Here is a 68,004-nt window from a genome sequence, read left to right as displayed (position 1 = left end):
TGAACGGACCGATCGTCACCAAACTTGGTGAACAGGTTCTATACATTCCTGAGACGGTCCTTACAAAAATTGGGACCAGTCAAACACACGGTTAGGGAGTTATTGGTGGATTAAGATTCTACAAGGACTTATAGAGAAACATATTCATGGTCAAAGGGAAATAACCTTCTCAGTTGGTGGCAGTGAGAATGGGTGCAGTGAGAATGGTTATTTCCCTTTGACCAACGGGGGTGTTTTTCCTACCTCGAAGGAATTTCTTTATTGATAATACAACAGCAAACATCTCCAACACGGGTCCAGACAAATAACAGATCAGTACAAATAAACACACGAGTGTTTTATTTAAAAATTAATTTTTTTTTTTTAGAGATGGTCGTTTTTCTCCTCAGGAAATCCACAAAGTTGACGAATCTATGGGTGTTCTTTCCCCCTCATTTATCCGTAAAGTGATTGTGTTGTGTGTTCTATTTTGTTTCTCCGTCGGTGGTCTTCATGCGTGATCATCTGATTGTTGATTTGTTTACATACATCCACAGTAGAATCTTATTACTTCTTTCATAGGAGACTCACTCAATTCCTTTTCCTTTTTCTACAACACTGAAGGCAGGACCTCAATTCCAAAGAAAGTTGGAAGGGAAACAAGCCAACAAAGACTTCAATGCAAAATCCTGGTCTTGACAGAGTCATTTCCCCTCTCATATCGTCGATTTCCAAAAAGACTTCCCAAAAAGCCCTTCGAACTTTATTGCACGGCGCTTTAGTTTTTAATAATTTTTTTTTTAATCATTTTTTTTCTTTGTTCTTTTCTTTTATATATACACATGCACATAACATACATCATTTACAAGGTTTATCAACAGAAAATATGACTGACTATGCATTGACTTCACTTATACACACACACATTATTGGACAATATGATGGAGGGGGGGAGAAGGGCGGGGGGGGGGGGGGGGGAGAGAGGGGGGACGGGAGAAGGGGGTTGGGGGTGGGGGTGGTAAATGGGTGGGTGGTTGGGGACGACGGTCACACTTTAAAATACACTGGCACAGTGGCAGCATATGGTCTTAATGTATTCATAGGGTACAATTATAGGCGTAGACATACTGTATAATCTGTGTTATGGGTAAATGGAATTGGGAAAATCACTTAGAAAATCTTCATACCGTGTCAATAAAATCTTCCTACGGCATCAATGAAAAAAGTCCTTTATATAAACACCAATCTCTTGCAAACTTACCATAATTATTATTAACACTGACATTATACTTTGTAATCAAAAACCGTTGTTTAACAATTTTCAAAAAAACATTAAGTGTGGGGACAGTCTTATTCAATTTGGCTCCAAATATACTTTGTTTGGCAAGCTAAGAAGAATAAACATATCAAAAACAACATCAGTAGAGACATTGTCTAAATATCCTAAAATAACCATTTCTTTTTACCATTTAAAATTGCTGCAATGTGTGAAATGAAGGCACAACCATTCTGTGAAGTCAGACCAAAAAAGCTGAACTCTAGTGCACTCCCAAAACAAATGTTCTAAGATTTCCTCGTCCTGTGTACAATTAAAACACTGGGGTGTATCAGAATTTGTTTAATTAAGATAGCAGGCGTTGGATGGGCAAAATTCTATATTCTGTATTGGAACCATCCCAGGTATGTGTCCTGTGAAGTTGTCCTTATTGTCAAAAACACTTTTCTAACATTCACATCGACATTCAATAAATTAGACAATTTTTACATGCACTGTAAATTGCCATCATTTTTCACAAGGTGGGTATAAGTATGTTTTACTCAACCTTTAGACATGTGTTTACATACGACATCTTCATCAATATGAAAAACATTGTTTTAATCTGCATCCAACTTTAATCTTTTCTGATAATTCTGAACTGAGAGTGTAACGCCCTCAAAAAACACAAAATTCACATGTACATTTTGATGTTTTAATTTAAAATCGTTTTTTGACAAAAAACAAACATCGGCTCTCATCAAGTGACCGACTGTCGTAATGCCGTTTTTCATCCAATTCCTGTTAAAAATATTTTTTTTTATCTATGCAAATATGTACATTACAATACTGACGTTCTAAGGCAACATCACTCAAGGAAATGGGGACACATTTACATGCAAAATGCTTATAAATGTTTAAAAACGTACATCTCACCAGAAAGAATTCTGAACTCGTTGCATCAATATGTTTTCAAACTCACCTCCTCTCTTGTGAATATTATGTACAAGTGGACACAAAAGCATGTAAAAGTGTCGTTACTTTTCCTTCGCTACAAAGTACTCGCTGTAACCAGGAAATCTTTAGAGCTGACAAAACACATTTCAAATCCACCATGTTGAGCCCTCCAACTAACTACATACGAATGATACGCTGTTATTTTCTTTATTCTGTCCTTCTTGCTATTCCGCAGGAAGGAAAAACAAACTCATTTAAATAAAACAAAACCCTTCTCATCGGGGTCTGGTAAACTCATGAACAGATGAGTTAACTTAGACAGCACCAAACTCTAAAATAACCGTGTTAATACATTTTTCCAAAGGACCAGAAACTCTCAATTTCTACAAGTTTATGTTCATCATTTAAGAGTATCATTTAATCTAAATTGGTTGAAAACACAATGCCAAGAGCTTTACATGTTACATGGTTCCAACTGAGCACGGCGCTGTTAAAGGCTTAACGAAATTCGTGCCGCATTTCACAGCTATGCTTCGACTGGACATGTCGTTGGAAGCCTCACTCAATATACAGTGTGTGCTTGTGCAACCAAGTGCGCGCACGAAACACTAGAATTATCTTTGAGGCAAAGCAAGTCAGACAGGAGGGAGTTTGGGCTAAGTTATTAGCCTTATAACATCTGATTTGCTTAACACAAAGGTTTGTAAGAGCATGCCAGTTGACAGCAGCAGCCACACCCTATCACACGCCCTCTACAACAGGTGTTTGATCGGCAGCCATTGAGCTATAAATAGCACAGGACCGTCAGACAACTATGCAGAACAACTACAGTCGTGAAAGGGAGGCTACTGCGGCACCCTGTCATACATGTGTCTGTGTTTGTGTGTGTAATATTAACAGATATTGTGTTTTCAGCGTAGCAATAGGGTCCGATATTTAGACGAGACAAGTATAATGCCGACGAGTCGAAGATGCTTTTGGATATTGGCAAAAATGGCCGACTTCCGTAGCATTATGCTTTGATGATCGGAAGAGACCATCCAATCACAGCCCCCGAATTCCCCCACGTGTCCATCAGAATAGCTATATAAATCAATATTGTCAAACTGTTCGACACAAGTAAAAGAAGGGGCATCTTGAACAAACAACGACTATTCGACAACTAGACTGAGCAAACTTGGCACAAATACACCCACACATATCCATTATTTTGTGAAACTGTACACGACAAATGCACGGATATAACAAATATGGGAAAGATACCCTTCATACTACAAGCAGTCAATATCAAACTCTATTTATGGTCGAAAAACACAGACAGACAACAGCACAGACACAGCACAGGTAGACACAGAAGTTCGCCGTAAGTACTGAATTGCATTGTTACCAATTATAGACTTAGAATTCTACCGATGATGCCGACAAGGACACCATAGCAACAAACATCATGGACGTCCGTTAATCCTTGGACAAAGCTGCCGGCATAGACTGACTGTATCTTGCTTCCTTTATGCCAGTACTCTTCGCATGCGGATTAAAATGTTTTAATACGGTCTCTCTTTCTGTCATATATATAAACACATATCGATATACAACATAGTATGATGCTTTGACACTTTACAGTCCCACACCCTCATTGACACAATACGCTTTGTCCAATCTTTCAGCAGCATCAAAGACACCTCCAGACGACAGCTACGAGCAAAGACACCTCTAGACGACAGCTACGAGCGACGCTGTCAAGGCACTCACTGAACTGTAAACCTGAAGAAATGTCTGATACAATACAATAGCAATAATAAAAAACACTTTATTGTCCATTAAAATATGACATAAAAATTAATGGAAAATGTTCTGCGGCACACCCTGCCTGCCTGTAAACGATTATAACAGATACAATGTGGTAGATGATACTGTGTTACGCTACTGTCCGTTACACTCATTATGGCATTACTGTTGCCCGCAACAGCCAATGCCATTTAAAAGACCATGCATGTGTCCGCTCCAAGCAAGGCTATCAAGGCTCTTACTGACCGGTAAACACTGAAAGAATGTCTGATACATTCTACTATGTACATATGGAGAATAACTTTAGAGAGGGCAACTCCAGGCAGTACTGGCAGGACGTCCAGACCATCACCGGCTACAAGCCGAAGAAAGTCCCACTCAAGACGACGGATGAGGCGACGCTGGCAGGAGAGCTGAACACTTTCTACGCCCGGTTCGATCAGCGTGACTTCAGCAAGATTTTCTTTCCCATCCTCTTTCCCTCGTTTGCCGCGCTGCTCAGATTCTTGGACACAGGCATGCAGATGAGGTCGCCTCTTTCTAGCGATGCCGGTCCTAAGAAAGCAAGTTGTCCGATTGAGAACTTTGCTCTTGCTGTTTCTTGATTCTTCTTATACTTGCCATTCTTTTCAAACGTGCAGTCCTTTTTGGAATCATCATTTTCTTCCTTTGTTGAATCAATGTTTTCTTCATTTCTGGACGTGGCTTTCTCATCGCTTGTAGAAGCCTCATCGCTTGTAGAAGTCGTTTTTTCTCCCAAAATGTGAGCAGCTGTTCCATCATCAACAAAAGTAGTTGACTCTTTATCAACGGGGGTCGTTTTCTCTTCTTTCATGGAAGCAGCGTTGGCATTGTTGTCTGGATTCGTTTTCCACAGATGTTTGGTACTTTGCGAAGGTTGAAGAGGCTGGGATCGGGCTCCGGCCGCGGCATATCAAGGCTGTCCGCTGGATCTTTGGGCAGGTTTACCTCGAGACTGACCTGACTTCTCAGAATCGGTGGCTAAAGGCGCTTTGTTATCCGCGTGGATTTTAAGCTGCCGGGCGAGAGAGGACGCAGCTGGAGGAGCGGCGATGCAGACTTCAGTTTTTGAAACCGAGGTTACGTCTGAAGATGCAGATATACAGCTACAGAGGTTCTCTGGAACGGCTGCTCCCGAGCCTTCAGTTTCACGTAGTTCGGGATCAAGATCCAGGCTAGTGTAAGATTCAATCATACTCTCGGCTCTGATGGACAGCGATTTTTTGGGGAGGTTGTCATTCAACCCCTTTGCAGAGCTCCATTTTGGTGACGAAATGCACTTTCTTGGCGGCCGTGGAGAAGGCATCGGGTTGTCTTTAAGAAACTGCATTGACAAGCAGTTAAAGAGTTGTTTACGTTGTTACCTGGGTTCTGTGAATGAGTGGTAATTAAGCTGTCTACCTTTGCAATGACGTTCCTTGTTGAGCCAGCACTTTGTTGTCATCTGATGGCCCAACAAAGCTGGATCTGTGTGCTTTGTTTCCAGGGTTCAGTGATGAATCCGCGGTGATTGAAATTTCTATATTGTCAAGTGAGTTCTGCGTGGACACAGTGGGTGTCAAATTCCTGTTGTTGTCAAAAGGTTGCTCTCTTGGCGCATTCGCAGTTGACTGTCTTTCAGTTGTTTTTCTTGTTCTGGTTAGATGGATTGATTGTTTGATTGGTTGAATCGTGGGTTGATTGGTTGGTTAGTTTATTGGTTGATTGATTCATTGATTAAATGGTTGATTGATTAAATGATTGATTGATTGATGAAAGGGAAGACATATGTGTTCCGAGAAGTGCGGCGACCGGACTTGCAGATTGTGTACTACACATATCATAGTGTACGCCGGCCTCTAATCATTTGACCTGGGAAGAATAGGCTTCCAGACTAGATGCTTTGCAGATTTTATGAAACGATAAACTGTCGCCATGCCAAAACCAAATACACAACGCACAGACATGTAATGTCTTGGGGTTGTTATGCGGACAAAACCTTAACGGACACATGAAGGGTGAGGTGCAACGGTTTATTCGGTGACCACATGGCAGGCTCTCTGTCGGGAAGTATCAGTGCGCATGACTGATCCAAACATTGAACCCCGATAGTACATAGGTACCGCAGATACAATGAACTGGTCAAAGGGAGACAACAGCATGCTAGTCATTATAACAAACACTTGCACGTGCGCGCGCAAGCACACACGTACACACGCACTAACACACTGAACTGTAGTTTCATGAGAAGGAGTGTGCCTGTAAGGCTGCAAACACTTGTTTCTATAGATGCTTCTAATAACGTCTGAAACCGAGGATAATGATAACATCCGTTTTCAGTGGAGGCGAACGGTTGGACAGAGCAAACACACCCAAGGGACGTAAGAAACCCGGAGAGGTAGGGGTGGGGGGCAGTCACAGAGATATATCTCTGTGGGGGCAGTATATGGTCTGGAAGCATACTCGATCACTACATATGGTCAAATTTTCCTTGGTCATACAAACAAGAATACCAAATCAGTAAATGCAATCAGAATTTTTTTTTTTGAATACAGAAAAAGTTAGAAAGATTTGAACAGACGAGAAAAACAAACAAACAATTAAACAGACAGACACAGACAAAGAGACACAGACAGTTCTTTCTTTCTTTATTTGGAGTTTAACGTCGTTTTCAACCACGAAGGTTATATCGCGACGGGGAAAGGGGGGAGATGGGATAGAGCCACTTGTCAATTGTTTCTTGTTCACAAAAGCACTAATCAAAAATTTGCTCCAGGGGCTTGCAATGTAGTACAATGTATTACCTTACTGGGAGAATGCAAGTTTCCAGTACAAAGGACTTAACATTTCTTACATACTGCTTGACTAAAATCTTTACAAAAATTGACTATATTATATACAAGAAACACTTAACAAGGGTAAAAAGAGAAACAGAATCCATTAGTCGCCTCTAACGACATGCTGGGGAGCCATCGGGTAAATTCTTCCCCCTAACCCGCGGGTGGGGGGGGGGAGGGGGGGTACACAGACAGTGATAGAGACAGAGTACATATATATATATATGTGTGTTTGCTTGTGTGTTCTCAAACAGGAAATCACCAAAGATGAATGATGAATGCTGTTTCACAAAAAAAGATAAGAAAAATTAGGATGCCAGAAAATAAGTGCTGTTCAGTAAAAAAAAATGAGAGAGGAACGCTGTAAGATGGAGATAGGAATGAGTCAAGGTACTGTTAAAAGCTGTGCATCCACAATTACACAGTTAGCAAGACAAGACAGTTACTGACATCAGTGTGTACAATGTATTTTATTTCATAAAAGCTCTCCCCTTCTTTGTCTCATCCTCTCTCCCTTTTATCCTCGCACTCGTACATCAAACAAACAAACAAACAAACATACAAACAAATTAACACTCAGAGTGTGCCAAAATAATATTTGTTAAAATGCAATAGATCATATTTAAAATGCGCGCTTAAAAAAGATTACAAACTTATGCAACCGCTAGTTTTATAAGATAGCAGTGAACCGACTGACAGTCAATCGACTGCGACTGTGGTTGATCGCCGGGTCACCGAAAAGCGCGTTTCATGAGCGAATCACCGTCACCCGTGGACAACCGCAATCGACCGACTGTACGGTAATCCGAATGGCCAAGTCGAGGGCTAAATTTAGCAACATTACCACTTCCGTTTGCTCATTCGCACGTGGAAATGGCCGATTTCGAAGAAAAAACTAGTCTCGGCCCGCTCAAAATAACAATGACCGAGACTTTTAGCAATTCCTTCGCGTGCCGTCGAACCCTCTTACGCCATAATATGACGTCTTCAAGACATAACCCTGACTTGTCTCCTGGATTACTGCGTCATGATAGATACATTTCGAAGAACAATCACAAGGTTTGGCTCACAATACAAAAAAGTGTGAGCATTCTGCCATTGACTGTGCGAATAATTACATTTATTTTCCGTTTACCGCAGTAAGCCGAACACAGTGTTGGGGGGAGAGCATCACCGTGTTTGGCCAACTTCCGGTGAGACGACCCGCAGTCGGCCGACTGAAATTTTGTTCGTGAAACCCGATAACGTCGGATTACTGTGGTTCTCTCGGACAACTGCAGTTGGTCGACTGTGTTTCTGGCTTATGAAACTGGCCCCTGGGAACCCCTGTTTTGAGTGTTCTAACAAAAAATTGGTGTTTTTTCAGAAAAATTAGTGTACGTACTCCACACAGCATTCAAACATCCAAAATACTTGATCGGCTTCAAGATACGCTTGTGAAAAATAGTAGTCTAGGACATTTTTGTAATTGTATTTTTTTTCCACAGACCGTACAGATCGTATTTTAGACAATCGAGCATACAAAATACGGCGAAATCGAATGGGTTGATCTCGGATACATGTACAATATATAAGAATAACACTATTCGATCCTTTTCTCTGCAGATTTGAAAAGTCTGATCAGATGTGCAATATCTAAAAAATGTATTGCATGGTTGATTAAGTGTGGCTGTGTTCATGTTATAATGTAAATGCGCTTGTGTATGCCTGTCTGTCTGTAAATGTGTGTTTGTCTGTATGTATGCATGTACGTGTGTGTGTGTGTGTGTGTGTGTGTGTGTGAGTGGGTGCATGCATGCATGAGTGTGTTGTGTGTGTGTGTGTGTGTGTGTTCAGAAAGCCTTCTTCACTGCTTGCGCACACGCGGTACACAAAGGATCCAGCTCACCATCCCCACCTAAAACAGAAAATATTCATTCATATTCATTCAGTACAAATTCCAGAACGCATCAACATAATTTCTGAGATAAAGTACATGTATATCAAACATGCAGACTACATAAAATTGCACACACAGTAGTGTCTCCATTTCACTGTGTTCACCATTGACAGAAAGAAAGAGTAGCCTAGCAAATTTTATGATATGTTCAGAACAAAATGAAGTCACCATATGTGAGCATGCATGGGAAAACCCGGCTAAAGACGCAGCGAGCTATTTTTGGCTACAGTGGAAATAGGTCAGAAGGGATAAAATTATCAATCTTCAGATTTACTGCTAAATCACTTTATTGATCATCCACCTTCATCATCCCAAAAGGATGTCACCTGTGTATTTCAAAACAGCACTGTGAAAAACTATTACAGTTAGATCAATTCTGGTTTTTGTACAATATTTGTCAAAGTCTGAGGTTTCATATCATTTCAAAAAGTAAAAAGTCAAAATTTTCACATTTAGCCTGGTTTTCCCATGCAGGCTCACATATGGCAAGAGTAGTATTTTCACAACAAACGCCTCAACCTTTGCTACACAGTTACTTTAAGTTTGATATCAACAACCAGGTTTAATGGTTTAATACTTTAATCATGAATAACATACTCTCGCTCAGAATCTTCTTCTTCCGTTTAGCAACCACGGTCATAAATGACCATTATTGTTGCATGGTGGGGCGAAGAGAGGTCAGGTAAAAAAAAGAAAGAAAAACAAAAGTTAAAATAAAAATAAAAATAAAAATGAAAATAAAAGGGAAGGGAAGGGATGTTACGGTTGGCATGATGCCCCCCCCCCCCCCCTGCCAGTGGTAGGGGCATCAGCATACAGGGCCAGAATCTAGTAAATCAGTACAGTACGTACCATATTCAAGTTCTGTGATGTCACATTTGAAGACCAGCTCTCCATTGACCCAGATCTCAACCTGGTTCCTATCCTTGATACATTCCAGTTTTGTTGTGTGGCCTGCTTCGTGTAACACTTCTACAAACACAAAATTCATCAAAGTATAGGGTACCAAAAATGTTCATTTATCTTTTAACTTTATCTATTTCTTTCCTGCATTTAATATTCAGTACGCAGCCACAGACACACACATATACACATATATATACTCACACACACACACACACACACACACACACACACACACACACACACACACACACACAAACACACACATCATAAATAATAATAGATCAACAAGAATGGAAGCACTGAAATGTGTTTTTGAAAGGGGGCATGTTTCTTTTCACAGAAGATAGAAACCAGTTAGCAGTATCATCAGATATATACTCACTCTGCATTCCCTCCAGCCTAGCTATACGATGTTCTACGATACCACAGGCCTCATATGGACCATAATGAATCAGCACCCGAGCATTGGAAGGCATGTTTTTTTCCTGCAAAAGTGAAGACCAAACTAAACACAGCAAAACATAGTCAACAGAACATGCATGCAAAACGTACACAATTCTTTAGGAATGCCCCACACTTTCCAAAAATGTACTAAAATGTCTTTAACTTTCCCAACCTGGCAAATATAAGATGTGACACTTCAAAGCCGCGAATCGTGTGGTACCCCCCTACTGCAACTACTATACGTACTGAGAGAAAATGTCAACAAGAACATAGGCCTGGACTATACATATTATATGCTCAAAGAAGCCTATGACGACTAGCATGAAACTCCTACGGCAAGCTGTTATGTTTACATTCAAGCGGTAAACATAGTTCATAATTTAACTCATCCGTACTCACCTCGCGGTGGCAAAAGCAGAAGAAAAGCTGACTGAACACTTCGAGTTTCTAGGGAAGCATTAAAGGTCTGCAGTTAATTCCAGTTACTTCCGGTCGTTTGTGACGTTTCATTAAAAATTATATAATTCTTAAATGGTTCACAAACAAATATTTGCAACGAGCTCATTACAGAATGTACTAAGAGTACGTTTAAGTGGATTTTTTCACAGTATATTTGAGTCTATTTTTGCAGTCACTGCGAGATTGCAAAGATGGCAGCCTGCAGGGTGCTTGGTCGAGTTCGTCGCGTAAACAACTGCGCAGAGAGCATACTGCGGTAATATTTTACAGAGTAATTATTCCTTCATGCATGTTATAAGGAGTGCCGATGGGTTTCATTCAATATGTATAGTTAAGACCAACAGAAGCGCTAGTGCGTTCGATGTGTGGGACCTCTTGGAGTAATGAAAGTGAAGGTCGTTCGTTATGATTTTTTTTTTTATGGAAGAAGCGAAAGGAGTGGACCCAATACGTGTGTATGTACTATAATGCAGAAGCAATACCCTACATCATTTGCTTTGGTTACTGTAAGAAACACTGTCAAACTATCTAAACAGTAAAATATGTTGATGTACCAGCTGCCCTGCAAGTATAGATCTGCATATCTGCATCTGCATGGGTAACGCGGGTGTAAACACCAGAAAATTACTCCCACGAGAATTTTTACTCCGGAGTAAACATTTCGTACGAAAAAGTTACTCCCTTTACGAAAAAAGCACTCCCCCATTACACGAGAAAATTACTCCCCAAGACAGATCGATGAGTTTCGAGTAAACATTGCGTACAAAAATGTTACTCCAGTGGAAAGTGGCGTTCCTCAAGGGTCCGTGCTCGGGCCGACGCTATTTCTGCTGTACATAAACGATCTCCCGTCAGACCTGACCTCGACTGCGCGACTTTTCGCTGACGACACAGCGTGCCATACTGAGTCAAGACAGCAGCGGACCAAGAAAACCTCCAAACAGACCTCGACAGACTGGCGTCCTGGGAACAGAAGTGGAAGATGGCATTCCATCCTGCCAAATGCACCACCGTACACATGACCCGATGCCGTACCACTCTACCATACGAGTACCAGCTCCATGGCCAGAAACTCCAGGAGGAGACCCAGGCCAAGTACCTCGGCGTCACCCTGACCAAAGACCTGAAGTGGAACACCCACATCGCCAACATCACCACCAAGGCGAACAGAGCACTTGGCTTTGCTAGACGCAACATCAAGCTCAGCAACAAGAAGGTCAAGGCGGCTGCATACAAGGCACTAGTATGACCCATCCTAGAGTATGCCAGCCCAGTATGAGACCCACACACCGCTGAAGACAGTGCCTCTCTCGAAAAGGTCCAAAGAAGAGCAGCCAGATGGGTGTCGCATCGCTTCCGCCAGACCTCCAGCGTCAACAACATGCTCGAAGACCTTGAGTGGCCCACGCTTGAGAGCAGACGGAGGCGAGCGAGACTAACAACCTTCTACAAAGTCCACCACGACCTTGTCGCAGTGAAGAGCAACCACGCACCAAAGCCAAGCCCACCCAAGTGCACGACCAGGCAGACCCACACTCTATCCTACGAAATTCCCCACTCTAGGACAGCCTACAGGCAGAAAACATTCTTCCCGCGCACCATTCCAGAGTGGAACCGCCTGCCTGTAGAAACTGCCACAGCGCCATCCCTGGCATCCTTTCAGGCCAGGCTGGCAACTCGATCTCCACTGACCCATCATCCCCCCCCCCCCTACCCCCAACCTCCCCCCCCCCCCCCCCCCTGAACTTCACCCCTGACCAAGCATAAGACCGGAACCACCATCACCCAAGCGTAGCAGATTCATCACCATGCTGATGTTGGCTACCTATCACTAAGAAGAAGGAATAGGCCTAAATAACGAATAAATTACTTCACCCCAACACAAGCAATTTAACTTCCCATGCCAGGTGTACGAAATTTTTACTCCCTTGTCCCCTGTTAGTCTTGGGGGTGGAAGGAGGGTAGCGCGACATTCGTGTGCGCGAGATCACGTATTGGCATTATCCCTTCGCCCGCATCCCATTTTTGCGTACGAGATATTTTCTAGCTTGTTGCTGTTTCTGTGAACTTTGCACACATGTCATGATTGTAACCTTTGTTAAAATAAACTTATGTTTAAACCAATGGGGAGTAAAAATTTCGTGGAGGGAGTAATTTTTTCGTGCCTTGGGGACTGGAATTCTTTTTTCGTACGAAAAGTGTACTCGGAGTAAGAATTTCGTGGAGTAAAAATTTCGTGTTACACCAGCAGAATCCAAAACTTTTGCTTAGTTCCGGCGGTATCAATTATTAAATCAATAAATTGATGGACAACAGATTGGCATTGGGTTAGGTACAGTGTTATTTGTACACACTAACAATGTGAAAGTGATAATCCTCCTCTTCATTCAGCCCTTGGACTGAGTATCTCCCCCCTTTCCCCTATCCCATCTCCCCCCTTTCCCCGTCGCGATATAACTTTGAATGGTTGAAAACGACGTTAAACGACGTTAAACACCAAATAAAGAAAGAAAGAAAGAATTCAGCCCTTGGAGTGGTAAGGCACACACATCAGTGGTTTTGGCAAGAGAACATAACTTTTTCATGGTTGTACCGTTATACAACTTACAGTAAAACTGCATTGGGTTATAAAAGTATAGTGTTATTTGTACAATCTAACCAAGTGAAAGTGATATATTCTCCTCTTTCGATTATCCATTTGAACCAGCGCTTGGAGTGCAAAGGCGCACACATTGGCAAATCTGGCAAGAGGGGTACTACTTGACTCCGAAAACCCCCCCAAAACTCTTGTTACAAGTATTGATGACGTCATGTGATTAGTGCTTCCGCTCCTTCGTTAATCCTCTCACAAACACGAAAATAAAGCCGTGAATTTATGAGGTTTTCGTGTTTTTTCAGAGGTTTTTGGAGACAAGTAGTACCGGGCAAGAGAACATTATAAGATGTTTGGTGGCTTGTTGACAGACCAGCTTTTTTGTTGGTCCAAGGGGACCATATCGTCTTTTGTTTCATCTTTATCGACCAAGGCCGAAGGCCGCGGTTGATAAATATGAGACAAAAGGCGATATGCTCCCCGAGGACCAACAACAAAATGCTGGTCTGACGACAAGCCACCAAATATCGTTTTTGTCATCATTTTGGTTGTGCAACAAAATGCACAATAACCCACTCGAGATAACACGTCAACCTTGTATGTGACGTCAAACGTAGCTTGTTGACGCTTTGCTTCCAGTCTGAAAATGTACAGAGCTGCGATCATACGTGTGAGTTCAGTAAGTGTTGAGCATATTTCTTTTCTTTTTGAGTGTTTATGACTTTTTGTTGTGGATTTTGCGATTACAGAGATAAGTTGCAAATTGACCATGAGTCGTCGCGGTAAATATCAACATTGATTGGGTCTTTGAGAGTGAATGCTTACAATCGTTGTCCTCGGAAACACAAATCCAAAGCCGCGATGGTTCCACACATCAAACAATCAGCCTGATTGGCTTTTACTTTGACAATCCACGTTTCACCTGAAAGCTCAAACCCATTCACCACCTCGATTTATTGCATGGGGAACATGAGATTTATTTCCCAGGTGTTTGTGAATGAAAACTCGTGAAAATGATGACAAAACTTTTTGTTAATGGTTATAGTAACATTATTTTTGTTTGTTTTTATTTTAACCCCAGATGTTGGAGAAGAGTAGCTTTCCTTGTAATGTCTGCAAAATCAAGTTTTGTCATTGTTAACTTCTTTTTTTTGAGGGTCAAGAAAAGTTCAAGGGTTGGGAGAAACTTTAAAGGGTTGGTCGGGGAACTGGAAACATTGAAATTTGTTTTGTTTTGTTGGCCTAGTGTAACTGACTCTCACATGCCTATATTTTGCATGGCTTGTGACATCAATCAGGAGAGGTTGATACCAATTGCTAATCACTATGTAATTGGATAATACATTTAGGGTGATGTTATCTTTTTCAGGCGTGGGGCTCTTTGTACCACACCTGCTTTGCAGATTCCACCTTATTCCTGTCGACATATCACTACACAGAGGTAACGACTAATTCTTAATTATACAATTATATACTCGCATCTTTGATCAAATAACTGCAAATGAAGAAGGTAGTGAGCGTTTGTGCTTATAAAATGAGCACACATTTCATATCATAAGCAAGTGTTGGTGATTGTAATCATGTATCTTTCAAGAATGTTTCGTTGTTTTGCGACTTAGTATGATCATTTCAGTCTGTTTCATGTAAACATGTCATTGTCATGAGAAATTATTCATGTGTCGTTTGCAAACACTATTCCTTATTACTTGTTGGACTCTTTTTTCTAGAGGTCAGTTTAATTATACATTTATATTCTTTAAACTTGATTTACATGACAGCTATTTTAATGTTCATAGAGAGCCATTGTGGTTAGAGTGCTTGCCGGCGGTCGAGCGATCGGGTCGAATATAATATACAAATACCCGATTTTTCCGAGCACTCTTCAGTCCACCCAGTTGGAAGTGGGTACATGACCCTAGACAGGGCCAGGGAAGGTGAAGGCAGAGGAAATGGGCAATGCCCTTATAAATCTGGCCCTAGAAATTGAGACCTTGAACATCTCGCTCCCCTACGACCAAACATGGCTATGGGACTATACCTTTAACTTGACCTGTGTTGCTGAAATTCTTTAATCTACGTTTGCATAATTCTCCTATTTTTCTCAGACCATGGAAGAAGGAGAGGTTGTTGTCAGGGCAACCCAGCATGATACAGTCGCGCTGCACCATGTTCATACAAACGATGGATACCCCAAATCCTAACAGCCTCAAGTTCATCCCTGGTGATGGGGTCAAAGTGTTAGAAGGAGGGACCTTTGACTTTCCCAACCCACAGTCAGCCTACTGCTCACCCTTGGCAAAGTAAGGGCTGTACAGACATGTGAATGTGTTGAAGCGGTGGTTGCTGTGTGTGTCAATGGACTTGTCTTCATTTTTCTGTGTGAGTGAGTGTCCATATGCATGAATCCAAAAACAGATAAACTGCTAACGTTCGAAAATTCAGAATCAAAAACAAGAATTCTAGGTTATTGAATTTTTGTTGTTGTGGTCAATAATTAAACATTCCAACAAACGAAAATTCGTGTTTTTGTTGTTGTGCATATGCATGAACTCATTTGTGTGTGTGCAAGTGCAAGCTAATTGAAAAGGGTTAAAGTTGTTGTGCTTGACATATATATCTCATCTCTGATTAGCCTTGTTTTGTAGGTTTCTTGCATATCACCTTTTGACTGCTCATGCAGCCATATTATGAGATGAATTTGAATGAAATGGATTGTGATATTTGACTTTTCCTCTTTCTCTTTCAAGGATGCTCTTCAGAATAGATGGTGTGAAGGCAGTCTTCTTTGGACAAGACTTCATTACGGCAACAAAGGTATGCATTCATTCAATAACTGCAGAAAAGTGTTCTACAGTTGTGCCTGCGATGTGTGGCCCCTCCGATGAGAGGACATCTCCCTTAAAAGGACACCTTATGCACTCCCTTTGTCTATTATCTCTACTGATGTAGCAAAGTGCACTTCGCTACCCTAAACACTCTAATCATCGCATAGCGAAACAGCCTTGTGTACAGTACAAACGGGATAACCCATCCCATAGCAGACGCAAATTCTAATACAATACCTTTCTTTATATATCTACCTAACTTCTATCTTTCAAAGTCCCTTTTATCTTTGATACGGTCCTAATTATATTTAGGTTTGCATAGAAGTCACTGATTAGGCTGGATGGCTGCATATTATTGTGTTATTTACGATAATGCTTCGAACTGACCAAAGCGTCACTCTGACCTTGACCGGTTTTCATGTATCGTCGAGAGAAATTGATTCTCACAAACTCATCTTTGTCTTTTCAATCATTGTTTTGTCATTTTTGTATCACTATTACATATCCCGTACCTATGTTGCATATGATTTTAGTTTGTTTATAAGGATTTGGTTGTAATGAGTGATGCTTGGTTCCTCTGCAAAGATTGCTAATTTATGCAGACAGGTACTCGCGCAGGAATTTAGCCGATTCCATTTACTTTCGGACTTTACCGCTTCGTACTAAGTCAATGTATAATTTTCCCCCAAGTAACGCATATCATGATGTTTGTCTAGGGTTCTTCTTTTTATCTGTATGATTTATGAGTTTGTCCATTATTCCAGTTTAGAGAGTTTTGTAATTTTCCGCACTGAAGTTGGTTCAGTGCCTTCACTAGGACCATTGTTTTTGCATCCTACTAAATAAATATAAGTTTTTACGAAATGTGATCTATTGCAATGGAAAGCTAAAGGTCGTAGCTTTAATTTGATGTATTGTTTGTTATGATTGGTTATGTATTTGTTTAAATAACGTAGGGTAAAGCAAGTGTAAGAAACACAGATTCCGTGTTTCTGGCCGTATTCAGGCGATTTTTATTCTCGGCGGACGGTGCTTTCTGTGCAGTCCGCGCCGGGGCTATAAGTATAGGCCGGACACCGGCATGAGTATGCATTCGCTCCTAGCAGCTGAACACGACACTACACTTGCTTTGCTGTCTGCGGGTTTCGCCTTCGGCCTCTACGTTTCCTTGCATTGTTTTCTTGAATAAAAAGTTGAAACAAGACGCTTGGACTTGGGCTTCGTGTGTCTTCTACTACCCTTCCACTCCTCCACTACATTTCAAATGTAGTGGAGGAGTGGAAGGGTAGTAGATACACGAAGCCCAAGTCCAAGCGTCTTGTTTCAACTTTTTATTCAAGAAAACAATGCAAGGAAACGTAGAGGCCGAAGGCGAAACCCGTAGACAGCAAAGCAAGTGTAGTGTCGTGTTCAGCTGCTAGGAGCGAATGCATCCTTATGCCGGTGTCCGGCTTATACTTATAGCCCCGGCGCGGACTGCACAGAAAGCACCGCCCGCCGAGAATAAAAATCGCCTGAATACGGCCAGAAACACGAAATCTGTGTTTCTTACACTTGCTTTACCCCACGTTATTTAAACAAATACATAACCAATCATAACAAACAATACATCAAATTAAAGCTACGACCTTTAGCTTTCTGTTGCAATAGATCACATTTCGTAAAAACTTATATTTATTTAGTAGGATGCAAAAACAATGGTCCTAGTGAAGGCACTGAACCAACTTCAGTGAGGAAAATTACAAAACTCTCTAAACTGGAATAATGGACAAACTCATAAATCATACAGATAAAAAGAAGAACCCTAGACAAACATCATGATATGCGTTACTTGGGGGAAAATTATACATTGACTTAGTACGAAGCGGTAAAGTCCGAAAGTAAATGGAATCGGCTAAATTCCTGCGCGAGTACCTGTCTGCATAAATTAGCAATCTTTGCAGAGGAACCAAGCATCACTCATTACAACCAAATCCTTATAAACAAACTAAAATCATATGCAACATAGGTACGGGATATGTAATAGTGATACAAAAATGACAAAACAATGATTGAAAAGACAAAGATGAGTTTGTGAGAATCAATTTCTCTCAACGATACATGAAAACCGGTCAAGGTCAGAGTGACGCTTTGGTCAGTTCGAAGCATTATCGTAAATAACACAATAATATGCAGCCATCCAGCCTAATCAGTGACTTCTATGCAAACCTAAATATAATTAGGACCGTATCAAAGATAAAAGGGACTTTGAAAGATAGAAGTTAGGTAGATATATAAAGAAAGGTATTGTATTAGAATTTGCGCCGGCAAGGTGCGCGCGCATCATCGTATCGTCTGCTATGGGATGGGTTATCCCGTTTGTACTGTACACAAGGCTGTTTCGCTATGCGATGATTAGAGTGTTTAGGGTAGCGAAGTGCACTTGGCTACATCCCCCCCAACTCTTTTACATATCAGCGGCCGCGCTGATTTTAAGAAAAACAGGAAAGCCTAAGGGCTGAATTTATCAAACCATCTTAGATTATCCAAAAAGAGAACAAGAAGGGCAAAGCCCATATGACTCACATGCTTGACCTTGACCTTTGCATGACCTTGACCTTCAGAGTCAAGGTCAAATAACTAAACCTAGCAATGACATCATACACTAAGAACTGCTTTACACATTTTTCCTACCAAAATACATGTGACCTTGACCCAAGGTCAAGGTCATCCAAGGTCATGCAACACAAAGCTGTTAATTCAAGACATATGAAGTACAATGGTGCTTATTGGCTCTTTCTACCATGAGATATGGTCACTTTTAGTGGTTCACTACCTTCTTTTGGTCACATTTCATAAGGGTCAAAGTGACCTTGACCTTGATCATATGTGACCAAATGTGTCTCATGATGAAAGCATAACATGTGCCCCACATAATTTTTAAGTTTGAAACAGTTATCTTCCATAGTTCAGGGTCAAGGTCACTTCAAAATATGTATACAATCCAACTTTGAAGAGCTCCTGTGACCTTGACCTTGAAGCAAGGTAAACCAAACTGGAATCAAAAGATGGGGCTTACTTTGCCCTATATATCATATATAGGTGAGGTATTCAATCTCAAAAACTTCAGAGAAAATGGGAAAAATGTGAAAAATAGCTGTTTTTTAGACAACATTTATGGCCCCTGCGACCTTGACCTTGAAGCAAGGTCAAGATGCTATGTATGTTTTTTGGGGCCTAGTCATCATACACCATCTTGCCAAATTTGGTACTGATACCGGCCCCCGTAGCGCAGTGGTTAGCGCATCGGGCTGTGGGCCGGGAGGTCGTGGGTTCGAATCCCATCAGGGTCATGTGGGTTTTTCGGGCTACGGTCGGCTCCTACCCAGAGTGGAAGTGCTATGGTTCCTATGGGAAGGCTGGGATCACACAGCCGAGTGTCATTCACTTAACGAATGCGACTTTGAGGGTGCTCAGGTTCTGTTTACCTGACCAACACCGCAGGTGCGGCAGTTCTCGAGCCTGGTTGACACCAGGATATATTATGACAGTAAGCGTAGAGTGCTGCCCTGTCACGTAGTCTCAAACCAAATTGGAAATCCCATAGCATCATCATTATAATCATCCTCATCTCATTAATCATCCAAAATTATAAATTGTCCTTGCTCTTGTGGCCCTTCATGCCCGGAGCTCTCATGGTGACCTTGGTCTCAGTGTTCCTGTTCCATCCTTCCCTGAATAGTACTTCTGCTGTCAGTCTTCAACGTGTGACGTTCTGGGGGGTCGACGGAGGGACGTGGTGGCGGTCTGCTCTCTGGAGGGGACCCTCACTCAGTCTGGCTCCGCGACTTAGCAGTCAATGTCGTTAGTAGGGGGCATAGTAGGTAGTGGGCTGCGTCCGTTAGCTCGGGACAGACCCACTACTGAACACCGTCGAAGTGACTCAGCAGAAGTGCAGTGTCATCTTCCGAGGGTAGCCTACCGCAACGACCCGACATCCCTCCCTGGAGCGTCTGTAAAATCGACAAGTCTGGCAGCGGAACGAAATTCAGATGTGGATGGAGCAGCGAGTGCAGGGACGGGGCGGCGTGAGAGCACACCGGGACAAGGAACAGGTGTAAGGAAAAAAAAAAAAAAAAAAAAAAAAAAATTTGGTACTGATAGACTGAATAGTGTCCAAGAAATATTCAACGTTAAAGTTTTCCGGACGGCCGGCCGGCCGGACGGACGGACGGACGGACGGACGACTCAGGTGAGTACATAGACTCACTTTTGCTTCGCATGTGAGCCAAAAATTGCGAAAACTTTGCCTATGACTTTCACATATGTCACTGAGAAAATCGACAGTTACAAAAACATGTTCTCGTGATCAGTACCAGCTTTGCTAAATCAAAAGTGAGGCCTGCATTTTACAAAGTGTCTCACATATGATCAAAGTACTGCGTCAAAAACATAAAAGTGCAAACAATCAGGAATTTCATGGGAAAACATTGCTACAATTATCAAATTTTCTCCACTGAGAAAAAGTAACACAATGTCAACACTACCATACAAAAATGCAACCTTCATCCCCACCAACCCGTTTAGTTGATAATATAGGATTTCTCTTTCAATGTGCGCTCTTGTATGCACAAGCTCAACACTCACAAAAACTCTCGCTCACGGCTTTACAGTAAAGGCTGTGTTTAAGACGTATTTTAGGTGAAAAACGTAACAGTTACAAAATGGACAGATTCACTAATGAATGACGTAGTTACCTGACACTGTTAAAATGATACATCATGTACAATACACCTGACACAATGCAATGACATCCAACATTACAAATGATCTGTACCAAGCCTATTTAAAGGTAACAAGGTAAATCATAACTTAGTTTACGCTTAAGAGAGCAATTAAGAAAGTGATGATACAGGGCCTTATTTGAAGGTCAGCAAGTATTCACTAAATTACTTTCAACCCTAGGTGGCAATTACCATCAGATTTGTAGTATCTGCTTGTGCCAAAAAAAATCTTTCAATAAGCGCAAACATCCGCCAACACATTCCACTCAAAGCATCATGACAAATAATCGCAACAATCAATATCAATCATACCAATGCAAGAAACATGGCATAGCATACATGAAAATGAACATTATCAAACATCAACAAATTAAACGGCAACAAAACACCCGGCAGTAAACACACCTGCGAGTCTCTTCGTGGACGCAACACTTGCGTCACTTCACTGCCGCGAACACCGAGGAAAGTCTTATGTAATACCACATGGCTAACGTCACCAGCCCAAGTCTGTATCCGTCAAGTCCGATATGACGTGTCACACTAGCTAAGAATGGGATTGCACGCGCTACAGCCACTCGAGTACAGTATATACACTGGCTGAGTCCTGTAGGCTCTCTACACCGCCATACACAGTCCGTTGAATAAGGGCTATAGTCACACTCACCAAATGGGCACCACACAGTTCCATCAAGGTCACACAACCGCAAAATAACACTTCGTCGAAGGTGGCGGCCGGCTTTTCTCGCAGGGAGCGGCACATGTCACGCTTCAGGGATTGTGGGTGGAGTACTGTGGCGAAGGTCTTGCGCAGCGTATTGTCGTTCAGTGTGTTGGCCTCGGCAGCATTGGTCTTGGCCCACACAGCGCGTAGGTGGCTGGCGTACTCGCTAACGGACTCGCCGAGACCCTGTTGTCGTCTGTGGAAGGCGGCAGCCAGCGCGACACTATCTCGCTGGTCGCCCCACGTCTGCTCCAAGATGGCGTAAATTTTGGCCGGCGTGTTGACCTCAGCTGCTGGTCGCCTGATGACCTCCTGTCGAGCCCTTCCGTCCAGCGCTCCAAGGATCCATGCCGCTGCAGCAAGTGCAGGGACCGTCTGTAGCTGCAGGATCAGCTTGGCCTCCTGAATAAAAGTCTCGGCGCAGTCGCCCTCGCCGGTGAAACGCCTCAGCTTGCAGAGCCGCAGGTTGGGGGTGTTTGCCTCGTCCGCCATGTTTGCCTGTACTGTCTTCTTTCAGTTGATGCTTCTGTATCCTGCTCGCAGCGCCAAATGTAGTGGAGGAGTGGAAGGGTAGTAGTAGACACACGAAGCCCAAGTCCAAGCGTCTTGTTTCAACTTTTTATTCAAGAAAACAATGCAAGGAAACGTAGAGGCCGAAGGCGAAACCCGTAGACAGCAAAGCAAGTGTAGTGTCGTGTTCAGCTGCTAGGAGCGAATGCATACTCATGCCGGTGTCCGGCCTATACTTATAGCCCCGGCGCGGACTGCACAGAAAGCACCGTCCGCCGAGAATAAAAATCGCCTGAATACGGCCAGAAACACGGAATCTGTGTTTCTTACACTTGCTTTACCCTACGTTATTTAAACAAATACATAACCAATCATAACAAACAATACATCAAATTAAAGCTACGACCTTTAGCTTTCCATTGCAATAGATCACATTTCGTAAAAACTTATATTTATTTAGTAGGATGCAAAAACAATGGTCCTAGTGAAGGCACTGAACCAACTTCAGTGCGGAAAATTACAAAACTCTCTAAACTGGAATAATGGACAAACTCATAAATCATACAGATAAAAAGAAGAACCCTAGACAAACATCATGATATGCGTTACTTGGGGGAAAATTATACATTGACTTAGTACGAAGCGGTAAAGTCCGAAAGTAAATGGAATCGGCTAAATTCCTGCGCGAGTACCTGTCTGCATAAATTAGCAATCTTTGCAGAGGAACCAAGCATCACTCATTACAACCAAATCCTTATAAACAAACTAAAATCATATGCAACATAGGTACGGGATATGTAATAGTGATACAAAAATGACAAAACAATGATTGAAAAGACAAAGATGAGTTTGTGAGAATCAATTTCTCTCGACGATACATGAAAACCGGTCAAGGTCAGAGTGACGCTTTGGTCAGTTCGAAGCATTATCGTAAATAACACAATAATATGCAGCCATCCAGCCTAATCAGTGACTTCTATGCAAACCTAAATATAATTAGGACCGTATCAAAGATAAAAGGGACTTTGAAAGATAGAAGTTAGGTAGATATATAAAGAAAGGTATTGTATTAGAATTTGCGCCGGCAAGGTGCGCGCGCATCATCGTATCGTCTGCTATGGGATGGGTTATCCCGTTTGTACTGTACACAAGGCTGTTTCGCTATGCGATGATTAGAGTGTTTAGGGTAGCGAAGTGCACTTTGCTACATCCCCCCCAACTCTTTTACATATCAGCGGCCGCGCTGATTTTAAGAAAAACAGGAAAGCCTAAGGGCTGAATTTATCAAACCATCTTAGATTATCCAAAAAGAGAAAAATTGCGAAAACTTTGCCTATGACTTTCACATATGTCACTGAGAAAATCGACAGTTACAAAAACATGTTCTCGTGATCAGTACCAGCTTTGCTAAATCAAAAATGAGGCCTGCATTTTACAAAGTGTCTCACATATGATCAAAGTACTGCGTCAAAAACATAAAAGTGCAAACAATCAGGAATTTCATGGGAAAACATTGCTACATTTATCAAATTTTCTCCACTGAGAAAAAGTAACACAATGTCAACACTACCATACAAAAATGCAACCTTCATCCCCACCAACCCGTTTAGTTGATAATATAGGATTTCTCTTTCAATGTGCGCTCTTGTATGCACAAGCTCAACACTCACAAAAACTCTCGCTCACGGCTTTACAGTAAAGGCTGTGTTTAAGACGTATTTTAGGTGAAAAACGTAACAGTTACAAAATGGACAGATTCACTAATGAATGACGTAGTTACCTGACACTGTTAAAATGATACATCATGTACAATACACCTGACACAATGCAATGACATCCAACATTACAAATGATCTGTACCAAGCCTATTTAAAGGTAACAAGGTAAATCATAACTTAGTTTACGCTTAAGAGAGCAATTAAGAAAGTGATGATACAGGGCCTTATTTGAAGGTCAGCAAGTATTCACTAAATTACTTTCAACCCTAGGTGGCAATTACCATCAGATTTGTAGTATCTGCTTGTGCCAAAAAAAATCTTTCAATAAGCGCAAACATCCGCCAACACATTCCACTCAAAGCATCATGACAAATAATCGCAACAATCAATATCAATCATACCAATGCAAGAAACATGGCATAGCATACATGAAAATGAACATTATCAAACATCAACAAATTAAACGGCAACAAAACACCCGGCAGTAAACACACCTGCGAGTCTCTTCGTGGACGCAACACTTGCGTCACTTCACTGCCGCGAACACCGAGGAAAGTCTTATGTAATACCACATGGCTAACGTCACCAGCCCAAGTCTGTATCCGTCAAGTCCGATATGACGTGTCACACTAGCTAAGAATGGGATTGCACGCGCTACAGCCACTCGAGTACAGTATATACACTGGCTGAGTCCTGTAGGCTCTCTACACCGTCATACACAGTCCGTTGAATAAGGGCTATAGTCACACTCACCAAATGGGCACCACACAGTTCCATCAAGGTCACACAACCGCAAAATAACACTTCGTCGAAGGTGGCGGCCGGCTTTTCTCGCAGGAAGCGGCACATGTCACGCTTCAGGGATTGTGGGTGGAGTACTGTGGCGAAGGTCTTGCGCAGCGTATTGTCGTTCAGTGTGTTGGCCTCGGCAGCATTAGTCTTGGCCCACACAGCGCGTAGGTGGCTGGCGTACTCGCTAACGGACTCGCCGAGACCCTGTTGTCGTCTGTGGAAGGCGGCAGCCAGCGCGACACTATCTCGCTGGTCGCCCCACGTCTGCTCCAAGATGGCGTAAATTTTGGCCGGCGTGTTGACCTCCGCTGCTGGTCGCCTGATGACCTCCTGTCGAGCCCTTCCGTCCAGCGCTCCAAGGATCCATGCCGCTGCAGCAAGTGCAGGGACCGTCTGTAGCTGCAGGATCAGCTTGGCCTCCTGGATGAAAGTCTCGGCGCAGTCGCCCTCGCCGGTGAAACGCCTCAGCTTGCAGAGCCGCAGGTTGGGGGTGTTTGCCTCGTCCGCCATGCTTGCCTGTACTGTCTTCTTTTAGTTGATGCTTCTGTACCCTGCTGCGCAGCGCCAAATGTAGTGGTAGAGTGTAAGGTAGAATACACGAAGCCCAAGTACAAGCGTCTTGTTTCAACTTTTTATTCAAGAAAACAATGCAAGGAAACGTAGAGGCCGAAGGCGAAACCCGTAGACAGCAAAGCAAGTGTAGTGTCGTGTTCAGCTGCTAGGAGCGAATGCATCCTTATGCCGGTGTCCGGCTTATACTTATAGCCCCGGCGCGGACTGCACAGAAAGCACCGTCCGCCGAGAATAAAAATCGCCTGAATACGGCCAGAAACACGAAATCTGTGTTTCTTACACTTGCTTTACCCCACGTTATTTAAACAAATACATAACCAATCATAACAAACAATACATCAAATTAAAGCTACGACCTTTAGCTTTCTGTTGCAATAGATCACATTTCGTAAAAACTTATATTTATTTAGTAGGATGCAAAAACAATGGTCCTAGTGAAGGCACTGAACCAACTTCAGTGAGGAAAATTACAAAACTCTCTAAACTGGAATAATGGACAAACTCATAAATCATACAGATAAAAAGAAGAACCCTAGACAAACATCATGATATGCGTTACTTGGGGGAAAATTATACATTGACTTAGTACGAAGCGGTAAAGTCCGAAAGTAAATGGAATCGGCTAAATTCCTGCGCGAGTACCTGTCTGCATAAATTAGCAATCTTTGCAGAGGAACCAAGCATCACTCATTACAACCAAATCCTTATAAACAAACTAAAATCATATGCAACATAGGTACGGGATATGTAATAGTGATACAAAAATGACAAAACAATGATTGAAAAGACAAAGATGAGTTTGTGAGAATCAATTTCTCTCAACGATACATGAAAACCGGTCAAGGTCAGAGTGACGCTTTGGTCAGTTCGAAGCATTATCGTAAATAACACAATAATATGCAGCCATCCAGCCTAATCAGTGACTTCTATGCAAACCTAAATATAATTAGGACCGTATCAAAGATAAAAGGGACTTTGAAAGATAGAAGTTAGGTAGATATATAAAGAAAGGTATTGTATTAGAATTTGCGCCGGCAAGGTGCGCGCGCATCATCGTATCGTCTGCTATGGGATGGGTTATCCCGTTTGTACTGTACACAAGGCTGTTTCGCTATGCGATGATTAGAGTGTTTAGGGTAGCGAAGTGCACTTGGCTACACTAAATTGTACCTGTCAAGACAGGCCACCCACAATGTAGGGACACTTTTGGCTGTACTGCCAATGAAGTGAAAGGGCTGTCCATTTTTAGAAGGGAAAAATTAATCATGTCTTGGTTTGAAGCCAATCTTAGTTTAAACATTCTCCCTCGAAAGCGGTATATGGCTGCCCAAATGGCGGGGTAAAAACTGTCATACACGCAAAATCCCACTCATGCAAAAAACACGAATGTACGTGGGAGTTTCAGCCCATGAACGAAGAAGAAGATTACACAATCATTTGATTCAACTTTCATTTTGTATTGTATGGTGACTGTTTTTCTGTCCATGTGATAAAAACTGAACATGACAACTTTTGATTTTCACCTTGAACCAAGAATCCCACATCCTAAACTTAGTCATAACATGAACATGAGTGACATGCTTTTGCCGTTGACAGGACGATGACACGGAGTGGAAGGTGCTGAAGCCTGAGATCTATGCTGTCATCATGGATTTCTTTGCCAGTGGTCTGCCTGTGCTGACAGAAGAACAGCCTTCAGGGGACACAGGTGAAAAGTTAAAATAATTCAGTAGACAAGCCATTTCAGCATTATAAATTGACCAAGACAAAACATGAAGGCTGATAACTTTTGGTCGTGGGTGGGCAGTGCGTTAGTTAAATAAATTGAAAAGAAATAATAGTTTGAGTTAACGGCAAAGAATTCCAAGAAGCTTTACTTTGATGTGACAGTACAATCTTTGTTTAAGGACCCGATGTTGTTAGTTATTTTCAAGACAATTTCACATGAGAAAGTCTGTAAATTTACCTCCTGTTCAAGATGCCCTTCGAGATGTTAATAAGACCATGTTTTATTTTTATTTTTGGAGGTCTCAAAATAGAAGCTGCATACAATCTTACTTCTGAAAAAGCTTTTGTGTGCAACTTCAAAGGCACAGTGGTACCTGTGATGAAAGGACACCCTTGGGACCAGCCAAAAGTGTCCCTACCTTGCAGGTGGCCTTTCATGACAGGTACACTGGTAGAGATACTATATAAAGGGACAAGAAAAGGTGTCCTTTTAAGGGAGGTGTCCTCTCATGGGAGGGTCCACACATCGCAGGTACTGCTGTATGTTATTGTTGATTTGAAGGTTTGTAAACGTTTAGTGCTAAGAAATAAAGATTTTGTTTTGTTTTACCGGACAAGTGCCCAAGTAAGGTTACAAGTTCTCTCAGCCTACTGAAAATGGAGGCAAAAATGCAGTAGATAAAGGAAGGAAAATAAATTTAATGAAAGTTCTTTAAGTTCAGCAGAGCAGCTTAATTATGTCACTTAATTTTTTCTCCCTTCACTTTCAGTAAATCACCCTAAAAAATTATGTGTGCATCACTTTTTCTCCCTTCATTTTCAGTGATCCACCCTGAAGATGATGAAACAGTGGCACTGATCAAAGAACTGCTGGACACCAGAATTAGGCCTACCGTGCAGGAGGATGGAGGAGACATTGTCTACATGGTCAGTCTTGATGTCCAGGAATAGCTCTATTGATTTGTTTGTTTTGGCTTGTTTTGGTATGTTAGAATCAACTTCATGGAGTTGATAGCATGATGACAATGTTGGTGACTTTGAAGTCTGTTCTATGTTTTGGTTTGCTTTCTTTTTTTTTCTCCTTTGACTAATCTGAGTAATGAGAAAAGCAAAGTGTGTAATTGGTTAAGCAGACCTGGGAACCCATACGATTTCGCCATATTTTGTACGCATGATTGTCGAGAATACGCTCAGTACGGTCAGTGAGAAAAAAATACGACGAGAAAAAATTCCTAGACTACTTTTCTTCACAAGCCCATCCTGAAGCCGATCCAGTATTTTGGCACATGATTACGTCACTATATTAGCCGCCGTCAAAAAACGTATAATCGGATCGTGTCGATCAATCAAAACAACAAGGCAAACAAAAGTACGGTATTTGGCGAAATCGGCTCCGAGAATAAACAAGTGAAACAAAGAAGAAAAGTGAAAAAGTTTGAAGAAAAGTATCGCACACACACACAACACGCATCTTTTTATAAGCCTCAATGCGATTTTTTTTTAAAGTCGCGGCTTGTAGTCCGTCAAATACGGTACAGTTTTTGTCAGTAAAAATTGAAAAAAGCATTTGTTTTAAATGTATAGGTAAACTTAATTAACGGTGTGACGGACGCGCTTGGGCATGTTTTAATCATGGATGTGCTAACACTGTGTGGAGTACGCTCATTTTTTGGAAAATACATCAAGTTTGTTTGAGAATACTCAAAGTGCAAAACAGGGGTTCCCAGGTCTGGTTAAGGCACTAGCAAGTTATAGACTCAGAAGTTTATCATAGGTTTTCAATATACATGTAGCTAGAGACAAAAACAAAACTCTTACAGTTTACAGGTCTTGCATGGTTGTCTTTCCATTTGGAGTTTGTGTGCCATCAGTATTACCTTCATTGGTCATCAGCTAAAGGGGAATAACCTCTTCAGAATTTGTGTACCATGACATGTCACAGTGTGATGTGTTTATGTACCTTTCACCTCTTCCACAGTTAATTTACAACAGACATTATACATTATTTACATTTTTTACCAACATATCTTATTATTTCCTGAATCCAAAAATATATAGATATGCCATTTTTACTCTGAAAATGTTCTCACAATTAAAGAAAATGCGTTAATCAGGGACTAGGTGCGCATGGTTTGCGGAGACGAGCTGGACCCATCTCAGTCTTCAGGTTTAGGCTAGCGAAGTCTAAGTACAAGTAGTCTCAGTGTTAGCTTTTTTTCCAGCGTTGATCTTTTAGTTTCAGGCCGACAATTTGACAATGTTAACAGATCGTTTCACAATGGAAGGCAGACACACATGTAGTCTTGGCCAACCGCCTTAGTATGAGTCTTAGTCAGGCTCTGACGTCACATGGCTCAAAGAAGGGAAATCCAATGTTCAATCGATGCATTATGTTGTCTTTACAGGGTTTTGAGGAGGGCATCGTGAAGCTGAAGATGCAGGGGTCGTGTTCCAGCTGCCCCAGCTCCATAGTGACGCTGAAGAACGGCGTACAGAACATGCTGCAGTTCTACATACCCGAAGTGGAAGGGGTGGAACAGGTAAAATCCAAGTCTGATTTATATGCAACGCTTTCCTGCAGTGTGTCTTCTATTTTTTTTATATTATTATTCACACTATCAGTTAGTAACGTTTTTGCATGAGTTTCTAAGTCACTGAATCACATAAATCACTAATGTCATGCTGGTGTTTTATTACTTATTTTATTGTTTGTCACTCATGAAATTCAATATTCTGATAGTGATATTTTAACAGCCCGGCATTATACAGATCCAGTCAGCATAACATTAAAGACAGTAAATCACACAACTGTGTGTGCATGTGTGAGAGAGAGAGAGAGAGAGAGAGAGAGAGAGAGAGAGAGAGAGAGAGAGAGAGAGAGAGAGAGAGAGAGAGAGAGAGAGAGAGAGAGAGAATTGACCTTCTCCTGAAGCTCAGCTATACCTCTTTCAAAAAAAATGTACACCTCTTAGTCCATCATTCTTGGAATAGCAACAACATATCACGGATGCTTGTTTATGTGCAGGTGACAGACGAGGTTGACGACATGACCAATGAAGAGTTTCGCAAGCTGGAGGATAAACTGAAGGACTGAAATTAAGGAGAGTCACATCTGCATAGAGCAGTGACTTGTCAGTTTTTTCAACAACTTTCTGACAACAGCCAGGGTTTCCTTTTGTTATTTTGATTTATGATGTTAGAAAATCACAACTTTTGTCTTTTACTGATGTGATTATAGTGGTTAGTGATTATTCTGCTGTTGATCATTATAAATGGTCCACACAGTTCATGTTACAGCATTCATTTAGTCTTTGTTTTGCATTCAACAGTTTATTTAAACAAACATTGAAGCTTTATAAATGCAATGCTTGTTTTGGAAATGTGTCATAACTGCTTGGCCAAAACAGTATGCTATAGCAAGTCTTTGTTTAAAACTACCTCACTCGGGTTGAAACAACTAGGACAACTGAAGTGTTGATACATGAAAAGTGCAGATGCCCCCCCCCCCCCCCCCCCTCTTTTTCCCTCTCCCCTCCCCACCTACCCCCTCCACCTCTAGCAAAAACAAACAGAAACTAAAAGGCATTTATGAGACAAGTAGTAGCAAGTGTAAGTAGGTCTTGAGTTTAATTTGAGTTGGATGTGATGATCGAATTCTTCGTATAGATTATTTTTATTTGATAAGTTTTAAGTTTCTACTTGTAATGAAAGACCTGATGGATTATTTTTAAATGGTGTTTGCCGAAGAATCTCTGGAGGTCTCAGCAACACATTAATGTCTGTTTGTTTGTTGGATTAGTTACTGAAAAAGCATACTGTAGAAGAAGAGTTGGTACTGCATTCTAATTTTCAGACAAATGATTGATGTATTGAAACAACAATAAAATAAATTTGGTTAGCGCATCGAGCTGCGGGCCGGGAGATCGTGGTTCGAATCCCATAAGGGGTGCGTGGGTTTTTTCGAGCTTCGATCGGCTCCTACCCAGAGTGGAAGTGCTAAAGTTCCAATGGGGAGGCTGGGATCACACAGCCGAGTGTCATTCACTTCACGAATGAGATTGACTCTGAAAGCGCGAAAATAAAATAAAAACTTGTCTCGATTCTTGTGACCCTTCCTGCTCAGGGCTCTCATGGTGACCTTGGTCCCAGTGTTCCTGTTCCAGCCATCCCTGAATATTCTGCTGCCAGCCTGGGATGCTCCAGGGGGGTCGATGGAGGGACGCAGTGGCGGTCTGCTCTCTGAGGAGACGCTCACTCAGTCTGGCTCCGCGACTTAACAGTCAGTGTCGTAAGTAGAGGGCTTAGTAGGTAGCGGTGCCTGTGTCCCTGGGCAGGAACAGGACCAATACTGAACACCGTCGAAGTGACTCAGCAGCAGTGCATGCAGTGTCATCTTCCGAGGGTAGCCTACCGCAGCGGCCTGACATCCTTCCCTGGAGTGTCTGTAAAATTAGTGAGGGTGCCCAGGTGTCTGACCAACACTGGGGGCTCATTGATTCGACAAAGTCTGGCGGCGGAACGAAGTTCAAGGGTGGATGTTGCAGTGAGTGCTGGGACGGGGCGGCGTGGGAGCATACTGAGAGAAGGAACATGCGTCGGGACAAGCAAAAAGAGGATGAAACAAAATAAAATAAAAATAAATACATAAAGAAGAAGAGAGAAAAAAAAGAAGAAGAGAAGAGATGAGAGTGAAGAAGAGAAAGAGGAGAAGAGGAGAGAGAGAGAAGAAAGGGAGAAAAAAAAGAAGAAAAAAAGAAAGAGAGGGAGATGAGAGTGAAGAAGAAAAGAAGAGGAGGTAGAAGAAAAGAGAAAGAAAAAACAAAACAAAAAAAAACAACCCAATAAAATAAATTTTAAAAAAATGTATACAAGCAGAAACGTTATTGTCCTGATATAGTATCAAGGAACCTTTCTTTTTTTTTTTAAATAAACGAAAATAGCAAAAATGCGGAATGAAAAAGCAGTTTGTTGGCAAGGTTTGTGATGGTCTAAATACATTGTTATTTTGTATGTTTTGTACATAGGAAAAGTGTTGCAGTTCATGGCGACAGTGAGCAATAAGGTTTTTGTTTGCACATCAACTTCAGATATTTTGTAAATAAAATTTGATTTGATGTTCAAAATGTGGTTGTCTTTGTTGCCCAGTTCTGCGATTGTCTCCCTTCTCTGTTTCGCTCTGTCTGTTTTGGCTTGTCTGTCTATATGTATGCCTCTTTCTCTCTGTCTTACTGTCCCCCCTCCCCACTCATATATACTCTGTATATGTTTAAAAATAAAGACAGATTGGAAGATCAAACCAAGCTTAAAACCTTTCTCCTTTTGAAATTATTTCTGATCTCTCTCTCTCTCTCTCTCTCTCTCTCTCTCTCTCTCTCTCTCTCTCTCTCTCTCTCTCTCTCTCTCTCTCTCTCTCTCTCTCTCTCTCTCTCTCTCTCTCTCTCTCTCTCTCTCTCAACACTTGCTAAATGTATTTTGAGTTCTGTGGTTGATGTAAAGTTAGTGTGTAAGAAAATGCATAGCCTTTATTTCCACTAAACCTTTGTTGGCTAAAATAAATTCTCATTATCATCCTCTTTTGTATACGACCGGCACGGTTGGCCTAGTGGTAAGGCGTCCGCCCCGTGATCGGGAGGTCGTGGGTTCGAACCCCGGCCGGGTCATACCTAAGACTTTAAAATTGGCAATCTAGTGGCTGCTCCGCCTGGCGTCTGGCATTATGGGGTGAGTGCTAGGACTGGTTGGTCCGGTGTCAGAATAATGTGACTGGGTGAGACATGAAGCCTGTGCTGCGACTTCTGTCTTGTGTGTGGCGTACGTTATAAGCAACACCGCCCTGATATGGCCCTTCGTGGTCGGCTGGGCGATAAGCAAACAAACAAACAAACAAAAAACTCTTGTAATACCTGCTTAAACATATATAGGAATGTAGACCTCTACTGTTCTACTTTTGTCTTCAAATCACACAGACAAAGAATTTTAACCGCTCCCATGGCTTTATGCCCACACGATACGTTCATACAGTCAGATTTATTTCACCAATGGCAGATGAGCTTGCGTAAATGATGCTTTCAAGAGACTGAGAATAAGATAAGACACGCTGACCAGATGGTAGCCACTGACCAAAGTTATAAGTAATCTGAGGTGCTGTCCAGGTCGGATACTTACTTTCCTGACTGAGTAAGAGTACTGAACAAGATGCAAGCCTTAATTTTTGTTGGATTTGTTCTCACTGGTAAGTGTTTGATTTCTTCATGTTTTCAGTTTTAGCTGCTTCCTCCTTTAAATCAAAATCATAGTTATGACAGTGAAAAGTATACAGGATAACTGTGTGTCTGTGTCAGAAAATTAAACATTCCTCTCTGATAATGTGCTGGTCTCCACAAAGCATGTGAACATATGTAGAACCTAATTTGCATAAATCAATTTTGAGAGTGAACAAAACGTTAACATATCTATCTACTAGAGGAATACCCGGCTTCGCCGGTTTTTATCCACCAGTTTGTGCCCGGGGTCCACCTGAATATGCCCACCAAATTTGATGCAGAATATTTACGATATCACAAACAGAACTCTACAATCCACAGGTGTTGCTTTGCGAGCTATAAAGAGCTATAAATATCTCACAACTTCTAAGGCGCACAACTCTGCAGTCTGCTGTGAAGGGCGGCGGTAGTCTCCCTGTCACACCCGCCCCCCGTTTGAATGAACCGAACCATGGATCCTCCAAGCTTAGGTCCCTCCCAGATTCGTGGAATGGGAACAGCACGAAAATGATTCAGTGACCATGATGCCATTCATGATCATATCATGTCGAGTCCCATTCATGTTGACGACGCCAAATGTAATCGAGTGCCGAATCACCATAAACACCTTTGGAGGCGAAGTCCACTCACACAGGAATGAGACATTTAGAGCTTATCTCTAAGCCCTTTTTAGTCTGTTATGGCTTCTCAGAGGAAGGTCAGAACATACAGACTCAGAAAAGCAGCCATAACATATCACAAACAGAACTCTACAGACACACACAAACACACACACACACACACACACACAAAAGCCGTATATATATATATATCTATATGTATAAATATATAGAGATAGATGACAGTGTATTTTTCGCGTGGCTATAAATTGATTCGACCTTTGCACTTTTACAGTGAGGACAACTTACGGGTCCAAGGAAAGCGTTCTGGACACTGCGGTGACCTTCTAAAAATAGTAACAGAACGCCGGGAATATCCAAAGATGCCCCTAATACCGTACTGCACCATACGAAGGAAGGGAGGTAAACGCTGAAAACACGGAGAAGTTATAAGGAAGAGTTATGGTACTTGATCCCGAAAAAAAAACCAAAATCGGTTTGCGCTGCGCGCTGAGAGCACGTATTGAAATATCTCATCGACCAGATTTTGTGCAGGGTGTATCTGAATATGGACACCAAATTTGAAGCAGATCCATCGAGAACTTTGGCCGTGCATCGCGAAGACACAGACAGACACACAGACACAAGTCGTATATATATATAGATGTATTTTTGGATTCAGGAAATAAAGAAAAAAACAATGCAATTATTATTGTATTTGTTATTCATATTTCGATTTTAATCAAAATTTGAATGAACAAATGAATTATTTGTTAAGCTTCAAAGCTGAAATGCAATCCAATAGTCTATAATCCATTGTTTAACCAAAAAAGTAAATTACAGGGCGGATATAATGTCATCAAAGACATTGGTCATAAACATAGATAGAAAAGCGTGTGGGGATATTATCTGGAAGAAGTTATATGTAAACTTTAATAAACATCTGTCTAGTAGTTTTTTCGGGAATTGCTGTTTATACGTAAACACACACATACACCCACCACCCTGACCCCATCTCTACCTCTTGTCGTGCAACGTCTGTGTACAGTCTGTCATGTGCTACAATGTCATGTGACGCTATGCTGTGTAAGGTGATGTGTTTTAGCCTGACTGCCAGCAAAACGACATCACTTTGATTCTTGGCTGTCCGTCTGACCTGTGCCTCTCATGTTATGTCATGTGAAACCGGCACTATGATGTTGTATGATACTTTGGTCGGACTGCCAGCAGTACCAATGGCAACAAGTAGATGTGCCTTCATATAATGTAACTTATTATGTTACACGATGTGCGCGTATAGCCTGACTGCGGGCAATATGAGATCGACACGTCAGATTTTGCAGTAGAGAAAAAGCCCAACTTGATGTCCTGCTATCCGTCTACCCATAAGTACCTGTGCACCACTGTCCCCTGTGAAGCCATATGTGATGTCGTGTATTTAGCCTGACTGCACGCAATACCACATCGACACGTCAGACCTTGCAATAGAGGGAGGGACCAGCCTGAGGCCCACCTGCCCCTCTACCCACGCCTATCTTCTGTGTGCTTGTTCGGACGGTCACAGATATACCAACGAGTGCCAGCTCTGTCACCACATGGAACGCACCAATGGTGAGAAAGTGATGTGTTAAAAGCACACTGTCTTCTTCCCGTAAAAACAGTTGGGCTCATCATCTCAGATCTGGCCAGAATTTAACATGGGATAAGATTTGTTCAGTTCGTTCATGGGCTGAAACTCCCACGGCTTTTACGTGTATGACCGTTTTTACCCCGCCATTTAGGCAGCCATACGCCGCTTTCGGAAGAAGCATGCTGGGTATTTTCGTGTTTCTATAACCCACCGAACTCTGACAAGGATTACAGGATCTTTTTCGTGCGCACTTGATCTTGTGCTTGCGTATCTTGCGTGTACACACGGGGGTGTTCGGACACCGAGGAGAGTCTGCACACAAAGTTGACTCTAAGAAATAAATCTCTCGCCGAACGTGGGGACGAACTCACGCTGACAGCGGCCAACTGGATACAAATCCAGCGCGCTACCGACTGAGCTACATCCCCGCCCATGGGATAAGATAAACCCTCCACTTTGTCAGCTTGGGTGCTCTCTCTGCACAGTGGAGGTTTTTTATGACTTAAAATTCCGTAGAGGCCACTTATGGCCTCTTCTGTCGTTGAAATGAATTTATCATAACATTTCAACTCCCCACAGCAAGCAGTCAGGGTGTTGATTATTGGTATGTGACCAATTAGAGGATTTGAGTCTTATCCCATGTGAAAGCCTGACCAGATCTGAGATGGTGAGCCGAGCTCTTTTCATATGAAGGGGTGTGCTTTAACAGATTACATGGAGTTCTACAATTTCCATTTCTGCTGAAATTGCTAATTTGTCGATAGTTTATACCTATCTTTTTGTGTTGATTGTGAATAACGATTTGCTAACTCATCGTATTTTCCATTTAAGGATTCCTTTTGGTCAACTTACATGACAAGGAATACCTGGGACCCTCATTTTGAAATGCTTCCATTTATGGCAATGGTGCAACGTATGGAACACTGAAACGGTAGAATCTACCGGTTTCCTGGGACCGGCACGGTGGCCTAGTGGTAAGGCGTCCGCCCTGTGATCGGGAGGTCGTGGGTTCGAACCCCGGCCGGGTCATACCTAAGACTTTGAAATTGGCAATCTAGTGGCTGCTCCTAAAAAAACTAAACTAAAGGGGGAGTTAACGTCCTCTCAGAAAATGTTTCTATTTGGGACAAGAATTGGTGATACGCTATGATGGCTGCTCCGCCTGGCGTCTGCCATTATGGGGTTAGTGCTAGGACTGGTTGGTCCGGTGTCAGAATAATGTGACTGGGTGAGACATGAAGCCTGTGCTGCGACCTTCGTGGTCGGCTAGGCGTTAAGCAAACAAACAAACAAACAAAAAACCGGTTTCCTGCCGTAAGCTTCCGGGTATCCCATCTTGAACACGCGGCCAGTACAACTGGCCTTGACACGGAACGATTCAAGGGGGGCAATCTCAGTCATCTGAAAGAGGGAAATCCAAACGCAATCCGCCTTGTTCGATTTTATGGGCTTGGACGATAGAGAAAAATAAGAAAAGCAAAAGCTGGAGTCCAGTCTGGACGAAACTGCTATCAAGAACGCAGAATTGATTTTTTCTGAGTTTTTTTTAGCCGTAAGCGCCATGTTTATCGGAGCAGGAAACTCTTCCAGAGTGAGGCCCCTTTGTTGGTTTCACTGCGGTGAACAGCAGTTATGAGAAATTCGAAATGAGAAATGGCGCTTACGGCTAAAAAAAAAAACTCAGAAAAAATCAATTCTGCGTTCTTGATAGCAGTTTCGTCCAGACTGGACTCCAGCTTTTGCTTTTCTTATTTTTCTCTATCGTCCAAGCCCATAAGATCGAACAAGGCGGATTGCGTTTGGATTTCCCTCTTTCAGATGACTGAGATTGCCCCCCTTGAATCGTTCCGTGTCAAGGCCAGTTGTACTGGCCGCGTGTTCAAGATGCCGGGTATCCTTGCACCTGATTGGCTCTCTTAAGGGCGTCTTCGCGAAGTCATTTTTTTAAATCAAAATTTCTGTTGCAAAGCTTCGTGAAGTAGACTTCGATAACTTGGTCGTCTTCGCCCAATTGATTTCAGGCTTTAACAATACAGGTGGTCTTTGCAAGTGGCCTGGTACAGTCAAAGACACCATGATAGTCGCGATCGGTTGTCAGTTTTGGTACACATGGGGACATGTTCTACCGGGTTTCTTGATTAGCCAATGCCTGAACCTTCTACTTGATTAACGAAAATAAAAAAGATCTACCGGGTATCTCAGGCTTCTATTGGCCAAATTTATACCGGTACGGTTAAGGAGCCAATCAAATGCAGAGATACCCGGTAGATTACGGCAGGGTACCGGCAAATTCTACCGTGTAAAAAGTCAGCTTAAGCGCTCCCTATATTACACCATGGCCATGAGTGGAAGCAATTTAAAATGAGGGTCCCAGGTATTCCTTGTTATGTATCAACCGGGTAAAAGTGAGCTTTTGTAACGGCCGCCAACCCGCTATTGTTGCAGAGGCTCTAACGATCACCTACAAGGGGGTATGCCACAACGGTCTTCTGGGAGGTCTTGGTGATCTCTTTGGTGGTCTTGGTGAGGATCCTTTAATTGCCGGTTAATTTCGTTTATTCTTTCAGTGTCCAGTTGTACTCGCTGATTGACCGGGTGGGCTGTTTGTGTGATTCTGAATAAAATTATGTCACTGTTTGTTAGCTTATGTACTTGATTTGTGAGTTTCTGTTTCGTCTCTCCCTCTGTGTGACTGTGTGACAGAGACACTGACCAGTAGTAGAGGTGCACACACACACGCACGCACGCACACAAACTCAAACACACACACACACATAAATAAACATACACGCACGCACACGCACTGACACACACACAGACGCACGCAAGCACGCGCACACACACGCTTGCACACTCGCACGCACGCACGCACACACACTGACACGGCACACACAACACACGGCCCACACACTCACAGCACACACCACACACACACACACTGACACACAAACACACACACACACTCGACACGGCGCGGTTTACCGCCGCATACTCAAAAACAGAATCACACAGACAAAAGGCACACTGTCACGCAGCCACATGTTCACAAATGCAAAGGTACTTTCGTGTCTGAGCTAGTATACGAGCAAGCCTAAGAGTACTGGGACAATTGTTACATCATATGATTGATATGTAATGTCAAATGAATGTTGCAAAACACAGTTCTTCAAGGACATCCCAAACAAGTCACAACACTTATTCACACACATACACACACACACACGCGCGCGCACTGGCTGGCACAGGACTTCTGAGAGAGAGAGAGAGAGAGAGAGAGAGAGGGGGGATGTTTATGCCACACACACAAAAGAAACTGCAGTTTTGTGCATTATGGATTACTGTGAATTAGGCGCATAAATAAAACATAACATACATAACATAACAGTGAGAAAAAAAAATCAAAAAAAAATCAGCCTTTGTGGCTGTCTGTGGGTTTCTGTCAACGGGTGTCAGCTGCAGATCGCACAGTGTTTGCAGCAGCAAGCGGGCAAGGCGTTGCACGTCGTACACTACGGCCAATGTGGCGGTGATCACGTGGTCACCACCGTCACGCAGCACAACTGTGACCAGATCTGTGACGAGGAGCTCGACTTCGTCTGCGCAGCAGACAGAATGACCTACAGTAAGTGTATCTATAGTACAGCACAGTGGAACCCACCTCATAAGACTTCCCAAATTCTGATAAAAGTCAGGTTTTAGAATGGAGGGAGATTTAAAATGTGGTTAAATTTACCGTGCCATGTGCCTGTGAGACAGGACACTCTTTGGTTTGAAATGGTATTTTGTCAGTTATTTTATACCAGGAAATATTGGTTCCGTAATTATTATTATTTTTTGTTATCTCACACTGTGGTGTCAGTCATTTTTACATCCGAAAACAGGCTAAAATTGCGAGTTATCTTCAACGACACTTTAAATCTTTAGTCTGTGACCTAAATAGATGGGGACAAAACCTCAAATTAAAAAGCTGGCCACTAGCTGGTGTTTGGTGTCTTCTATGTGCCACTTGGATACCCTTTCTGTGTGTCAAGTTATATGGTTCCGCCTCCAGACCCTTCCCTCCCTCCCACCTGCAGTGGAGTGAGTGCCAGCCCGAAACCTCCATTATCACCTCATGATAAAGAAAAAGAAACTGTTTTCCAATGATTTTTTTCTCTGCTTTATTGTGGTAATAGTATCCAAAATTAGAGAGTTTGTATCAACTCTGGGCATTGTTCTTGTTGTTGTTGTTGTTGTTGCTGGTGTTGTTGTTTTTGTTGTTGTTGTGGTTGCTGCTGTTGTTGTGCTGTTGTTGTTTTTGTTGTTGTTGTTGTTGTTGTTGTTGCTGTCAAGCGTACCCGCTACGTGCTGAAGCACCCCAGCTATCTCTATTTAAAACGTTGTTTGTTCTTTTGTTTATTGTTGTTTATTTCTTTTTCTTTCTCCAGCCTGAATGCAACAAATATCGCACAGACACGTCAGACCTTGCGATGGAAGCAGGCACACACATAGCTAGTGTAATCTGCTCTGTACGTGTGTGCATCTGATGGAAATACCTCCAACGAGTGTCTGCTCTGCCACTATATGGATTTGGATCCAACCAAATGTAAGTCAAATAGGCAAAATATAAGTAAGCAACACAATATAAGTAAGCAACAAAATAAACTTACTTTATAAAACAAAACAAAAAAACAACCAGATACTAACATAAATGTTATATTAGTAAGTCAAATATGTTTCACAAACTCAGGGAAGTTGAACACTTTTAGAAACACAACATCTGAAAACACGTTTCCACCGCCGTTGAAAGCGTGTCCTATTTCACGCCGTGGATCGTGTAACTCTGCATTTGCGCCACCGCAACTTTTTATCGCTTCACGCCGACGAAGAGGCAAGCTGCAAGGTAGGTCTCTCACAGAAAATGAAAATTTGTAGGACTTTCAGGCATCATCTAGATTCTTCATTAGTAGATTTTAAAGAAGTATATACTCAAGGTCTAAGGTACGTGCTTTTTTAGTCGAAATGTCAGGTTTCGGCAGTTCTGAAGTCCGATTTCTGCTGGAATTGTAGCTGAAATTGCACGATTTGTCCCTTCCTTCGTAACTTCAACGAAACAGCACTAGTTGATGCATTCCCGTGATGATATCCTGTGAGCTAAACATGTCCTTTGTATTCTTGATGAATGCTGTTGCACAATTTTGTCTTTGGGTGACGCACGCGGCAAAAGAAAACACAAACAATTAGACTTCATGTTATACGCCACCGATGCTTGGTGTAATTCGCCACCGCAATTTCACGTCTTGGATGTTATTCGCCACCGCAACTGTCTAATGAATTGCATAATATGTTGAAGAGTTCAGTGATTCTGTCACTTCCAATTGAAAATATTGATTTGGAGTTGTTCAGTTCAGTGTATAGTTCAGCTTTTGTAGAACACGTTTCTGAGACGCACCTGGCGGCGTTTCACTCCCACATTCTTCGTCATTCTTCTTTCCCGAAAAACGTCACGTCTGTCAGAGGCGTTCTTTTCTCTTCCAGCGTCAAACTAATGAGTTTTTGTGTTGTCGCTGGTAATAGGAATGACTGAATTTTAGAATTATTTCACACACATAAACACCAACGAAGCTTAAGAATTTTAGAATTATGTGGTATTTGGCCCCACAATGTTTTTAACAGGAGAGTTCCAGGCCCAGTTTCAGACTCAAGTGACCGCAAATCAAACAGGAAGAGGTAGGTTCCATATTGTCAAACTTAGTGATTTCAGCCACTGAGTGTTTATTGCTAGAATGGCAAAAATCGCTGCGCTCTTCAATCACATATGCTTATACAATAACTTTTCTGACGGGATACGAGTGGTTTTGTTGCAGATGGATTTGGAACAGTCCGGGCAAACCATTGACAGCTTCCTTGATGTCAGTGATGTGGTAGAAGTTACTACTCGACCACCAGTGACTTCGACACCGCAGAAAAAGAAGTCAGAGCAAAAGCAGTGTTTATGCCCAGAATGTGGGAAAACATATAAACACCAACGAACATTAAGAAACCACAGGCTCTGCCATCACACAGAGGGTGGGGGTCCAAGGGTTACCTGTGGGATGTGCAAAAAAACATTCACGAGGTCTGCAGACCTCCAGTCACATGTGAACAAACAGCACATCGGGCAAAAACCATTCGACTGCTCCAAGTGCCACAAAAAATTTGCGTGCAAACGGAATGCAAACCCAAACCGCCACACGTGTGCAAATCACTAAGTACGCGTGTGATGTCTGTGGCAAAGAGTATAAACACAAATCAACACTCAAGGCTCACACCAACACACACACACACACACACACTTGCTCACTCCTGCCCAAGATGCTTTTATCCTTTCATGTACAGGACGCAGCTTTTACGCCATTCCAAGAAATGTGTTGCCTGAAATGTTGTTTTCAAAGAATTTTGTTTTCAGTTCTGCAATGAACACTTTTGAATAGATCCAGCATATTTTGATTATTATTATTTTTGGGTTTTTTTAGTTTGAAAAAGAAGCACTTATCTGAAGTTTTGTTAAGCACACTATTGAATTGATTCAACCGATTTTGATTAGCCTTTTTTTTCTTTTCTTTTTAAATTTTGAAGACGCAGTTTCTTCCCACATTGATTTTTGCGTAGTGCGATGGCGAATAACAAAAAATGCGGTGGCGAGTTACATCTAACATTGAATTGATGCGGTGGCGAATTACAGAGAGTTGTTGACACTCTGTTTTTATCTGCTTCTTGCAAAGTATATATGGAACTATATACAGAGAAACTACACGTGGAGATTCATAAAACATTAAAGTTATCAGTGAACATGTCCAAGAATAACCAGTAATCTCCGTTTTGTTGCATTTGACGCAGAAACTGAAAATATGCCCAGAACATGGGGAAACGAGAAGAAAAACAGATCGTCACGATCACCAGGGCCATCAAAGCATCAAAAAATATATACAGAAATATAGCTAAGGATATAAGTATGTGAAATGCAACACTTGAGAACATGCTGAGTGCCTAGCATTCTAACAATTTAATTTATCATTCGAGAGACCTACCTCGCAGCTTGCCTCTTCGTCGGCGTGAAGCGATAAAAAGTTGCGGTGGCGCAAATGCAGAGTTACACGATCCACGGCGTGTATTTATCAAAGACTACATTCCGGTGTCACGAACTGAAAACTCTGCCTGAACAATCCTTCTCATTGCGGTCACTGCGCATGCGCTAACACGGGCAGATTAATCAGGTTGTGAACAACCTAACCCTAACCCTAGCAATAACCCTTACCCTAACCCTTACCCTAACCCATGGTTCGTTCGGTCAAAGGGTCGCATTTTTTAAGTCCAAGATTGGCGCATGCGCATTGACCGCAATGAGAAGGATTGTTCAGCAGAGGTTTCAGTTCGTGACAACGGCACATTTATTTTACCCGCTCTTCGATCACAAAGCAACGTCAGGGGAAGACACATATCTTGTTAATTTTGGGAACAACATTTCGATTACTGTGTACGGTGAGGTCACCAATTTAGGACCTCTGCTTTTTAGAAGTGATTTCCGTGTTGTGATAAAATGGTGTTTTTTTCACTGACAAGTTCGGTAATAATTCCATTATTTTTCAAGCACCCTCTCTTTTAAGACGCAATTTTGTCAGGTTTCTAGAGTTAAGTACCATTTCCATTACCTTTACCATTACCATTTCTACAATTTTAACGCGGAAGGGTTACTGTATTTTCTTTTGCTGAAGAAGATATAACTGTTTGTTTTCCTTTGTTTCAGCGGACTTGATGATCCTACGTAATGGAACATGTCACGCCCACATTAGTCATGCTAATAACTGGCTGGTAAATATCGGCTCAAAGGTGACGTCACCAACCTTCTGAAGATATATAGGTCAACTTTTTACCCAAGACTAGCAAATTATCAGTGACACGTACTTTGAGAAACAGTGCGTTTCTGAGTTGTTCGTAATCTCGGTTTTGCAAATTAAAGTCTCCGCTAAATAAATATGATGTTGTTGTCGTTTTCTAATTGATTAATTGATTAACCGATTGATTGAGTGAGTGATTGTTTGGTCGACTTATTGATTGATTGATTGAAAAATCGATTAATAAATTACTGATTGTCTGCTTGATGGAGTATTGTTCAGAGATAATTGCCAATTTTGTGTCCTTCATGTTTCAGTTTTGAGTGTGATATTAATGTTCTAGGTTTGAATACGGAGCAATCGTGTCAGTGTAGGCTTAATCGTAATTATAAAAGTAAAAATGCATCCTCAAAAAGAATTTATTTTTGCTTTTTATTTATTCATGTACAAAAGCTACAACAACAAAATATACAAAAACTTTGAAATACTATTGGACAGTAACAGGAAATGAATACTTTTACCCATGTTCTTGCACTTTGGCAAACGTATAAAAGAATTGACGCTATATCGATGTTGGTTGGGCTTCAATTCTGTTCATCAGAGACAATGTTCACTTCTTTGAAAGTCAAAACACAGGATTGCACTGGCTCTCTCTCACACACACACACACACACACACACACACACACACACACACACACACACACACACACACACACACACACACACACACACAAACGCGCGGGTTCATCAGAATAGGACACAAGCTTGGCGATTGTCACGCACATCGTTACAAATTTCTCACCATCACGTCACACTGCACAAACTTGACTAGTCTTGCCTGAAACCACGGGTCACCCTCGCTCAACAATGCTGAAGTTTTCACCACCTGCTGAACCTCTTCAACAAAGTTAGTGACGTCGACACCCTCACGCGTCACCAACACCATCTGCTGTTCCTTGCCTTGCAAATGGCGGTTGAAAGTCACGTGGAAGGCGAACGTGAACCATTCGTTACGCGGCGTCTGATTGGACAGGACAAAAACGCTGCGTTCGCACGTTTCTGCTGCCTGGACGATGTTTTCCTGTATTGCAGCGCCTATGCAGAAGTCTCTGTCTTGAAGAATGCACGTGTGGCCTAGTTTCTCCAGAGGTTCTACGATCTGGCGTAAAGTAAACTGGAGGTCGTCTTCTGCGTACCAAACAAACACTGACTTCACGTCTCTCTCTTCAGCGTGAGCGTGATGCTGCTTCTCGTCAACGTCTATCACCACGGCAGCTTTGTCTATGCCGCTCCGCAGGTTACGAAGATTCAGAGCATTGACTGTGAGGTTCTCGTCATCCGCAGCCACTACGATGTCGTTCAGGGTGACAGGCTTCCCTTGGATTTCTGTCACCTGCAGATAGTCCATCTTCTCTTTTTCATCGTCGTGGTGAACTTTGCTCATCAGTTCAGGCATCTCGTAGAGCAGCTTCTTGAGAAAGTGCTTGTCTATTGTGTCGATGTAACGCTGTCTTTTGATGTACTGCTGCATGTCCTTGTTCTCGATATTCTTTGGGGACAGCTGGTGCACGACGACGGTGAGGAAATGCACCATGTCCTTGTGACACTTGGCCAGAGCTTCGCGGGTGGCGGTCACCAGCAGGTCATCCTGGTCCCAGCTTTCTCCCAGCACCACCACCAGTCTCCGGCCGTTCTCGATGCAGTAGTGAACGTTCTCCAGCGTCGTGACCCCAACGAACGCGTCCCTGCTGTAGAAGAACACCCTGAAGCCCCGCTCTTCCAAAGGCTTAATGACGTTCTGCAACATCCAGTCGCGCGAGCCTACCCCGCAACACACCGTGACGTCATAGAGACTGACGTCATCAGGGGGATCCCGATCGAAGGGGTGGAGACCGGTGTGGACGTACAGAAGCACCTTCAGGCGTCTTTTCTGCAAGAAAGCGACGATGCAGAGGGTCAGGATAGCGGCAAAGAAGATGACGGGTACCGCTATGGGAACAGCCAGCTGCCCCAGGGTAGCGGAGGCCTTGCAGATGAACTGGTCGTTAGGAACGGAGGTGAAGAACTGCCATCCGTCCTTGCCCTCCACGCTGCACTGCACGTCCAGCCAGTCCTCCACAACATTCTGAAACGAGTACATGTGATGGTGTTACAACACGCTTGCTTTGACTGTGTTTGGTTTTCTCTAGAACCTGATCTTTTAACAGTAGTAGCAGTCTTTTCTGCATGAATAATGTCTATACTTTTGCTTTTCAACGGTCTCTACGTATTTTACCTCATTCCCATTTTTTTTATTCTGAATTTTTCTCGTAAATTCGATAATTGAAAAAGTCCATAATTAGAAACGTACCTTTACCGTCTAATACTCCTGACACAATGTACAGTATACCATTTGCCATATTTCATTCACCCAGAGACCGGTATCTCACTCAGTAAACTGATCACTTTGCTTCCGGACTAGGCTTGGCGAAGAAAAAAAGGGGTAAATCTTACAATATCACTCGGTGTGCCAACAACAACAAAAACAACAACCACCACCACCACCACCACCACCGCCAACAAAAAGATAACTTGCACCCACCTGATGGCCTAACAACCAGTCTTTCATCCACAAAGTGTGACAGTCACAGCGGAAACGGTTGCCTGCTACGCGAAGCTGCTTCACTTGCTCCAGAGGGGAGGACAGTCCCGTCAGCCAGTTGTCGTCAACGTACAGCAAGCGGAGGTCCTTAAACAAAAATAACATCATTATTTTCTTTGTCGTCGTCATCATGATCATCGTCGTCGTCGTCGTCATCGTCGTCGTAAGCAGCAGCAATTGCAACCATAGCAGTAGTAGCAAAGCACTACATAATGTTCACTTCAAATAGCACAATATTCCCACATGTTTTAGATTTTTTACAACAACGAAACAGCTTCAACGACAGATCTAGCTATTGTTCCTGCGCTGCTAATCTGGCTGCCTTTTCTTTAGTCTGGGACAATATTGCAGAAGGAAGCATTATCAGACTGAACAATCAAGTGGGTTTTTTTCTCTCATAAGGAGCGCTGAAAAACCATTGAATGATAAAGTGACTTTTATCTCCAAGAATCGCTGAACGAACAAACATCTTTCATCATGCATGAGACAAACGGGATGAAAAACAAACAATACAATGTCCAACCTCTTCAGGTCTGGACCTACTGTATGGGTGGGAGGGATTTCCAAAATGAGGCAGTCCTGAGTTCCGGGGCTGGGCAGGCGGCGGTGGGGTTGAGGGCTAGTCACCCCAGATGCTGTTGACATTTAGCATGATGAAGGTTTATGTTTGGTCTCACCTTGAGAAAAAAAGGTACATTTGAGGGGTAAGGGGCGAAGGGGGAAGGGGGAGCTTCCGGAACCCATCCAACCCTCCCCCCCCCCCCTAAAATCCAACCCTGCTCTTGTTTACCTTCATAAAGCTGATGACGTCCTGGGGCAGGCCCTGCAGGTTGTTGGAGGTGAGCTTGAGGTGGTGGAGGTCCCCGAGGTAGGGTAGCTTCTCCAGCGTCTTGATGGTGTTGTTCTGCAGCCACAGTTCGCGTGTGTTGGGCGGCACTCGTGGTGGGAAGGACGTCAGACCTGTTGATGGGGACAATTCCAAACCGTCAAACTCTCTCATCTCTTTATTCCGCAAAATGACATTACGTTGGGTGCAAGAAAAAGGATAAGGGCATACAAGACACAGTGACAAATGTGTAACATATTTGCAAAAAAGAATAGACGAGAAAAAAACAAATGAATACGTCATTTTTCTTCTTTCAATTTTTTGACTGACGCTGAATTCATTGGTAACAGCTTTATAGGGCAGTGAAAATAATAAAACGAAGGTGAACGAGCTACACATGAAATTAAAAGAAAACGAAAACGAGACAATTACTCCGTAAAACAGGATTAATCCCCGGATCGAAAGAACAAAACACAAATGGGATAAAACAGCAGAGCTTCGAGGTTTTTCTATTCACCGTATATGTATCGATGAGCCCCCTCCCCCCCCCCCCCTCCCCGACAAGCAAACAATTAAAAACAAAAACAAATACACAAACACACTTCATGAACAATAGCTGCAACTCGAATCCTCTTGCTTAAAATTAAATTTAGCAAATGCAAGCAAAAACGACACGGCACAAAAGGACAATGAAGTAACTGCATTTAACAGTACTGAACGTATAGTCTCGTTTACCTGCTTGCTTGCAGTCCACGATGACAGTCTGCACACGCGTGCGCATGTAACACGCGCAGGCTTCCGGGCATGACGAGGCTGACGAATGATTTTCGCTTCCGCTGGATTCCATAAGAGTGTAGGTCTCCTTGTCCTTGAGACTGGTCACGGTTCGCCCGTGCAGGTCTTCAGGCCAGGCGCACTTCCACTGCTTCAGGCAGGGCTCCTCGCCTGTCAGTATCCCCTTGGCTTTCCAGGACTCTACCTCGTGGGTCACGTTCAGAATGTTGGCATCGCACGCTAAGGGCGAGCCCTCGACATTCACCGTGTAGAATTTAATGACAAAGATGAACGTCTGCAGGGTTTCTGGTGTCTTGTCGTAGACCACGACTGAACGCAGTTTGCTGTGTCTGAGAGAGATTCTTTTCTGGTAGGTCGGCGTGTCGGTGATCTTGGCGTACTCCCCGGAGCTGGGGTTGACCAGACCTCGCATGATCTCTATCAATAAAGTCTCTCTGTCTATCTCAACAAAGTCAAGGACCTCAATGTGTGTACGGTCCAGGTTCGCTTCTTTCAGGCCTGATAGTAGGAGCAGCACGACAGGAAATTCCGTCAGCGGGTTGTTCTGAAGATCTACGTGTTTGAGCTGGACGGAGAGGGGTGAGATGGCGTGTCTGGAGATTTCACTGATGCTGTTGTTGCTCAAAATCAAGTCGGTCAGCTTCTGTAGACTCAAGAACAGACAGTCCTGTAACACCGTAAGCTGGTTTCCTGCCAAGTTTAGGTGCTCGAGATTTCGCAAGCTTCTGAAAATGTTTTGCGAAATATGTTTCAGTTTGTTATTGTGAAGGTCAAGTTTTTTCAACTTGCTTAGCCCGACAAACACATCTTCCGGCAGTGACTCGAATTTGTTGTTAGCCAGGCTCAGAAACTGTAGATCCTCTACCTGTCGAAATACAGAACCTGAGATTTTTCTCAACTCGTTATACTCGAAGGAAACATACTGGAACTCGCCTGTAAGTTCAAAGGTAGTCATGTTCTGGATTCTGTTGCCGTCCAAAATGTACACACGACGAAACAAGTTGGGCTCAATGTCAATCATATCATCGTAACTGTACAAGAAGTTAAACTTGTAGTTTCTGCTTAGGTTTCTCGGCAGTTCCGCGTAGCCTGGTGACCAGGGGAAATCTACAGGGGAAGTTAGTTTGTTGCCTTTCAACATCAGCGCGCGATTATTGGGCAAGGCTGCTTTCAAACGCTCTGGAAAGTACGTGATACTGTCGTTCACAAAAAATAACTCAGCAATGTTGTTGAGATTCCCAGCGCACAGGCCTAACAATTCCAAGCTCCTCTGTCCCTGTCGGTCGTCAACTATGCCAATAGACGCCACTCCTTGAAAGGCACGGCACAATTCTGGTCGGCTCTCTAGTTGGGAAAATCCGCTTGTAGCCCCGTTTCCTATCAGTATCAGGACTTTCATGTCCGTCATGTTGGCAACGATGTCGATGCCCTTGAGGCTCACCCTGCAGTTGAGAGTCTTCAAATAGCCGATGAAGTTGGGGTAAAAGTTGTAGTAGTTGGGGTCGTCTGGACCGCCTCTCGTTTTTCCTCCCTCTGTAAGGTTTACATCCTCCTCTAACATTCCTTCTCCTCCTTCTCCTTCTTCTGGCATATTCTCTACTTCATAGTTCTCCTTAAAGAGGACTTGTGTGCCAGGTTCGCGACACTTGAACCAGAAGTGGCCGACTAGTTCCGGTCCTGTGGTGAAGTTCCTCAACCTGCTCTCAAAGTCTTCTCTCGTCATGTAACATCGGGACTGGCCGGGCAGGATGGTGAAGTACAGCTCAGCGCTTTTGAGAAGAACATTATCTTTCGTGTACAGAGAGTCGGAGAAGATCTGGGTGAACTGGTAGCGGCAGTGGGAGAGGTTTGCTGCCTGTGCTGGGTCGTTGCTGCTGGATATTGCGGTTCTGTTTGCTTGGGTGTGTCCAGAATCATTTGTGTCGGTGTTCGCTGGTGTGACGATCCCAGCGTTGGGCGTGCTGGGACCGACTCTGTTCCCATCGTGCGACACAGGAGTGGAAGAGGTGGAAATCATTGTTGTCGAACCACCTAATAATTCAAACTCTAGTCTGGTTTGATTCGAGCTGCTTGGAAGGTGCAAGTACACATCATCGTCAGCAGACGTGTTGCTCGTTCTGTTGCCTTTAGTTGAGATATTGGTAGTTTTCGTTGTAGGAGAAACGAAGGCAGTTGTGTTGACAATTTGAGCCAAAATACAACAGCAGAGAAGCCAAAGCGTCACATTCTTGTTTCCTTCCATGGTCACATTACCAGGTGCTGCTCTCTCCTTCTTTTGGTTCAGGGAAAGTGAAGAGTTTGGTTTGTATCTGAAACAGGGAGGAGACAATATATATAGGGCCCGCATCCTGCTTAAATAACAAGTAGACAGCAGGCTACACTTTTCTTTACGCACATGCTGCTTGTGACAAAATTGGTGCTAGGTAATACTCCCCCGTCCCTCTCTCTGTCTCTCTCTGTCTGTCTCTCTCTCATTATCAGCGATTATCACGAAAAGCGTGAAAGCAAACAACGCATTTGTGCGGCGGCAGACGTCATCATAACTCAAGTGACCCCTTCCGAAGCGTTTCCGATATATAACCCTCGCGACCTAAGCGACGTGATCCTAATATGTCGAATATCTTATCATTTGTGGCTACTAAGGACACTTAAACGTGAGAATGAGATAGCCATTGGTGGTAACACTATTTACTGTTTTATAATTATGTAAGATTCCTTCGCTGCTTGATACGAGAGTTAGAGCATGATGTAGCCTTTTGATGTGATATTGCTTGTATGATAAAGAGCTTCTGGCTTTGGCATCCGCATTGTTGGTACACATTGTTTGGCATCTACATTGTTGGTATTTTTGAATAGTTCCAGGATCACAAACTGAAAGACAGAATGGTACATAACTATACACTCGGAAACAGACAGAAGTACAGATATACGGACGAGCGGACAGACACCATCACTAAAGGTATACAGACAGACAGACAAACTCAAAGATAAGATAAAGATAGAGACAGAAGAAAACATATAGACAGACAGACATACACACAGACAGACTGACAAGCTGACGTACGTACAGACAAAGTAACAGGCAGGCGGGCGGATAGACAAAAAAAAGCCTACACATAGACGATAAGACACTAACACTAACTCACACACACACATACACACGCACACACACACACACACACACACACACACACACACACACACACACACACACACACACACAAACAGAGACACACACGCATGAACGCACTCACACACACACACACACACACACACTAACTGAATACACACGCTGCGGTTTACCGCCCGCTTACTCAAAGAGGCACACAGACAAAAGGCAATACTGTCACGCAGCCAGATGTTCACAAGCTAATATACGAGCAAGCCTAAGAGTACTGGGAACGTTTCATTTTATATCTTTACTTTCATTTGTTTTAACCTAAGGTTTGTTATGTCAGGTGTTAGAACACTGTTCCTCAAGGTCATCCCAAACAAGTCACAACACTGTGACACACACACACCTCACACACACACACACGCCAAGAAACCAAACAAAACTAAACTGTGAAGAATCAGTTGTGACTAATAAAACTGACCTGGTTTCTACCGAACTGAGAGCCACACAACACACTCACTGCGCTCTCTACAACACCACAACTCGACCCGACAGTCAGTCATACTATGAAACATGATAAGCTACGCTTCATACCTCAAGACCCTTTCAAAAAGGCAGGATGAGAGAGTGGTGGATGGGAGGGTGGGGGTGGGGGCTGTGGCTGGTGGTGGTGGTGCGAGGACACGATAGCCCGTTGCAGGGCCTGATCTGGGGGGGGGGGGGGGGGTTCCTGGGGTTCCGGAACCCCCCCCCCCCTGGCCATCCAATGTACCTCTCAGAGAAAAAAAAATGTGGACTTTGGACCCCTGCCTTCAGTTGGAACCACCCCCCCTCCCCCCCTCAAACGAACTTGGTTCGGCCCTGCGTTGAAATGTCATGCTAACGGGAAAACCTTAGCCGTCTGTCTATGTCCGGTATGCACGACAACATGCCTTGATAAATCGGGGAAAAAATGTGACGAAGACAAGCGCATCCTTGATAAGACAAAAAAAAAAATACACACAAAACATAAAGAAATAGAAATGTTACTACAGCAAGATTTAAGAGGTGAAGATTTCAAAAACATTAAACAAATTAAGTCACTGTCTTCCCGATGTCAGTATGCTAACAAAGGCGCCTACATAAACCCCACGTTTGTTATTAATCTACAGTCACAAGTTGAGAAATCCCCACCTCTATTAATTTCTCGCTGCAGGAATATTTGTTTGCTACATTTTTTCCTTCTTTTTGTGAGTAATCGTTTTTCGGATGCAAACACTTGTGCTAAGGCAAACATGAATAAATACACAAATAAATGAATGTTCTTTCCACTGACAAGGCCAAAACATTAGGGTAGGTAGGTTCCTATCATTTTTTTTTTTAAACCTGGGATGTTGCTTTTTATTGATCGGAACTCGTACGAGCTGTATTCCCTTGATGTCGCAGAAAGGTAGAATTCCTTGTAAAATCTGCGAACACGAGTTTTGGTCATTTTTAAATTTGTTTTTAAAGGCTTAAAAAGAAAAACATTGTTGTAGAGTCGGGAGGAGAAAAATATGGTCAGTCGGCGAACCGTTTTTGTTTTGTTTTAGGCCTTACAAAGATAGCAAATGAACTCACACGTTTCAGATTTATCTACAATCATATTCCATTTGTTTTATTCGAGAAATCCCAGTTTCTTGTTATGGTACTTTCTACGACGCTGGTCTTATTTGAGGGATGGGTGGGGGGGGGGGGGGGCGGCGGGGGCGGGGTCCCTCTTTCTCGTGACCCTTTTAGAATTCAAAATTAAACTGACTTATGCAATACTGGTTGTCCTTCAAGCTCAAAGCCATGTGCATACAAAGTCTCGATCATCGATGTCGAAATTTGTTACAAGCCCCAAAATAAGTCAAACTCACGCACGCATGCTTATTACTAGAGCTTGCAAAGATAAAAACGCACACGTTCCTAAATCATCAACAATCACATGCCATTTTGTATGGTTACCTTGCATGTCCTGCTGCAGATACGTTTCTTGTATTAAGGGAAAGTCGCCAATCCCGGAACAGTCGGCAAACTTGGAACACCTCAATATGCAATCAACGGGAAACAATTCATGAATAACTGTTTTGCAGAAATGTGTAGTGACCGTTATATATTCGTTTTATTACTCTTTATCTATATACGTCACATAAAATGTTGATTGCTGTGATAAAACGTCATGGATTTGTAATCATTTTAACGGAGACAAAGATTTGAAAAGTCACGTGTATCCAACAGCTCAACTCAAAATCCATGCCGGTGTAACACGAGAAAATTACTCCCACGAGATTTTTACTCCGGAGTAAACATTTCGTACGAAAAAGTTACTCCCTTTACGAAAAAAGCACTCCCCCATTACACGAGAAAATTACTCCCCAAGACAGGTGAGTTCCGAGTAAACATTTCTTACAAAAATGTTACTCCCCTGACGAATAAATAACGAATAAATTACTTCACCCAAACACAAGCAGTTTAACTTCCCATTCCAGGTGTACGAAATGTTTACTCCCTTGTCCCCTGTTAGTCTTGGTGGTGGAAGGGGTGGAAGGAGGGTAGCTTCTGCTGAGAGGAAGAAAATGGGAACATTCTTAACGATGCATTCTATGTATCCTGGAGGAAAGCACTTGGTACTGCTTCATGTGTGTCACCAACTCCCCTGCTGTCAAGAGCCTTGGCGTCTTTCTCGACTCCACTCTCTCCATGCAGACACACATCTCCTTCATCATCAAGACCTGCTTTTTCCACCTACGACGCATCGCCTCCATCCGTCGCTACCTGACCCACGACGCCTGTGTCAAGCTGGTTGTCTCCCTCATCTTCAGTCGTCTGGATTACTGCAACTCCCTTCTGGCTGGCCTCCCCGCTTCATCCATTCATGGCCTACAACGAGTCCAGAACGCTGCCGCCAGGCTGACGTTGAGAAAGACGAAGCGAGACCACATCACCCCCCTACTTCGCTCCTTGCACTGGCTCCCTGTCAACACCCGAATCTCCTAAAAACTGTCCACTCTGGTCTACAAGTGTCTCAACGACTCTGCTCCCGAGTACCTTCAATCCTCCCTGGACCTGTACACCCAGCCTTCCGACCGTCCCCTTCGTTCTGCTGCTGACCCACTCCGCCTTCACATCCCTCGCTCGAAACTTGCATCTGCTGGTCAGCGTGCATTTCCCTCCGCGGGCCCCTCCGTCTGGAACTCCCTGCCGCTTGGGCTTCGCCAGAGCCCCTCTCTTGACGCGTTCAAGAGTAGGTTGAAGACTCAGTTCTTCCCGTAGCTGGCTGCGAATTTCATGTTCGACGTGATGTGTTGTGCCCCAAAAGACATTCTTATGCTGTGCTCTGTGAGAGGTGTTTTCTTTGTGTTTGATATCATTTTGTTTGGACATGGCTATTGATGTGTACATTGTTGTTAAACAGTTGTTTGTTGTATGTTTATCCGGGTTTGCTAGTGTGTGATAGGGTTCGTGTCCGTCTGTAGATGTTAGTTTCTTTGTTAGTCCTGTGTTGACAACTCTTCGACAAGCGCTCAGAACTGTACCCACGGAATACGCGCTATAATTATAAGCTTCATATTGATATTGATTGATTGATACTGTGCCAGAGATGCACACAGTGGGCCCACGACGACTGCGCTGACAGCAGAGGACAAAAGGACTTTGTCTGCGAAATCTGTACCTGGTTATTTTTTGTGTCTGCGAAAGCAGTTCTTAAATCTGTTCTTAGTTATTTGCTTTCAGACTTTATGCGTATTGATTTTTAAATTTCGTCAATTGCATGGGCAGGTAGCCCTTTCATATCTGTTTGTCAACAGAAGAGGGGTACAAATGAAGCTGCGAAATCTTGTGGTACTGCTTCATGTGTGGCACCAACTCTCCTGAGGGCATGATACAGTGCCAGAAGTTCACACAGTGATCACACGATGACTGCGCTGACAGTAGAAGGCAAAAGGACATTGTCTGCGAAATCGGTTCTCAGCTTCTTTTTTTCCTTTTTGTGTGGAAAGGTTTAGTTTCTCCGTTTTTGTTGTTCATACCTAGCCCTTATTTATCTATTTTGTTCACATTTTAGGCTTAAATTGTTATCCGATTTGTTATTTCCTTGGTAAAAATCAAAATATGATGTGAAAAAAGACATTTAAATACAATGGATCAATCAAAATATTATGACGTATTTAATTCTCTTGTGTGTGTGGCAATGTGTGCTTGTGTGCGTGTGATTGAGAGTGTGTAGGTGTAAATGTGTGAGTGAGAGACACATAGAGCACTAGAAAGAGAGTCTGTTTGTTTTTGTATGTAGGCTATTCCGAGTTTGACAACACACTGTGTTCCACGTTACACCCCCATGCGTCCAACCTGGAACAGATGCAGACATTTTTATGATGATCAGTCGGATGAGTTGCGTGACTTTTATTTTATGTTATGTTGTTCGTTGATTTACTAATAGAGTCTAGTATGTGACAATATAAAGAACGATTTGCATTATCCATGTGTTGGTCTGGTCCAGTTGCTTCTCCTTTACTGTTCCGGGTTTGGCGACTTTCCCTACTACATCTGCGTTATATTTTGTTGATATTTGTTTTTCAATGATTCTCTATTTGTGCGAGTGAGTGTCTTCCGGATGTCTTTATGCTAATGCTGACACATACGAGAGTGATTTACTGCAGCGTGAGTAATTCAGCTACAGTCACATCTCACGATTTTTCTAGAGAGTCATATCAAGTTTCCGAATATGTGTGTGTTTTCTTCTGCCAGGTCATGTATACATGTACTTCAATCAGTCTTCCCAGGTGAAAGGACAATGCGGTAGCTATGAGAATAATGAGTTTTTAGGCCCGTGAACGTTTATACCAAAACATCCTTTCAGTCTTGCGAATCAAGTACCTGAATACAACACAATGTTTTCATGTTGTAAATAAGACTTCAGGCGTTTGAAATTTAAGCCCAAATACCGGTGAAGGTTTGCTTAGTTTTCGTTGTGTTGACGAGAGGACTTTTTCTAGCGATTACATTTTACGCACAAGACACGAACAATCAGTCTTGCTAATTGATTGAAACAGGGAAGCTTCTGTGTTCAACGTGATTCATGTTGGCGCGTCTGTCTGAACATCATGTCAAATTATCTCATCAGTTACGATCTTTCTGACACGGCGACACAACACTCGATACTGTGCCAAAGAAAACATATTAGGCCAAAAAAAATAGGTCTGTTTACGGTAACATAGGCCCCAAAAAATAGGGTCGGTAGGTCGGGATATTTTTTTTTTCTCCAAAAAACCATATTTTTACGTTATTATTTTTTTTTTTTCCAAATGCCAAAAAAAGTCTAGGGTCGCGCGAAAAAAATAGGGTCGGTCGGGTTACCGTAAACAGACTATTTTTTTTTGTTGGCCTTATCAATATATACGAACTTCGGCGATGCAGAATAGTTCTCGCGCCTCTTTCTCCACGATATTGAGTTAGTTTAAACACTGAAGTGGACTTAATAAGAAGATTAGACACGAAGTATATTTGTTTTGCCCATTGTCCCCTTGACTGCCTTAGGACGGGTATACCCGTCCTGAACTTGTGCATTATTTCCATGATTAGATACTAAAAACAGATTCTTGGTTGAATTTCTTTTAAAAATAACATAGGTTTTACTTTTCTACCTACTGCCAGTTTGGAGCTAGAATTTTTTGTGAATTATTACACCCCGAACTCCAATATTCCCTGGCAGTCAGGAAGTTTTGATTGGCAGCGAAAGGGTTAAATCGTGATGTTTGTAGCATGATACAGGCTAGATCAAAATTCTTGCAGTGCCCGGCAGTTTCGGAATTTGGAATTTGTGTGACCCTTCCAGTATCGCTTTTGTGTGTAAGTTGTGTGTAAATTACTCTTGTCCCTCTGACCCTGGCTGCAACAAAGTTGTGTGTGTGTGTGTGTGTGTGTGTGGTGTGTGTGTGTGTGTGTGTGTGTGTGTGTTTGTGTGTGTGTGTGTGCGTGTGGGTGTGTGTGTGTGGGAGTGTATGTGTGTGTGTGTGTGTGTGTGTGTGTCGCTGAGCGGTGTGCAGTGAGCGCGCGCAATTTAAAGTGCAGGTTCATCCTGGGTAAATAAAAGAACAGAATTCTACCACTGTACACGAACGTGACCTGGTTTCAACAAAGACAGAGAGAGGAAAACAAAGGAGAGACGATAACCAGGCTGGTTCTTGTTTACAATATTCTTTCTTTGTCTCTTGTCACCGGTTCGTGTCAGTAAATCGGTCACTGGCCTGTGCGCGGCAAGTCAGATATAAAACCAGCGACCGTTCTTTGACAGAGACGACATAAAGGCTGTTGGAGTGATAATTTACTCTACATGATGAACATCCGCAATATCCCGGATATGCGCATTATAGTTTATACGGTACATCCGGTTCTGTCGGTTGAACTTGACATGGCGGGAAGGCGAGGCATGTTGCTGCTATGGCTGCGAAGAAAGTTGTCCCATTTTGTGAATAACATGTTCAAGTAAACCTTTCTTTCTTTATTTGGTGTTTAACGTCGTTTTCAACCGTTCAAGTAAACCTCACCAGTTGTGTATACAATAATAGCTGAAACACATGTACCAGTTAAACGACCCTCCACTTATAAACCGGCCCACATTTCTCTGTCCGGCGCCTATATCTCGGCTTTCTCGATCTCCGACTGTGTCACGGTATGTCTGTCAGTCTGCATGTCTCTGTCTCTGTCTGTCTGTCTCTTTCTCTGTCTGTCTCTGTCTCTGTCTCTGTGTCTCTGCAGGGCCGCCGGACCCAGGGGGGGGGGTTTCCTGTTGCCCAGAACCCCGCCCCCCCCCCCCCCCATGGCCTGACCATGTACCTCCTCCAGGGGTAAGGCCTAAAAAAAAAAAATAGGTGTGGTTACGGTAACCCGACCTACCCTATTTTTAGGGGCCGATCCTATAACTTCTTATTACATTTGTAAAAAAAAAAAAAAAAAAAAAAAAAAAAAAAAAAACGAGTGCAAAAAACGCAATGAAAGCGAAAGCGCCCGTGTCGCACACTTATTTCCCTGTCAAGTAGGTTTAATTTGTACACATTAGAAAAAAAAGTTAAAAAAAAAAAAAAGTAATTGCCAACCTACCTACCCTATTTTTTTTGGCTATGTTACCGTAACCACACCTATTTTTTTTTTTTTTTGCCTAACAAAATATATGCTTTAACATTTAGTCAGTTTGTTTTGTCTTTAAAACTCATGACAAATACTCCCAGAATGCGCCAGATTGCACATAATCTGGATTTCAAAAATGTGCCTGGGGGGCATGCCCCCGGACCCCCCTAGAAGGTTCGCGGGTGCTTCGCACCCTCAACTAATGTACCCCTACCACAATTGGGGCCCCCTCACCCTACTTAGGTCCGTCCCTGCTCTGTGTCTGTGTCTGTCTCCATCTCTCCCTGTCTCTGTCTCCATCTCTCCCTGTCCATGACGATTCTAACTCTCTCTCTCTCTCTCTCTCTCTCTCTCTCTCTCTCTCTCTCTCTCCTCTCCTCTCTCTCTCTCTCTCTCTCTCTCTCTCTCTCTCTCTCTCTCTCTCTCGGGTTGTCCCCCCCCCCTCAGTCTCTCTCTCTCTCTCTCTCTCTCTCTCTCTCTCTCTCTCTCTCTCTCTCGGGTTGTCCCCCCCCCCCCCCTCAGTCTCTCTCTCTCTCTCTCTCTCTCTCTCTCTCTCTCTCTCTCTCTCTCTCTCTCGGGTTGTCCCTCTCTCTCTAGCAAATTCCTTCTGCACAAGAAGAAGCGTGCTCCTTGTCATTAACACGCATAACAGACAACCGGCACACAAAGACATCCACGTTCACACCGAACCAAGTGACACTGACGACGGTACGTCGACACACCCACTACATGGTGCAAACTTGTACGGTGACACGAACAGGGCGGAACACAGACACGGCACACAAACGCGCGCGCTCGGCACTAACGCGCACACACTTACGCTCGCACACACACGCAAGCAGTGACGCACACTCGCACACACGCACGACGTAAGCACTGACGCAAACACACACACACACACACCGTGCCCATCGTACACTGCAATGCCAGAATGGTTTAAAGTTGTCGTGCCTATAGTAACATTGTTAATGTCACTTCACCCCACTCTCCACAATGGTTTGTGGTTCTCTTGTGTGTGTGTGTGTGTGTGTGTGTGAGAGAGAGAGAGAGAGAGAGAGAGAGAGAGAGAGAGAGAGAGAGAGAGAGAGAGAGGGTCAACCAAACACTCACTAAATGGCATCGAAAAGAGGAAATCCAATGAAAAATTTAGCTAAAGGCAATGAAAACAAGAGTGTTCAATGACAAAAAGTCAGCTGAACTAGCAATACAGGTACGTAATAACATTGAAGTATCTTACCTTCCCAGGCCAGTATGGACAGTGACTGCACCATGTTAGTATGAGACTTCACTCCCGAATGTGTTAGGCTGAAGCTTGTTTACAGATTACGTAGATTCGTTTTTCTTGGGAAACCCATGGTATGACACAGTTAGTGACATTCAAATCGCAACACGAAACTTAATTAGCTCTGGTTGACGTCATGATAATAATTCGCCCGGAGAGTGAAGAATGGGCAACATCACCCAAATCCTTTTAGTACATTTAACAATTATTTGTTTTAGCTCATCTGTTTTGTGTGCGGTTTTTTTCCTTCCCAAATTTTTTATCCTTTCCTTTCATTATTCTTCCTGTTGATATAATCTTTCTTATTAAAGGCACAGTAAGCCTCCCGTAAACCATCACAGATACGGTCAGGCTTTCACACACAGTACAAACACCCTTTCATTTAAACACTCACCGATTGAGAACATCCTAGGTGCCCTCCGTAAAGAGCGAACAATTTTCAAAGAATTTATTTTTGCGTGGTTTATCTTACCCCTGAGCCATCGTGAACCCGTGTGATCCAGTTTCCCTTGTTCACAATGCAGTCGTCAGTTAGTCATTTGAATGCGACTCGATGTGAGCTTATCTACAATAATAGCACGTTTTTATGCACGAAACAAACGGCTGTGGTTCACAAGAACTCTAGCGATGGCTTTTGACTGTTGAGAGGAACGGCGATATGCATAAACCGTCGTCTGCTACGACCCTTGCGTGACCCTGCTTTTGGGCTTTTCTTTTTTCAAACTTTCACAACTTCGAATTGTACTGATCTTGTCCTGATGAAAAAAGAATTCTTTTATGATTAAAGAATGTTTGTGTAACAAGCTGTCAATTTATTATTTAGATTTTAAAAGTTAGGTCTAGCGCAAAAACGCACCACGGTCCAAAACTGAACATTCTGATAATTATCGATCCACGGCCATGGCCAGTTTACATCGATAGAATGAGACCCGAAGGGAAGTAACTCATTTTTGACCTGAGTTCAGGATGGGTCCAAAGTATTCGAGACAATCTGCATAATTAATTCTTTAAAAATTGCTCGCTCTTTACGTAGGGCACCTAGGATGTTCCCGTTTGGTGAGCGTTCAAATGGAAGGGTGTTTGTACTGTGTGTAAAAGCCTGACAGTATCTGTGATGGTTTACGGGAGGCTTACTGTCCGGGCGTGATTTCCGGTATTGAATATATTCATAACAGCCGTCCAGCACCAAAACGAGACGCCATTGTTGTAGAGGACCAAGTCCACGAAAATAAATTCTTTGAAAATTTCTCACGCTCGACAGAAAGCAGCCAGGATGTTCCCGTTCGGTGAGCGTTCAAATGGAAGTATGCTTGTACCCGGTACCGTATGTAGACGCTCGGGGAGCTCTGTGATGGTTTACGGGAGGCTTACTGTGCCTTTAATTTTTCTATCGCATGTTGTCAATACTTAGCTTTTTCTCAACCGACGAACTGTGCTCCTATGCGAGCACAAGATATAAGATGGAGACTGAAAACCAAGTGTTACCAGTGTGTACTGATTCTCTCTTGTTCATCAATCACTTTACCTGGAATCTAAAATTTGTTAGCATTCACACTAGCTGGGTGGTGATTGAAGGTGACTAAGATGAGACGCTGTTATTTACGGGATAGAAATGTATGATATACTCCAGGTTTACTACATGTTTGAATTAAAGGGAAAATGATGAAAAAAAAAATGAAAAAAAAAAAAGATGAGACGCCGAATCAGCTCGCAACTGTTGTCCCTGTCACCACCGGAACAGAGAGCTAGAGTCACAGTGACCAAAGGTCAAAAAGACAGCAGTGAATAATTGAAAGCGCAAGCCTATTATTTGATACAATGCACTTGTGTTGCCATGCTGTTGCATGACACTGACCCACACACACTCAGATCACTCATGGGGACCCCCACTCATGCAGGCACGCACACACGCACGCACGCACACACACACACACACACACGTCACGACACCGTCGAGACACACACACACACACACACGCACGCACGCACACACACACACGGTCACACACACACACACACACGCACACATACACAAGCACGGTACTGGCCGCACGCATGCAAAGCATGCCCACACACAGCCGTGGTCATAACTTGAACCAGGTCAGAGCCTATAAAACAAAAAAATCAGTTTTGCATATATTTCTCGGCATGCATTCTCTGTTTGTTGTTTTCTGATAAAAGGATTGCGTATCCGGGTATATAGAGGGAGTGGCATGTTATTTTTTTCCCCCCAGTTAAACGTCAGAGAAAGCAATCCGGCCGCCTGAACGAAATCAGTTAGCCGGCCTACTTCTTCTTGCTCGTACGCCGCACCCAATCACACACACACACACACACACACACACACACGCGCGCCTGCATGACTGCGTGTCAGTGTGTGTGTTTCGTAGGACAAGACTGAAGAAGGGCCATATCAGGTGCTGCTTTGACATACAACGTGCGCCACGCACAAGGCAGAAGTCGCAGCACAGGCTTCACTGACTGACGTCTCACCCAGTCACATTATTCTGACACCGGACCAACCAGTCCTAGCATTAACCCAACCCCATAATGCCAGACGCCAGGCGGAGCAGCCACTAGCGATTGCCAATTTTAAAGTCTTAGGTATGACCCGGCCGGAAACGTAATGTGCGCTATATTGATGTGATTGATTGTTGCAAAATGTTGATTCAAATTAAAGATGATTTCAGCCTGTTGTAACAAACTAACACTCTACTCTGACAAAAAAAATCATTGTGTTCAAAATAGATCGAGACAGCAGCAACTAGCTAGCTGCATGCGCTGAGTGTCACGGCTGAGACGGAGAAGTGTTACACAGTGTACCCCCCCCCCCCCCCCCCCAATTCAAGACTTCCCCTGTATAAGACCTTGCTTTTTCATATACCTTATTCATGACCTGTGAAAAGGGTATACTTTTTTGTGCCAGTCGAAGGGTTACCCTTTCTAGAATGAGGCAGCTCGTTTCCGGAAATGCGGCGCTTTGTTGGAAATCAAATGAGGTTTCGGGAAATCCCGATTATTCCAACTCTGCCCCGGATTCTTACTTTGCGCCCAACAACTGCACCAAGAGTGCTGTCCCTTAGGAATTTCCCGTCGTCAGCAATTATGACGAAGTTGGTTGACCACACGAGTTGTAATTGGTGTCTGGAATGTTCTGCCTCTTCTCTTCGCACAGCATGCTATGATGAAACACACTTGTAATTTCAGTCCGTAGTTTATATGGATCCTCTCAGTCGATGAATCTCATTTGTGGTGAACCGGAGTGGCTCAGGAAAAGATCGCGAAAACAATAATTTGTGCACATCACTTTGTCGTCTCTGTCATTTGTAGGTCTACTACACATGCACAAGAAATCGATCAGTTATTGTATTTACCCCCAATGAGGAATGTGCGGAATAGGAACCCTCAGCTATCAGAAGTTACACGCTTGTACGTGCTGTATTTGGACTTGTTCGACGCGCCCCACCGCTTTTTCAAACATTCATTAACGGGGTGAAATGTTGCACCTGTTGAGTGATACCAATAATTTAGCTTTTGGCACATTCATCACAATTTAAAGAGGTGTTCGATCGTGTGCAACCAGACAGCATGATAGATAATACTTATAATCTGGAGGAATATGTCAAAGAGGTAAGTTGAGAACATGCTGTGTGCGCGTGTGCATGGTGTGTGTTTAATACACCTGTACTGCTGTAGTCTGATTACTTCTACCCATTTGTCCTAAGTATTTGTGTTTGCCTAGTTAAGAAACATCGCAATAAGTAGCCTAACCTTTGACACGGACAATATGGAATTATAGTTATAACTTTTGGATAAATAACCACACAGATCGATGTCAGATCAACTTGTACCTGATGATTATCAGAGACGATATCCATGTCATACCCTAGTACGTGTCACTGCAGTGGCATGTAAAAGACCTCAGTCATTCTGCTAGAAGTGGGGTCGGCTGAGAAGGCCTAATCACAAACAAACCTGGGTAGCATACATGACTCTATTGGTGGGGCCTATATATCTTTCCGATGTGTGGATTTGAAGAGATCTTAATTTTCAAAAGATGGTCCTGTACGTGTGGTTTTAGAGCTCATGGTAGTAATTCTCTTTTGACATATGTGAACATGGCACACCTGCACAGAAAATTGGTTGTTTGTCGCACATACGCTTAGATATGAACCAGGAAATGTAATAATGAAGGTAAATACACTTTTCTGCAGGTGTTGGAGGAAGAACGCGATCGTTCCGATTGCATCTGTAATGATGTGGATGCTTTACTGGTGGATGATGGGGGTGAAACAAACGTACGTCACACCATAGTCGGCTATCCCACAACTCCTCTCTACAAGTGCCTATCAGCCATGCTTCAAATATGGATGGAAACAAAGTAGGTTGTTCTGAAAATAAATGACTGGCTGTAGGTACAATGAAATACAATACAACAAAATACTATTGTCTCAAAATGAGAAATTACATTTGTACAGGGTGGGTGCATGCTGCTGTCTGCTGATGATGAATGGATCTATAACTTAATTGCTGGTTCACATTATAATTAAGTAACCATCTTGTTATTGTCGTAGCCGGTGATTCATGCCATTTTTTTATTTGTAGAACTTATTTTGATAATAAGTACATCTGCAATTGTTTTATGTTTTTATAGTGAATGTATCTAAAATTATGATCAAATTTTTAGCAATATAATTATGACGCTGACAGCATAAAAATATGAAGTTAGTGCAAACAGCTGGTTGGATGAAGTTGGCAATTTAACGATTCTTGATATAAACAAAAGTTGCATGAGTTCAGAGTTAAACAAATGTTCAGATCAGATTATTCTCTGAATAACGTTCCAAGTCAGGTATAATGGCATACTTTTTAGTTTTTATATTATCAGAACAAAATATCTTTGTTTCATATTACAGAATAACATGCCTTTGACATCAGATCAGATACAGAGCCGATATTTATTTCAGATTATAAGATGATTTAACTGTGTTTCATATTAAATTTTCCTTGTTCCTTATTTCAGACACTGTCCAGCGCTGGACCTACCAAGGTTTGACTTGCTAGATGAGAAAAAATATGCAGAATACAGGTGCGGTATTATTAAGATACAGTACATGGTTGATCTCAAAAAGTCAGGTGGAAAATCTGTGATATGAATTCATGATTTTCTCTGTGTCTGTATGTGTGTGTGTAAGCGCGCATGTGTGTGTGGCCTCAAGATTTACAATAATTCTCTGCGCCATTTTTCTTCAGATTATGTAATTTATATCCATCCTCTGCTCGTGAGCTTATGATTGAGCTAGTAATCATGACATTCTTTCTTTTTTTTTCTCACAAAAGATGCAGTTTCTTAGCTTTGTCTATTTTGCTGGTGGTCTAATATTTAGCAATGTTTCTCTTTATTTTGTCCAGAACCTCAGTGATTGCATCTGTCACCCCCCTCCTGACAGGGCTCACATCACTGTGGCATGACTGGACAAGGGAAGAAATCAAGTACAGGATACGAGAAGTCTTGATGGCGAGTTGTCTCATCTTGGTATAGGAATGGGAGTGATTTGTAAACACTTAAGTGGTATTTGAATCTTCATGGTCTCATTTGCATCAATTTTACATATGTTAGTACAAAGCTGTGGGTAATGTGCGTATTTGGGCACTGTTCAGAACAAGACTGAAATAACAACAAACTGAAGAGAGAACTACAATCATGCAAGTAAAAACTTGACAACAAGAATAGTACAGGCAGAATGTCGCTGTGCTGTACTGGTTGATTAGGTCTGTTACGGTTAATTGTTAGCAAGTAATTGGGTAAATCAGAGTTAGTGAGAGCAGATGCGTAGGTGGCCATGTATTAGTGTGAATACTCATAAATTTATACAAGCTTTCATGTGTGTGTGTTTGACTCAGATTGTTCCTACTTCATGTGTTTATTATTGTTTGTTTTCACTCCATAACATGCATCATTTGTGTTCAGCTGCTTGGCAAACGAGGCATCATGGATTTGCTGGGACTTCGGAAAACGGTGGGTAGTGCCGAATTGTTCCCGACCTCACGAAAAAAACTGATGGACTCCTTTAAACTAAAGCACAGGTTTGTCATTTGTTTTCGTACCTTTATCATTTCACCCTGTGATTTTTTGAATGATTTGGTATTTTGTAAAATGTATTTGTTTTTTACTTCTGTTCTTTTTTGTTGGTGGTAATTACTGTAGATGGGTATTAATTATCAGCAGGTGTTACGCTAATACTGACAACAGTTCAGTGTGTTTTAGGCAGAGTGGTTCCTTTAACTCTTTTTCCTTTTCCTTTTCCTTTTCATTACTTTATTGTCCCATCGCTGGGAAATTCGGGTCACTTCCTCCCATTGGAAAGCTAGCAGCAACAGTCGCACTATACCCAGGTGTATGCGTGTTTAGATTTAATTAGCCACTTGCATTTATGGCAGAATGACCGAGGTCTTTTACATATCACAGTGGTGACACAGGGGTGGAACAAGGATACCGTCTCTGAGTCTGCACATAAAGTTGACCTGTGCCCGTCCCGGCCCGGATTCGAACCTGCGACCTTGGGATCCCAAGTCCAATATTGCTCTTCCTACTGAGCTACCAGACCCCCGTCTTTTTTTAGATGATTACCAGATTTTCCGGTAGCAAAATGCATCACTCAGCTCCGAAAACCGGAATTTGTTTTTCATATTAAAAGAATATAATTATGAATGGAATCATCCCTGTGTTTGTTACAGTCCAAATTCCGAGCTATGGGTTGGAGCCAGGGCCTTGGCCAAGCACTACCACCGGGACCAATCCACATCTTGGTGGGGTAACTGCACTGGATGTAAGTATGTCTGCTTCAGGTTATGGAAAGTATTGCAGCCAGCCCTATCATATCATCATATCATATCATTAACATTATTAATATTATCCCGATGATGGAAAATTCAGGTCGCTTCCTCCCAGTAGAAAGCTATAGCAACAACACGAGGTGTGTGAGTGTTTCAGTGTAATCAGCCACCTGCACTTATGGCAGAATGACCGAGGTCGTTTAGTGCTACGGAGGTGACGCATGGGTGGGACATGGATATCGTCTCTGAGTCTGCAAATAAAGTTGACCCGTGTCTGTCCCGGCCGGGATTCGAACCCGAGACCTTAAATCACAAGTCCAGTGCTCTACCAACTGAGCTACCCGGCCCACCTGATTTCTTTCCAGTCCCAATTGTCCCTGTGATTTTCAAACACTTCTCATGTATGTATTAGCACATCGTTTTGGTTGGCAGCAATGGGTCAGATTTCTGGTGTCCAGCCTTTTGTGTACTTTATATTCATGTGTACAAAGTAGGTGCCTAAAAAGCCTTTACTGAACATGTAAGTTGCTATAGATAAAGCTAGGGCATGAAATGAGTGATATGAGTAAGATACTAGCTCAGTTCATCATTGCTTTGCAATTAAGAACCGACTGAGTTCATGATGAAAATTAGCGCAAAAGTATTACAGTGAAAACTGTCAAATACGGTCACTGGACTTAGCGGACACTCGCAGAATACGGACAGTCAGTCTCGGCACGGACTGCTTTACACTGTAAAACACCTGTACGTTACGGCCACCTCGGCATTACGGACGCGGACACGTATTTTGGGTCCATAATAAGTCCTGCTATATACGGACATCCACAGCAAGCTGGGAAGTTCGATCGACGAAGAAGACGATAAATCGATCAGTTGATATTATTTTATATACCTTTTCGGTATCTGAGCAGCTCTCGCGAGACACGCTATTTGTTATGCTTTGAACATCGCGAGAACTTCGAACCTTGGCTTGTGCAGCTCGCACGAGATCGCTGTACCGCATGCTTTGCTATGCTCTGAAGTTTGCGAGAGATTACGAGAGCTTGGAATACCGATAGAGTCTTTTTAAGTCGACTCATTTGATTGGCTGCTAGAGTTCCAAGGCAGCCAATCCAACGCGTGGAACGTGTTCGGCGGAACGGAAGTGAAAGTGTATGAGTGAATGTATCTTCTCTTCGAAAGAGTGATTCGTGTTTAACAAGATGGCAGCAAGAAATTCAAATTCAAGAAAAGGAAGAAATGCGCTGACTTTAGAACAAAGGATAAATGTTGTCAAACAACTGGAAAGTGGGAAATCACGCCGAACGATTGCACAAGAGCTTGGGTGTGGGAGAACGCAGATTTCGAAAATCAGCGTCGATCGGGAAAAAATAATGAAGTTGTGGGAATCGGGAGACGGACGTGCTGACCAGAAATGGGTTTCGAAGAAGACAACCAAATACGAAGAGCTAAATGACGCCGTGTTCGAGTGGTTTTCAACCAAACGTGCGAATCACATTGCCATCAATGGTCCACTCAGACAACGCTGGACAAATTCTTTCAAAAGCTGATGAGTGCAGAATGAAGTGAATGTGAATGTGTTGTATGAATGAGATCCAGTAACTTTTTAACAATTTAAATTTATACAGTTGATATGATAAAAAGCTTTTAAACTTGTTTTACAACAGTCAATATAAATGTTTCTCTATTTATATAATCTAAACAGCTTCTGTTTTTCTTATAAATGTACATGTACATGTGCAGTACTCTCTCTCTCTCAACTTGACTTTGTCGCGTTTACTTGCACCTGTCTAATAAGGACACCTGCAGAATAAGGACACTTTTGTCTGGTCCCAAGGGTGTCCTTATTTGACAGGTTTTACTGTACAGTGATTTGTTGGGAATTTCAGCAGTGAAATCTGCAGACATACTTTCATACACAAATAAATAAATATATGTTGAATTTGTAAAGGATAATATAACTTGAACATTACAGATTGTACAACTCTATATTTTATTCATATAACAACCCCCCCCCCCCCCCCCGCCTTCCAATTACATTCCCACAATGTAAAGCCCCTTTTTAAGTTTCCAGAAAATCTTACACAATAAGATAGAGGCCTTGAAAGGGAGGTCAACTTACAGAGATTATAGAAAGAAAGTCTGAAAAAGCAAGGTAATAAAAGACCTCCAAAATCTGAGAAAATCATGTCTTAAAATGGAGATAAGTTTCCAGAGGTTACGAACAGAACATCTAGAAAAGC

At 42.7% G+C, this 68,004-nt stretch overlaps 4 protein-coding genes, 1 long non-coding RNA gene and 1 other non-coding gene across 7 annotated transcripts in view; 4 read left to right on the top strand and 2 right to left on the bottom strand.

Annotated features, from left to right (window-relative positions):
• Positions 1-7,267: 7,267 nt before the first annotated feature.
• LOC138959414 (UPF0728 protein-like) lies at positions 7,268-10,598 on the bottom strand. Its single transcript, XM_070330896.1, has 4 exons — positions 10,505-10,598; positions 10,044-10,146; positions 9,608-9,727; positions 7,268-8,713 (listed from the first exon to the last, which is right to left on the bottom strand). Exons 2-4 carry the CDS (start codon positions 10,135-10,137, stop codon positions 8,649-8,651), a joined length of 279 nt encoding a protein of 92 aa, XP_070186997.1. The 5' UTR covers positions 10,138-10,146; positions 10,505-10,598; the 3' UTR covers positions 7,268-8,648.
• Positions 10,599-10,744: 146 nt separating this feature from the next.
• LOC138959413 (NFU1 iron-sulfur cluster scaffold homolog, mitochondrial-like) lies at positions 10,745-31,910 on the top strand. The gene is made up of 8 exons (XM_070330895.1): positions 10,745-10,820; positions 14,527-14,598; positions 15,263-15,457; positions 15,905-15,971; positions 26,656-26,767; positions 27,611-27,714; positions 29,193-29,327; positions 29,813-31,910. The coding sequence occupies exons 1-8, from the start codon at positions 10,756-10,758 to the stop codon at positions 29,879-29,881; spliced, it is 819 nt and encodes a 272-aa protein (XP_070186996.1). The 5' UTR covers positions 10,745-10,755; the 3' UTR covers positions 29,882-31,910.
• On the top strand, positions 19,241-19,314 carry Trnah-gug (transfer RNA histidin (anticodon GUG)). The gene has a single exon. It is a non-coding gene; the product is annotated as a tRNA-His (tRNA).
• A 2,791-nt stretch (positions 31,911-34,701) lies between the features above and the next one.
• On the top strand, positions 34,702-43,255 carry LOC138959412 (uncharacterized). Of its 2 annotated transcripts, XR_011453715.1 has the most exons (4): positions 34,702-35,260; positions 37,725-37,802; positions 39,707-39,864; positions 43,045-43,255. It is a non-coding gene; the product is annotated as an uncharacterized lncRNA (long non-coding RNA). The 2 variants fall into 2 exon arrangements; XR_011453714.1 differs by lacking the exons at positions 34,702-35,260; positions 37,725-37,802 and adding an exon at positions 38,761-38,901.
• A 280-nt stretch (positions 43,256-43,535) lies between these two features.
• LOC138959410 (protein toll-like) lies at positions 43,536-58,908 on the bottom strand. Its single transcript, XM_070330892.1, has 6 exons — positions 58,880-58,908; positions 52,480-52,559; positions 47,337-49,705; positions 46,566-46,735; positions 45,716-45,862; positions 43,536-45,259 (listed from the first exon to the last, which is right to left on the bottom strand). Exons 3-6 carry the CDS (start codon positions 49,636-49,638, stop codon positions 43,922-43,924), a joined length of 3,957 nt encoding a protein of 1,318 aa, XP_070186993.1. The 5' UTR covers positions 49,639-49,705; positions 52,480-52,559; positions 58,880-58,908; the 3' UTR covers positions 43,536-43,921.
• Positions 58,909-61,974: 3,066 nt separating this feature from the next.
• The window catches only part of LOC138959411 (uncharacterized), an 11,915-nt gene continuing 5,885 nt past the window's right edge, over positions 61,975-68,004 (top strand). Inside the window, exons 1-6 of the mRNA XM_070330894.1 lie at positions 61,975-62,554; positions 63,139-63,305; positions 63,948-64,013; positions 64,337-64,442; positions 64,896-65,011; positions 65,663-65,754. Coding sequence (XP_070186995.1) covers positions 62,513-62,554; positions 63,139-63,305; positions 63,948-64,013; positions 64,337-64,442; positions 64,896-65,011; positions 65,663-65,754 — 589 coding nt within the window. The 5' untranslated portion in view covers positions 61,975-62,512. The remainder of the gene's footprint in view (positions 62,555-63,138; positions 63,306-63,947; positions 64,014-64,336; positions 64,443-64,895; positions 65,012-65,662; positions 65,755-68,004) is intronic.

This window comes from Littorina saxatilis, linkage group LG2 (assembly GCF_037325665.1).
Source record: "Littorina saxatilis isolate snail1 linkage group LG2, US_GU_Lsax_2.0, whole genome shotgun sequence".
Taxonomy (NCBI): Eukaryota; Metazoa; Mollusca; class Gastropoda; order Littorinimorpha; family Littorinidae; genus Littorina; species Littorina saxatilis.
The sequence above is the reverse complement of the archived record's forward strand: the minus strand, read 5'-3'. Positions and strand labels throughout refer to the sequence as shown.

Bases quoted from the DNA above. Each gene is read 5' to 3' on its own strand.
- LOC138959413 (XM_070330895.1), top strand. From the start codon at position 10,756: ATGGCAGCCTGCAGGGTGCTTGGTCGAGTTCGTCGCGTAAACAACTGC. The intron at 15,458-15,904 runs GTAAGGGCTGTA...TTCTCTTTCAAG, and splicing joins TACTGCTCACCCTTGGCAAA to GATGCTCTTCAGAATAGATG. The intron at 26,768-27,610 runs GTGAAAAGTTAA...CTTCATTTTCAG, and splicing joins ACAGCCTTCAGGGGACACAG to TGATCCACCCTGAAGATGAT.
- LOC138959414 (XM_070330896.1), bottom strand. From the start codon at position 10,137: ATGCCTTCCAATGCTCGGGTGCTGATTCATTATGGTCCATATGAGGCC. The intron at 9,728-10,043 runs GTGAGTATATAT...TTGTGTTTGTAG, and splicing joins TAGGCTGGAGGGAATGCAGA to AAGTGTTACACGAAGCAGGC. The intron at 8,714-9,607 runs GTACGTACTGTA...TTTCTGTTTTAG, and splicing joins CATCACAGAACTTGAATATG to GTGGGGATGGTGAGCTGGAT.
- LOC138959410 (XM_070330892.1), bottom strand. From the start codon at position 49,638: ATGGAAGGAAACAAGAATGTGACGCTTTGGCTTCTCTGCTGTTGTATT. The intron at 45,863-46,565 runs GTAAACAAGAGC...TTTTTGTTTAAG, and splicing joins ACGTCATCAGCTTTATGAAG to GACCTCCGCTTGCTGTACGT. The intron at 45,260-45,715 runs GTGGGTGCAAGT...TACTCGTTTCAG, and splicing joins ACTGGTTGTTAGGCCATCAG to AATGTTGTGGAGGACTGGCT.